We start from the raw sequence: 72,089 nt of genomic DNA on the forward strand, positions 1-72,089 counted from the left end.
TACTTTAATATTCAGCATATGGTCTAGCAACACCACTTCTGGAAATCCACAAGGTTTTAAAAGTAGAAGCTTATAAACATAGGTTTATGTCAGTGTTCTCAGACATATTATATGTATTTGATGAACAGATGGCCTAGCTGCAGTTTATGCACATTTGGAATGAAATATTATTTAGTCTTTTTTTTTTTTTTTAACTTTTTGCCATGCACTCCGGTCGAGTCAGCTTGACAGGCCTGAAGCCTTAAAGCCACTCACAAGGCAGAGAGTTTCATGGAAACTCACCTCCTGGAGTTTTGGCGTTCTCATTAACCCATATATTCATACCCTATTCCCACGTTAGTCTGGTCTATAGATCCACGTGCTCTCTTTTAGTATTATCTTATTATAAGTGCCTTTTAAGATTGAATTCTGACATAGCTAAGCCTTCTCCAGTGTTCTAATGTCCTAGAAAGTCCTTGAGCTGACCATGGGCTTGGAATTCAGTAAGAATGGTGCCTATTTAGTGACATTCAGTATTGCCTCTGGTATTACACTATCACTTTGAATAAAAGCTAAGTCACTGCCCTACACAGAAATTTACCATCTTCTAGGAAGAAGGAAGTTTGAGACCAAAGGAGGAACCAGAGTAGATACTTAGAACTATAGATAGCTGAGTTACACTCATAGACATATATTTACAATGGCCTAGGGGAAAGGTGGATTATACAATAGACTAAAATAGGAAATATGGCAAGGGCAGAAGCCCTTGACCCTGGCTTCTAAGATTAAGTGGACCTTAGGTGGAGCTCTTTTTGATCCCAGTTGTTAACAATGAATTCTATCCCAGGTGGTTCCTGTCAGACCTTCTGTGTTTGTATTCCTCTGTTTTGTGTAAGAATCCAGTAACCTCTTTGTACCTTGCTGGTGTGTCACCCAACTTCCCTATTTTCTTCTGTATAAAAAGTGTGATGCTAGATTTGACAAATTACATTCAGATTCTATACAACATCTCCTGTGTGCATCTGTCTGTCATTTCATCCAATGCATTGCCCACCTGCGACTAGAGACCTGTTCCATGCAGACATAGGGACCCAAGAGGGACTGCAGCAACTTTTTCCAATTTTTTATTAGGTATTTTCTTCATTTATATTTCAAATGCTATCCCAAAAGTCCCCTATACCCTCCCCCGACCCTGCTCCCATTCCTACCGACTCCCACTTCTTATCCCTGGTATTCTCCTGTGCTGGGGCATATAATGTTTGCAAGACCAAGGGTCCTCTCTTCCCAATGATGGCCGACTAGGCCATCTTCTGCTAAATATGCAACTAGAGACACGAGCTCTGGGGGTAACTGGTTAGTTCATATTTTAGTTCCACCTATTGGGTTGCAGACCCCTTCAGCTCCTTGGGTACTTTCTTTAGCTCCTCCATTGGGGGCCCTGTGTTCCATCCAATAGCTTACTGTGAGCATCCACTTCTGTGTTTGCCAGACACTGGCATAGCCTCACGAGAGACAGCTATATCAGGGTCCATTCAGCAAAATCTTGCTGGCATATGCACTAGAGTCGCCGTTTGGTGGCTAATTATGGGATGGACCCCCGGTGGGGCAGTCTCTGGATGGTCCATCCTTTTGTTTCAGCTCCAAACTTTGTCTCTGTATCTCCCTCCATGGGTATTTTGTTCCCAAATCCATCAATGTAATCCACTATATAAACAAACTCAAAGACAAAAACCACATGATCATCTTGTTTGATGCAGAAAAAGCATTTGACAAAATCCAACACCCATTCAAGATAAAAGTCTTGAAAAGATCAGGAATTCAAGGCCCATATCGAAACATAACAAAAGTAACCTACAGTAAACCAGTAGCCAACATCAAACTAAATGGAGAGAAGCTAGAAGCAATCTCACTAAAATTAGGGACTAGACAAGGCTGCCCACTTTCTCCCTACCTATTCAATATAGTACTGGAAGTCCTAGCCAGAGCAATTAGACAACAAAAGGATATCAAGGGGATACAAATTGAAAAGGAAGAAGTCAGAATATTACTATTTGCAGATGATATGATAGTATATATAAGTGACCCTAAAATTTCCACCAGAGAACTCCTAAACCTGATAAACAGCTTCAGTGCAGTAGCTGGATATAAAGTTAACTCAAACAAATCAATGGTCTTTCTCTACACAAAGGATAAACAGGCTGAGAAAGAAATTAGGGAAACAACACCCTTGATGTGACCTTGGTGTGACTAATTAATGAAGTGAAAGATCTGTATTATTTAGTCTTAAAAAGGGATGGGATATCTGATATAAGATACAACAGTCATGAACCCTGAAAACATTTTGTTAAGTAAAGAAACCAAAGGACAAGTTTGTATGAGGATACATATATAGGAATCCTGAGTAAGTGGGTTGGTAGAGATGGACAGCAGAGAAATGATTGAGGCCAAGGAAGGAGAATGTTGCAATGGTGTGTTATAGTTTCAGTTTGAATCTGAGGCTGGGTCCCACAGAAAGCAAGGCTCCCACAGTGAGCCCATATAGTCATCTGCCCTTCCCATATCGCCTTGAACCAGCCTCTGACTTTCTGGAAATGGACCCACCTCTCCACAGGCCCACTAGGGACAGCTTCCCTCACAGTTGTCACACTACAGTTGCCCCACACCATATATTCTGAAATTACTCTTTATTGTTTTGGACTCCCTGAGACCAACAGTGTCTTCTCTAAAGGGTAGTAGCAGAGGATTAACATTAATTTCCATACCTTACATTAAACAATTCTTTAATTGTGAAAACTAATGCATTAAATGACATTGGTCGCTATTATTAATTGCTAATGGCCCACAGTATTTTTCAGATACACCTAGCAAGCTTTCCTTAAAAGTACATTTTTTAAAATAATTATTTATTTTATGTATATACACACACAGAATTGGATCCTATAACAGATGGTTGTGAGCCACCATGTGGTTGCTGGGAATTGAACTCAGGACCTCTGGAAGAGCAGTCAGTGCACTCTTAACCGCTGAGCCATCATAACATTTTGTAATGCCCTCTGCTATTCTTGGAATTCTAAAAAAAGAAAAAAGAAAGAAAGAAAGAAAGAAAGAAAGAAAGAAAGAAAGAAAGAAAGAAAGAAAGAAAGAAAGAAAGAAAAAAGAAAAAATAGGGGAAAACAAGTAATACTCATCAGGCATTTTACTTAGAGTTTCTATTTCTATGATAAAATGGCATGACCATAAGCATCTCTGTATGTCTCACTCAGCCTGCTTTTTTATGGCATTCAGAACCACCATCTCAGGGATGGAATTATCACTGTGACCTGGCCCCTTCCCCATCAATCATCAATCAAGAGCTACATATACAAATACCTCCAGGAGTGAGCTGGTCTCCTAGGAGTGCATACACACCTGAGAGTACAGGTAAGACCACCACTTTTCTTCAAATTCCTGGTCTAAGAGGGAATCTTACAGAGCCATCAAGACACAGGATCCAAGAATCAGCTGGGTACAGGATCCTCCTGATCTCTGTCTGCATCCCAGAGCTGTCCAGCTATCTATGCCCAAATTCCTCCCTGAGAGAACTGGTCTCCCAGGAGTACTGGCACACAGGCTTGCAGGAGGGACAAGCAAGACCAGCTAACAAACACCAGAGATAACAAAATGGTGAAAGGTAAGCATAAGAACATAAGCAACAGAAACCAAGACTACTTGGCATCATTAGAACCCAGTTCTCCTACCATAGTGAACCCTGGTTACCCCAACACACCAAAAAAGCAAGACTCTGTTTTAAAATCACATCTCATGTTGATAATAGAGGAATTTAAGAAGGAAAAAACTAGCTCCCTTAAATAAATATGAGAGAACACAGGTAAACAGTTTGAAGAACTTAAAGAGGAAACACAAAAATCCCTTAAATAAGTATAGGAAAATACAACCAAATAGGTGAAGAAACTGAACAAAACCATACAGGATCTAAAAATGGAGATAAAAACAATAAAGAAATCACAAAAGGAGACAACTCTGGAGATATAAAATCTAAGAAAGAGACAAGGTGTCATAGATGTAAGCATCACCAACAGAATACAAAAGATAGAAGAGAGAATCTCAGGGGCACAGATAGCAAAGAAAACATTGACACAACAGTCAAAGAAAATGCAAAATGCAAAAAGCTCCTAACGCAAAACATCCAGGAAATCCGGGACACAATGAGAAGACCAAACCAAGGATAATAGGTATAGAAAAGAATAGGTATTCTCAACTTAAAGGGCCAGTAAAATCTTCAACAAAACTATAGGTGAAAATTTATCTAACCTAAAGAAAGAGATACCCATGAACATAGAAGAAGCCTACGGAACTTCAAATAGATAGTACCAGAAAATAAATTCCTCTTCTCACATAATAATCAGAAGACCAAATGTACTAAACAAAAAAAGAGTATTAAAAGCAGTAAGGGAAAAAGGTCAAGTAAGATATAAAGGCAGACCTATCAGAATTACACCAGACTTCTCAACAGAGACTATGAAAGTCATACAGACCCTAAGAGGACACAAATGCCAACCTAGACTACTATACCCAGAAAATCTCCCATCATTACCATAGATGGAGAAACCAAGATATTCCATGGGAAAAAAAAAACAAATTTACACAGTATCTTTCCACAAATCCAGTTTTACAAAGGATAATAGATGAAGAACACCAACACAAGGAGGCAAACTACACCCTAGAAAAAGCAAGTAAGTAATCTTCTTTCAACAAAGCCAATAGATGCAAATCAAAACAACCCTGAGATTCCACCTTACATCAGTCAGACAAGATAAGATAAAAAAAAAAAAAAAAAAAAAACCCAGGTGACAGCAGATGCTGGTGAGGATGTGCAGAATGAGGAACACTCCTCAGAAAATTGGACATAGTACTACCTTAGGTCCCAGCAATACCACTCCTGGGAGTATACTCAGAAGATGCTACAACATGCAATAAGGGCACATTCTCCACTGTGTTCATAGCAACCTTATTTATAATAGCCAGAAGCTGCAAAGAACTGTTGTCCTTCAACAGAGGAATGGATACAGAAAATGTGGTACATTTACTCAGCTCTCAAAAATAATGAATTCATGAAATTTTTACACAAATGGATGGAACTAGAAAATATCATTACCTGAGTGAGGTAAGCCAATCACAAAAGAGCACATATGGTATGCCCTCATTGATAATTGGAAATTAGCCCAGAAGCTCACCACAGACCAAATGAAGCTCAAGAAGAAGGAAGACCAAAGTATGGATACTTCAGTTTTTCTTAGAAGGAGGAACAAAATACCCATGGGAGGAGATAACAGAGACAAGTGTGGAGCAGAAACTGAAGGAGAGGCCATCCAGAGACTGCCCCACCTGGGGATCCATTTCATATACAGTCACCAAACCCAGACACTATTGTGGATGCCAACAAATGCTTGCTGAGAGGATCCTGATATAGTTGTCTCCTGAGGGGCTCTACCAGTGCCTGACAATAGAGTTGGATGCTCTCAGCCAACCATTGGATGAAGCACAGGGTCCCCAATGGAGGAACTAAAGAAAGGACCCAAGGAGTTGAAGGGCTTTGCACTCCCATAGGAAGAACAACAATATGAACTAACCAGTAGCCCCAGGGCTCCCTGGAACCAAACCACTAACCAAGGAGTACACATGGAGGGACCCATAGCTTCAGATGCATATGTAGCAGAGGATGGCCTTATTGGTCATCAATGGGAGGAGAGGCCCTTGGTTCTGTGAAGGTTCGATGCCCCTGTGTGGGGGGAATGCTAGGGCCAGGAAGCAGGAGTTGGTGGATTTGTGAGCAGGGGGAGGGTGCGGGGGTATAGGGGGTTTTCAGAGGGGCAACCAGGAAAGGGGATAACATTTGAAATGTAATTAAAGAAATTATCTAATAAAAAAAGAAAATATTAAAATCATGTTCTACAAACAAAGTTGCAATACGAAAGCCACAAGTCACATATAAAGGAAAAGCCATCAGATTAGATTTTTGAGTGGAAATTGAAAATCAGAAGAACCTGGTGCAATATACCCCAAGTTCTAAGAGATGATTACTGCAACCTAAACTACTGGTCCAAGAAAAAGTATATGCTATAGTAGAAGGAGAAAATTTACCATCACCATCACCACCTCCCGTAACCACCATAACCACCCACATCACCATCAGCACTACCACCACAACCATCACCCCTACAATCACATGACCCCTATAACCACCATCACTCCCACCACCACCATGACCTCCATCTCCACTATTACCACACTACCACCACAACCATCACCACTACCATTATCACAACTACCACAATAACTATCATCATTGCTACTACCATCACCACCATCATCACCATCACATACTTAATCAACACCATCACCAACATTATCACAACCCCCATGGCCACTATCATCACTGCCACCATCACCACAACAAAATGCTGAACAGAATACTGAAAGCCACAGTCTGAACTGAAGAGAGGATCAAGCACAAATAAGAGACTCCAGAGAGAGAGAAAAAATTGAAGTTAAATTTAATGAAAAAATAAACCACAATTAAGAACAAAAACTTGAGCCGGGCGTGGTGGTGCATGCCTTTAATCCCAGAACTCAGGAGGCAGAGGCAGGCAGATTTCTGAGTTCAAGGCCAGCCTGGTCTACAAAGTGAGTTTCAGGACAGCCATAGATATACAGAGAAACCCTGTCTCAAAAAACAAAAACAAAAACAAAACAAAAACAAAAAGAACAAAAACTATCATAAACTTATGTATGACTGCAATCATCTACACATACCATCTAATAATTACCCTATATCAATGGCATCAACTTTCCAATTAAAAGACATAAATTAGCTGAGAGAATTAATACACAAAATGCATCTACTTCATGTCTACCAGAAACATAGTTTAAAAGATAGTATTCTAAGAAAATGGAATCAGGAAACAAGTAGGGTTGTCTATTAACATCTGACAGACCACATGGTGAGATATAAAGAAAACCTTAACAGATAGAGAAAATTGAAATAATCCCATGTATCCAGTCTGATACTGTTCAATAAACCTTAGAATAAAAAACAAACAAACAAACAAAAATCCAAAAACTCTAGAGGGTGTACTAAAGCAAAGAAATTAAACAACTCATTGCCAAATGATGAAAGGGTCAAAGGACAAATCAAGAAAGCAATCAAAATGTTCCTGAGACAAGCAGAATATGGAAAGATATCTACAACCAAACCTCTGGGGCACATCCAAAATAGTTCTAAGATGGAAGTTTATAACCCTACATGTCTACATTAAAGTATCAGAAAGAGCACAAATACATATTGCAACTCAAGAATTTGGAAAATCAGGAACAAACTAAATAGAAATCCAGTCGATGATCAGAAATAATAAAAATTAGAGCAGGACTAGCAAAGAATCAATGGTCCTAAAAGCTGGTTCTTTGAGAAGAGAAACAACACGGACAGATCCTTAGCCAACTAACCAAAAGAAAGAGGGCTCCCAAATCAACAGAATCAGAAACAAGCAGGCAATCATCACATCTGACACCAAAGAAATTCAGAATGTTATAAGGAAATATTTTAAAATGTATACTCTATAAAATTGGAAAATATAAAGAAAATGGATAAATTTCTTGATTCATTCAAACTATCAGACTTAAACTTAGTTCAGCAAAGAAGAGACCAAAATAACATAAACAGACACAAACATAAAGGAAAAAGGAAATTGAACTGTTAATAAAAACCTTCCTACCTAAAAATCTCCAGGCTGAGTTAGTCACAGCAGAAGTCTACCAGAAACTCAGAGAACCATAAGCACAATAGTAGAAATAATAGCTAGATCAATAAGTCAAGAGAAAGAAATTAATGGGAAAGATAGAAGAAAAGAAATCAAATTATTCCTACATGCAGATGACATAGTATTATACAAAAGAAATCTAAATTTCATTATAAACTCTAAGCAACAATAACTTCAGTAAAATGACAATGTACAAAATCAACTTATAAAAATCAGTGCAATTTCTAAATACCACCAACAAACACACCAAGTAAGAGATTAAGGAATATGCTCATTGTAAAGAGCATGTATTAAAAGATAATAAATTATGTTGCAATGAAACTAACAAAGGAAGTGAAAGATCTCCACAATGAGAGCTTCAAGTCTCTGAGGAGATTGAGAAAGATACTAAAAAAATGCAAAGACATTCCATGTTCATGGACTGGTAGAATTGGTGTTGTAAAAATGACCACCCTACCAAAAGCAGTTTACAGACTTGAAAAGCACTCTGACAACAATGAGAGTAGAAGAAAGGAAGTATATTTACTGGTGACCATAAGCCAGGATCACTCCTGAAAGTCCTCTGTCTTCATTTCAGTTGGCATTCCCATTTCACATTCTAAAGTTACAAGGTGGGGTAAACAGGCAAGGGAAATTTCACAGAAGTGTATGTTGCAATCAGCAGGTTGTTTTAAAGGCATATATTATAGTTGACAAGCATGAGCTTTTGTGGTCAGTTTGTTAAGGGCAACACCCAATTGTAGTAGCTATTTTTCTATTCATTCTATTTCAAGTGGCAAGTGAAGTCATGCTTAGAAATGGGCAGTGTGCAAGCCACTGAATAAATCAATTAATCAGTATTTAATAATTGGGCTTTAAAAAATCTTATTCTACTTCATAGTCAATGAAATCCCAATAATAATACCCACAAATTCTTCAGAAAAATGGAGAAAAAACCCTAATTTGTATGTGTGGTGGTTTAAATATGCTTGGCTCAAGGAGTGGCACTATTAGGAGGCATGGCTTTTTTGGAGTAGGTGTGGCCTTGTTGGAGGAAATGTGTTGCTGTGAGTATGGGTAGTGAGACCCTCATCCTAACCATGTGTGATCCAGTCTTCTCCTAGCAGCCTTCAGATGAAGATATAGAACTCTCAGCTTCTATCGGAATATATCTTCCTGGATGGTACTATGATCCTGCCTTCATGATAATGGATCTCTGAAACTATAAGCAGCCCCAATTAAATGTTATCATTATAAGAGTTGCCTTGGTTACAGTGTCTGTTCACAGCAGTAAAACCCTAACTAGGACAGCATGGAATCCAAAAGACCACAGGTAGCTGAAGTAACCCTGAGCAAGATGAAGAACACTAGAGGGATTTCTATTTTCAACTTTGAGGTAAGTTAGAGCTACAGAAAAAAAAAATGGTACTGGTAGAAAGCAGGAATGTAGACCAATGGAATAAAATAGAAGACAAAAACATTAGCATTTGTAATTATAGTAATTTGAGAGTTTATAAAAAGGCAAAAACATACACTGAAATAAATGACAACGCCTTGGGCAAACAGTGCTTGGGAGAATGGATATCCACATACACACAAATGAGTTTAGACTCACTTGTATCACCTTACACAAACATCAGATCTAAGTATGACAAAGGCCTCAATTTGAAACCTGAAAAAGCAAAATGACTAGAAGAAAACATCCCTACAAGAGACAGGATAGGAAAGATCTTTCTGAACAGGAATAATGAGGATCAGCTTCAAGTGTGGAGGAGGGAGGGAGGTCAGCATAGAAGGACAAACAAGGGGCAAATACCAAAGTTGTTTGATGAGGCCTCATGGAATCATATTATTCTATATTTATACAGTGATATATATATATATATATGTATATATATATATACATATATATATGTATATATATATATATGTATGTATACACACACCTTAAAACAAGGTATTTGACCTGACAAAGCTCCCACACAAGAAACAGAGAGCAACAAAATTCCCAGAAATGAGCATAAAAACGCTCTTTGAATAGTTGATCAGGGTAGTTCAAATGACTCCCAAAACAATATAGATTTTTGATGTATCACATGCTTGTCTCCAAGGTGTTGAGGGAGGGCCCATATTCCTGAAGACATGGCCCATTTAGAAACAGGACTTAGTATCTTTAAGCTGAAACTGCCTCTTTCCAAACCTATACTGGAAACCACCTGGATTCTTATGAATGGGAGGATTCTGAGAGAGAGGCTGACATGGCCAATTGGCAGAACTGGGATGGATGCAATCTCATCTGACTGTGCAATAGATTTGGCCCTCACTTAGAAGTACTGAAGATCAACATTCAGGTGGTCTCCTAAAATTGTTTCCAAATATTTTCTTGCCTTGGCCTAACTCCCTCTTGATTTCCCGGATTTCAGCACCAATATGTCCTGCGCTTTTGTTTCTCGCCTGTGAAAAACATGCACAGAACACAAGACCTTTCCGTGGTTACACTTTATTCATAATCGCGAGGTAGAACAAAGAAGGCTCAGAAACGTGTGAGGCTTAAATACCCTTTGAAGTGACGTGTCTAAACTACGGCTGATAGCATCACCCACGGTCTCATACACCCCAGGGATTGGTTAATGCCCCAGGGGATGGACTTGTGTCTTGGGAAGTGGACTGGTGACCTTGGCGGGCTTTTGCTCCTGCACATGCGCACAATGGAGCTTTAGCGACATCTAGTGACGGCAAATGTTATCACGGCTTCCCACATTTCAAAGTTCTATATTCTTTCTTCTTCTCAAATAACCTTTGTATCTAATATCTTTCTCACCTAAATTTGACATCCTTGCTACCTATATATTACAAAAAACAAAGGAGTATTTGTTTGCATTCCTTTGAATCCTTGCTATCATCTAACACACAGTCTCAATGTTTTGTTTTCTCTGGTTTTTTGTTTCTTTTTCCTAGATTTTCAGGAACCATGTCTTATTGAGTATAAACCCTTTTAAAGTAATATTTTCATCTTTAGTATGCATCAAAGAATTCACAAATCTTCCAAACAACCAGCCTACCAAACAACCAATGACCATTTCTTATACCCACTACTCACCCCTTACCATTCAATTCACAATGTTTCTGTGTCATCCAACTTCTGAGAGTCTAGACTAAGCAACTCTTCTCAGTACTCTTTATACTTGACTTCTTGCTCAAGCATTTAATGGGATTTTTTCCTCCACAGTTCACCATAGAATTTTTGAAACTATGAGGTCACAGTCATTTTATAATGGTAGGAAGACATTTGTCTTCTAACATGCTATGATTTGTCCTGATGGTGCTGAGTTGGTGGGAAGAGCTATTAGCAATATAGTATGAAACAGAGATTTGGTTCCAAACGGGACCAATGGTCATGTATTTATCATGGCCACACATATAGTACATGAAGTGTCATTTTCCATTTGGCTTATAGCAGAGTATAAAAAATGTGAGCTATATTAATATTCAACTTAAATTTTTCATTTTTAATATTGGTTAGTTTCATGTCAAATTGATAGAGTCATTTGGAAGAGGAATTCACAAAAGTGGAAATGCTTCCATAGGATTGGCCTCTATGCAAATCTGTCAGGCATTTTCTAAACTCATGATTAATGTGAGAGGACCTAGCTCATTGTGGGTGGTATCACCCCTGGGCAGGTGGTTTTGGGATGGATTAGAAAATAGGCTGAGTAAGCCATGGGGAGAAGGCCAGGATGCATCACTTCTTCTTGGTTTCTGCTTCAGTTCCTACCTCCAGGATCCTGTCTTGAGTTCCTAACATAACTTGCTTCCACAATAGACTGAGATGTTAAGGGAAATAAACTCTTTCTCTCTGATTTATTTTTGGTGATGGGGTTTTATCACAGCAATAGAAACCCAGCTAAGACAGCACATATATGGCAGCAAGAGTATGACTTGCAGTTGTTGGTTCTTTCCTTCCATTGTGTGGTTCCCAGGATTGCAAGCAAATCAGAACTGGCTATAACTGACTCAATACTCTAAGCTGGGTACTCACTGGCTTCTGTTCATATTATGAGAATGCAGACAGCTATATGTCCACAAGAAAATGCCCAAAGTTGTGCAAGGAAGTCATAAGTGCTCTTCTATCCAACTTCCCTCATAGCAAAACACAAATAAGAAAAAACAAGTAACTAATCATTTGAGCTATCCAAAAAAATTCTTCACAGGAAAAATCTAGGAAACCTGGAGTTTAACTCCAGGTTCATCAGTGGATAAATGATATATATTTTGCAAAGGGAAGAAGTGATAATGATTCATTTAGCTTAAAATGCAGGAATGGATACTCAGACTAGAGATGAGGCTGTGAAGAGATTGTCCCATGACAAATATTTCCTGTGCCATGGTGGGGGCTGGGTTATCTTCTGGAACCTCAGGGGTCTCTTGAAGGATTTTCAAGCACCTGGGGAACATGAATGGATCTGCATTTTGAAGTGATAACCATAAATTGATCTTGAGTAAGTAAGTACAAGTAACAGCAAGCCCATTGGGATTGTTTGCAATGATTTAGACTAAGAGATTCTGAATTAATGAGGCAGATAGAAGGATGGATAAGAAGAGAATTTCCAGGAGCAGATAAAAAACATGCATTCCCAGGGTAGGTTATTGAAAAGGTAGGAGGAATTCAAAGGATTCAACCATTTCTGACTCAGGTGACAGGATTTAGTGTGAATATGATTCACACATTTGTTTATGAAATATTTGAGTCTTAATTCTTCAAGATGCACAAAAAATCTTAAATAGCTGGCATTACGAGAATAGAAAGTAGAGAGACAATTGTGTTAAGATACAAATTTGAGTATAATTCAGCTGAAAAAGATGTTGATATAAATGTTGAGGAAAAACTTACAGCAATTCTAAATCAAAGCCTATAGAGGGAAATAGATAGATAGATCTATAGATAGATGTAAAACAGGTGGTAGAAAGGGAAGAAGTAAGAGATCAACACAGTGGACCACAAGAGAAGAGTGCAATGAACAGCATACCATCACATCTTCATAGTTAAGGATCTTGAACTTATTCTGCATAATTCTCTTTTTCTAAGAATATAAATTGTAGTGGGAATTTAAGCAGAAAGGCTTACTATAAGTATATTTAAGATATAAAATATGTCATACTAATTTTAAGAAAGGGTATCATGCAGCCCAGAGCAGAATGAAATTTGCTGTACAGCCTAGCCTAACCTCAACCTCATAATCCTTCCTAGCCTCCTGAGTGTTGAGATTACATTTTGTGACACCATTCTAGATTAAAATAGTATAATAGTATTAGAATATCACAAACATCTTGTGCATGTATAAATTATATATTTTTATTACAAGGACTCATTTCTCCAAACCAAAGAAGTAGTGGTAAAGGAGGTGTTGACTTTGAATTTTGGACATCTTTTTTTATATTTTACTTAGTACAATGTCTGGCTAGATTAACATATTTTTGTGTGCATTCTGTATGCTATAGTATATTTCTTGACTGAAATACATGAAAAATTGCAGGGTTTACACTATCATATAGTGAGAAAATATAAGAACATATTCATAACCTTTTTAAGTACCTTTCATAGTTCATATTTTCTAGATCCAAAATATTTTTATGAGTAAATTTTCATCTCTTGTACATGTATGCTATATATTTGGTCCTTTTATACCCCTGTCTCATTCTCCCATTTCTTACTTCCCTCTCCTCCCCACTTTAATTTCTGTCCCCTACCCTCTCTCACTTCCCTTCCCTCACCCTCTCTCATTTACTTCCCCCACCCTCTCTCATTTTCCTCCCCTACCCTCTCTCATTTCCCTTCTCCCAGCCTTCCTCATTTCCCTCCACCACCCTCTCTCATTTTCCTCCCTGTACTGGCTGGTTTTGTGTCAACTTGACACCGGCTGGAGTTATCACAGAGAAAAGGGCTTAAGTTGGCGAAATACCTCCATGAGATCCAGTTGTAAGGCCTAATCTCAATTAGTGATCAAGGGGGGAGGTCTCCTTGTGGATGGTGCCATCTCTGGGCTGATAGTCTTGGTTCTATAAGAGTTGTTAACAAGCTGAGCAAGCCAGGGGAAACAAGCCAGTAAAGAACATCCACCCATGGCCTCTGTATCAGCTCCTACTTCCTGACCTGCTTGAATTCCAGTACTGACTTCCTTGGTGATGAACTGCAATGTGGAAGTATAAGCTGACTAAACCCTTTCCTCCTCAACTTGCTTCTTGGTCATGATGTTTTGTCCATAAATAGAAACCCTGACTAAGACACTCTGCCACCCTTTTTCATTTCCCCATCTTTTCTCATTTTCCTCCTTCCATTCTAATTTCCCTCCTTCACCCTCTCATTTCCTTCCCCCCACCTTCCCTCATTTCCCTTCCTCCATCCTCTTTCATTTCTCTCCTTTACCCTCTTTCATTTCCCCTTTCCCCACCCTCTCATTTCCTTCACCCACTTGTTAGCATTTCTTCTAGGCTCTGACCCACAGTTACCTGGCAAGAGCCAGATGTAGCTGACTCAGTATAAAAGGGGATGTTGTCACTTCCCCTCTCTCTTCCTCTCTTCCCTCTATGTTCCTTCTCTCCCTATTCCTCCCCCCTTCTCTGCACATGTTCATGGCTGGCCTCTACTCTTCTCCCTCCCCTGCCCTCCCTCTCTTTGCCTTTCTCTGGCTCTACCACCCTCAACTCCCCTACCAATGCTCTAAATAATATCTATTCTATACTCTATCTGTCATAATGCTAGTACCTCAGGGGGAAGGGATGCCTCAGCATGGACCTGAAGAGGCATTCCCTTTTTTCTTACTATACTGTGTCTCTAAAAACATATCCTGGTTCTTTCTGTCTTATAAAACACAACATTGGTGCTGAGACTCTCAGATTTAGAAACTCACAGGTTCCCATATCCCTCTGCCATATGGAATTACAGCCATCAGATCACAGATTGGTAAGTTTCTTGTTCCACTAGGTTGCAGGGCCCCTTCTCCCAAAAAGTTTTGGCCACTTCTTATGGGCTTAAGGGATGGACTTTTCCCTATGACTGTCTCTCCAGCTGATGCCCCAGTTTAGGACTTTCACCCAAGGTTGACTCCCTCCTTCTCCGAAGTAATTTTCTCTCACTGCTGAAGAAAAATCCCAAGCTTAGGTAAATCATTCTCCTGTGGGCCTAGAGCCCACTCAGCCACTAGGTTCCATGTGATGATCCAGTAAGTCTAGACCTAGCTGGATTTGTGGTTATTAATTTATTCTCAGTATGCTGGTTTGAATATTTTAATAATGCCCCGCCCCCAAAGGGAAGGTCTTTGCCACCGTGTCTCTACTGGTACACTTCTTGGTCTAATTCACGTGTTAAATTTGGCCCCTATACCCACCAAGCAATATCTCTACATGGCCACTTTATTGAGAGTTTAAAAATCAAACTTTTACAACTTTCTCACTAGTGATGTGGAGGCCATTCCCCTCTCCCCCCATTCCCTCACCCCTAGCTTTCCACTCCCAGTTCCCCACCCCTTGATTCTGCTGCCACTGTTGGCCATCTGTCCCTTCCTCTTTTGCTCTGGGTGGCTGCTGCCTGATTATCCTCACCTTTCTACATTCTCTCTTGCTCCCTGCCTGCCTGCACTTTTGGTGCTGCTACTACCCCTGCTGGCTCAACTCTGCCATTCAGCATTTTGTGGCATGAGCCAGCTCTCTTGCACCATCTTGAGAGCACTTGCTCTTCTGCCTGAGTAGTTGCTTGGAGACAGAGAACATTGATTCAGGTGCTGCTCTCTGTCCTGCCTCCCTTACCATTACTCTGCTCTGTGAATCCACTGGCATGCTTACTGCCACTGCCCACAGCCAAGACACACTTTGTAACCTTCACCCTGCACAGCTTACATTTGTCTGAATGTTTGTTTCTTCTATTGTTGTTACACGACTTCCCTCCAGGCAGAGCTGTAGCTTCAGTGCCAAGTAAAAAGTTAAAGATCATTGCCTTAAATCTACATTTAGCCTTGCTTATGCTACTGCTGTTAAGTTACAATGTACTCTCTTTGTTTGCTAGATAGTCTTGAACAAGTAATTAAACAAACTCAGGTTGTCTAATGCAGATATGCTTCATAGACACTGCTCTCAATCTTGTAAGAAATCTGCTAAATGTAATGTTAAATGTTTAAACTTATGACAGAAAGAGAACCCCAAATCCTGAGAGTTTATTCCCTAAGGTATCAGAGATATGGGCCTAGAGAAAAGATTCTACCTGCATTGTGGAATGATAACCACTGCTTTATTGCCTTGCCCATTGCTGGGGCTCAGCCTATACTGTGAACAAAAGATACCCAGGGAGTCAAATGTCTCATATTGCCTAAGTCAAGGTGGGTCATTTCTCAATTCTCACATGCACCTACTACACAGGAAAAAGCTTTTCATCTTCTGGGCCTGATGGCCAGACTCACTCTGCCCAAGTTACCATGGAGACCACGGGAACATGAAAACTGTTTAGGTAGTGGACTATAGAGCAACTTCTCTCATTTTAATTAATACATGACTCCTACATTATAATTTATTTTTCTCAGATTTCTGACTATATTGACTGCTATGCTTGGCAGCCAGAAAACAGACTCTCCTTACCTCAAGGTAATCTAGGACTATATTAGCTCATTAGTCATTTTGTTAACTACCGAAGGCTACCAGGTTTCTTATCACAGATAGGCAGGTTTGCCCTGCTCACATACTTCATGATAAAGAATACATAAGTTCATATATATGCTTTCACAGATATAACCTCCTGTTACATCTAAACTCAGTTTGCAGTGATTAAATGCTTCATATTTCTTCTTCTTGCTATGCCACTGTCCTAACATTAATCAGTATAGTTCTTATAATTTAGTCTAACTCTAATAAAACATTCCACTATAAAATCCAACTGTATAATCATAAGTTGAAATTTTAAGTTTCCTTTGGTTGCCTCTCAACTATAGACATAAGGTATTTCTCATGTTAAACTACCATATTCACAAGGTCAATATTTTGAATTTCCTTTGTCTTTTAAATGTAATATATTCAGTCTCCTAGACAGAAGGAAAAAGCCCCTCTTGGTCCTTCTGCTTCACCAAAAGGTTTTTGTCTTCCCTAAGCTCATCTGACTTTTCAAGTTGTTAACAAATTTATCTGTTTTTGTAAACATATAAGCTCCAGGAAACCCACTCAGATCTGCCTCTCATGGACCAAAGAGAACCCATCTGGTTAGGTACACCTGCCAATAAATAAAGTTACCGCTTGCTACCTATTCCAGAGGGTGGTATTCCTTTCTTGTGCCCTGGGATTAGGACTCTCCTTACTCCCCTACCACCAAGACCTAAGGGTTTCAAATGAACTTTCAAATATATAACTAAGAAAAAATTTTCTCCCAAATATACTTAACTTTATTCTCTATCCCTAATTGTGTGTGCATGTGTGTGTGTGTGTGTGTGTGTGTGTGTGTGTGTGTGTGTGTATATATATATATTTCAGTATCTTGTCAAGTCCAGGTGTTTGCTCAAATCTACATCCAGGACAACTCCAGAGAAGCAATCCACAGATGCTCTAATCTTCTCTAACAGACACAGACTCTTCAACTGGATCTGCTCCTTCCTTCTATCAACAGATGGTTCCACAGACCCTGGACTGCAAGGAAACAGCCAACTCTCCTAAGACTGGACTAATATCCCCATACCACATTTTCTTAGGTTTCCCAGAGACATGTCTCCCTAAAGTCAGCAGGAGGTAGCAAATGATCACTATGACCCTACTCTTGCTTCACCATCACCTCTTTCTAGTTTTTCCTTTTTAAAATTAAACCAAAATGGAGGAATGTTAGCATTTCTTCTAGGCTGTGCCCCACATTTATCTGGCAACAGTCAGGTATGGCTGACACAGTATAAAGGGGGCTGTTTACCCACTCATCTCTGTTCCTCTCTTCCTCTCTGCCTTCTCTGGCCTTCTCTCCCAATTGCCCTTTCAACTTTCCTGGCTGGCCTCTACTCTTCTCCCTCCTCTTGCCCCTCTGTGTGTGTGCATGTGTGTGTGTGTGTTTCTCTGTCTCTACTCCCTCAACCCCCCTTTCCATGACCTAAATAAACTCTATTCTATACTGTATCTGTCATATGGCTGGTACCTCATGGGGAAGGGATGCCTCAGCATGGGCTCTGCAAAGCATCCCTTCTCCTTCATCATACTGCACCTCTACCAAATATGTCCTTGGTTCTTTCTTTCTTTTTTAATAAAACACCACGTTCTTTCAGTTCCCTTCCCCATCCTCTCCATTTCCCTTCCCCCACTTTCTATTTCCCTCCCTCACCCTTTCTCAATTCCCTTCACCCTCTTTTATTCCCCCTCATTTCCCTCCCTCCTCTGTCAGTCACAAATATTCCCTCTATTTATTCATTTTGTTTTTACTTAGCATTCCAGAGCTTTTAATCAAATTCATGTGTGTGATCCTGAGTTTGTTGGAACTGAGTATATTAGCTGCCAGAGTATCAGGAGTATGTGACCGACTCCAGTAGTGCCTTAACCCTTCATAACTAACTCTTACTGCTTCATTAAAACTCAAATTTATGTAACCAAGTAACTGCATAAAACTCCAGTTCCTACTGGGACAACATGCTCAGAATGTTTGATTAGGAAAATAACTTAGTTATACTGAAGAGAAGCTTTAAAAAGCAAAATGATTTCAGAATAGCTTCTAAATAATAATGATTAATAAGGATGATTCTTATAACACAGCAATATACAATCAATAATCGTTTATAAACATGGGTCTGCAGTCCCTCCTTCAATTTCACTATCCAATACACAACCTCACAGAATATCTTCCTTCTTTTTAACACTGTAAATATTTTAAACGAAAAGACCATAATTCAAAATTGTCTGCAGAAGGTTTTTGGTTGGACACAGGCATTGCTGAAAATAAAGAGCATCCTTTCCAGAAAGGAAATGGAGAGGAAGTGGATCTGGGGAAGAGGGAAGGGGGGAGCTAGTATGAGTGGAGAAAGGGGAAACTGTGTTTGGGTTTTATTGTATAAGAGAATAATCGAGAGAGAGAGAGAGGGAGGGAGGGAGGGAGGGAAGGAGAGAGAGAGAGAATGAATTATCTATTTTTCAATAAGAAAGAAAAGAAAATACAGGTACCTGTACCAAGGCAGAGCAATCCTGTGGACATAGTGTGATGGAGCCCTGGATTCTGCCCTTTAACCAACATTTGATCTAGCCCCCAGTAAGCTTCTTTCCTCCTTTCTGTGAGGAAGTGAGTAGTCGAGTCTCTGTGAAAACTGGATCTTTTCAAACTCCCACATCTATGAGCTGAAACCCTTCCTTTTCTATAAAGTAAGTGAAGAGAATGTGCTAAGACTCCTCCAGAAACTTCTGGCAATTGAGGCAATCTAGTCTGGGAACCATGCAGCCAGCCCCGGTGGCTCTGATTCACGATGATCTCCATCTCTTTCAGGTAATTACTGTTAATTAACTGTTTTGGACACTTACATTGTGTTGTGTTGGTTTGCTTTTGTAAACTTAACATAACCTGGAGTCGTCTGGGAAACAGGAACTTCAATTGATGAATTTTTATGTAAGGTTGATGAATTTTTATGTAGGCGACTCTGCAGGGGGCATTTTCTTAATTAATTTTTGATGTTGGAGGGCCCAGCATATGGTGGTACTACCTTTGAACAGATGGTCCTGGGCTTAGCAAGTATTAGGGAGCAAGCCAGTAAACAGAATTCCTCCATGGCGTTTGCTTCAGTTCCTGCCTCCTGGAACTGCCTTGGGCTCTTTTCCTGACTTCATGACTAAATGTAAGTGAAAATGTAAGCCATTTCATACTCAAATGGTTTTTGCTCATAGTACTTATCACAGAAACAGAAAGGCTATAACACAGTGCCAATGATTGTGTTCTGTGAAGAGGATGAGTAAAACAAGACTGATTCTACGTCTGTGTGGTTCAACCTTCCCTTTGGCAATATCTATGCAGGAAATAGCCATGAAATAAAGGGGAACTAAGGAACTTGAGAGACAAAGACATCAGATGTGCTTAGATTTACCAGAAGTGTCAGTGTTCTTCTGTGAAGCTGTTTGGGAGCCTGGAACTTTTGAAATATAATCCCAGCACATTAGTGCCCTGTGCTGTTTATTCTCCAAGAGCAAGCTCTAATTATTTTGAGACTCTTTGTTCTCTAATACACTGAGTAAACAGGATCTTCAAGGGCTGTCATGTCAGCTCTATTTACTATGCTATGTAAACAGAAGAAGTAATTCTAGTTTGTTCCTTTACTATGTAATGATCAACCTGGAAACAGAGCAGTTTTCTGATATTGCACACATGAGAGAATTATGGTTTGTAAACTCTTGCTTGACTGCTCAGCATTTCATGTCCTACAGAGTCCAACTGATTCTGTAAAGGGTGGGAACCAGTGCCTTCACTCTTCCAGTGCATGGTCTCTGTTCTTTGGACCTCAGATATGAAATGAGCAGCAAGCAGAAATGTGATTACAGAATAGCTTTGAAGGGAGAACAAAAAATACAGATGAGTGAAACCTGTGTGTAACTGCTCTCTGATGAGTTTCCTGAACTTCAGCCCAGGCATGCAGACAGCTTCAGGCCTCAGTGAAGGGTTACAATGATCCAGAAAACTGTGTGATCCACTTGCTTTCATTCACCCCTGAAAAAAAACTGAGGCCAGTGGCATTTTCCCAAGTGAGCTCAGGAAATAAGCCTAGTAGTCTTCTCTGCCATAGCTCACTGAGTGACACATTTGCACTCTCCAGAACCCACAGGGGCCTAATGTCTGAAGGGTCTTCTTCTCTTTCCTTTTTGTCTTGAGGGTTCTCTTAGTTTGTGCTTGTCCCCGTCTTCTCCACATGCCATTCATCCTTTAACCTTTAACCCCCAATACAGATTCTATGGTTTTATATTTATATTATTTCTTTGGGGGTTGTTTAGAGATGTTTTGCTTCCTCACAATTTTGACCTCAAGTACCCTGTTCTGTAACTTTTTATTTTTAAGTGGACATGTTAAAGGCTTTATATTTATCTTTCTAAATAACAGCATACACTACTCTCTCTCTCTCTCACATATGTGTGCGTGTGTGTGATTTATTATGACACTGACAAGGATATCATATTCTATCTGACCCAAACATTCCCAACATCCCTACATCAAGACTTTGTGTATATCAACCTCAAATAATAGAAACACACAAACACTCACCATTTACTCTGATGACTATCCCTTTGTACACAGATTAAGCTTTTCTTTGAAATGCTCAGCTCTGTTTCTCTATCCCACTAACATAAATGTTATGGACACAACTATTAAGGAGCCTGGGAAAGATCATGGCACTGGGATAGCATGGGGAGGTGATGGTTCTCAAGATAAATTTCTCAAATTGACAAATATAGAAAGGAACTCACCCCTAGTAAGTAACTAGAACTTTCTAAAACTGAGGGTTTTGTCTGTCAGAAGAGGGGTGTAGTGGAGCTCCAGAGGAAGGACAAAGATGCCACATTTGGGCAGCCTGTATGCTCCCTTTGAATATAGATCCAGCATCATGTGGCTGTGGCCAAGATATTGGCAACTAGGCAGCTGAACAAGAAATGACATTTCCTAAGATGGATACTCCAGGGTCTCTAGGTGACAAGTGCTTGTTAGCACAAGGTGCTTTCCTTGAGCAGCAGCCATTGGACTCCTGTGTGAGAAAGTATGTAGCTGTCAGTATAATTAGTGCAGGCACTGTAACAGAAACCTGAATTACAGTTTGATATTCAAAATGCTCTCTGATTCTTAAGTAATAAGAGTTTCTTTACTACTATCTTTGTTTATTTTTTTAATGCCAGCATCAAGAGCCATCTAGAACTTTCCCAAGCGAGGATCTGGAGAACCTGCATGGAGGAAGGTCAAGGTAGCCTAGTTGAGTTCAGCTCAGCAGCACCTACATGGTCACTAAGGAGCTCCCTGGTCCTCTTTTCCATCTTTCTCTTGCTGTCCCTCCTCCCCTCCCTTGTTTCTTGATTCTATGCCTGCCATGGGGTGTTTTCCTAGGGTGTGATAGAGATAAGAAAGTTGACTAACACATGCTGTTTAGTAAGCAATTCTCAAACTGAATGGCCTAACAGTAGTGGCCATTTTGTTTGCCTTGGAGTGGGAATTTGAACATGGCACAGTGGGGCTGCCTTGTTCTGCTTTTAGTGGTTGCTGCTGCTGTCAGACACTCCAGTGATACCCTCTCACTTATGTTCCTGATACCTACTATCCTCTAAGCAACCTGGGATGGTCTTGGGTTTTTAAAAGTGGTCACAGAAGAAAGTGTCTGGTCTGTGGTTCTCATAGTTTGCTGATTCCTTGGCTCTTGTTGCTACAGGGCATTCTCACTGACCCTTCCATGTGATTTCTCCATAAAGGTACTGGGGGACCTTTACATGGTGTCTACAGACCATTTAGAACATAAGACATATATTCTGGTTTTCTTAAACCTTAGCCTTAAAACAAGTCAAGTATTATTTTTCAATCAATAGATCTTTTGTAGTTGTTTTAGATTTACAGAAAAATGAGCCAACAGCACACTGAGTAACCATGCACACTTTCTCTCTCACACCAGCACAGCTCCCTCTAGTGTTAACACCTTGTTAGTGTGCTACAACTGCTAAATATAAGTCAATGCAGAAGTATCATTAATTAAAGGCCACATTTTTCATTAAGGATCACTCTGTATTACAAAGTTTTATGTTCTTTAGTAACTGCACGTGCCCTCTGTCACAGTGGCTTGTAGAAAGCTCTCATTGCTCTACCAGTACCCTGAGCTCCACCTATTTATTTCTGCCCAATCTGCTCTCACTCCCAGGGCCCCTAGTAACTATCTGTCTTTCAACAGTCTCTGTAGGTTTGGTAAGTATATAGTCTTCTCAGGTTGACTTCTATGTATCCATGTGCATTTAAGCTTCTTTGACCTCTTTTCATAGCTTGACAGATATTGTTTTAGTGATGAATATTCTATTGTGTGGAATGACTGTTTAACTACTCTATCGTGCATTTTATCACTTTTAATTTGTGGCAACTGTAAAAAGATTTCTAAAAACTTTGTGAACAGGCATTTGTTGACAAAATAGTCAACTTGACCTGAAACCTGAGCATATGTTTCCTTGACTTCATGGCAACACTATAGTAAGTTTTGCTCCCACATGGCAAAATCTGTTTTTCTAGGACAGGATGCCAGTGTGCACTCCTTTCACCATGGAGTGGGTGGCTCCATACCCTCAGCATCAGTGGGCAATGTCCATGCTTTGGATTTGATTCACTGCAGGGCAAGATACTCTCTTGCTACCTTCATCTGTAGTTCCTTCGGGGTGCATAGTGTTAACACCTTTTCCTGTGCTTACTCAGTAGTGTGTGCTTCACTTTTCTGCTGCTCTGCTCAAAAATCAAGCACTCTATTGAGTAAAATAGAGAGAAGATATACCCTTCTTGTTCCTCAGTCTAGTGAAATATTCAGTTTCCTCCATTTAGTATAAAGTTAACTACCTGTTTGACATGCATAGCTTGTATTCTGCTGATATGTTCTTTTTATTTCTAGTTTACAGGTGGCTTCTGGAAAAGATGAAAATGATTTATGTATCTATTTTTAAAGGTATTTTAAAAATAGTACACATGATTATGCCCTACATGGAAGCAAACTAGGAAATCATGTGAACTACCAATGAAGGATGAGCTGCAGATCCATGTGAGCCAAGGCAGTAACCAGTTCATCAAATGATTCCATCACAGCTTTGTGAGCAATGTGTGCCTTTTTAATCAATAAGAGGTGCATCTGTAATTGGATAGCTAAGACAATGCATATCTGAATGGTATTTGCTGATTCTCATGTGTTTATTGGTTGGTTCTAAGGCTGTTCTTTTCTTTTTCTCTCATCCATCACAGGACGTTGCTGTTTTATTGAGAGAGGATGTACTTGAGTCTTTTCTATTCGCCATTGGCTCATCTGCTCTTCCCATGAAAGTTGCTTTCTTTCCTGATGCTCCTATGTGTGACTATTTTCATCTTTTTCATGTAGAGTTTCTAGAAATGACTTCGCTGTTAGTGACTTAGACTTCACAAATAGTGTTGTTTAGACCTGCTTTGGAGTCATTGATTATTTTCTAAAATTAGACTTTTGAACTTGTTGACATTTCAACCATTTCAGAATCTTTGGATTTAGGAGTTCATCTGTAGGAGAGGAGACTTTTGGAGTCAAATTTATATTTTATTCATAGTTTTCATGTTTATAAGCAAAAAATTAATGAATGCATCTGTTGAGATGAGGACCTCATTTTAAACCTATATGGAAAGTCACTGCCTCTTGAGGGCTTAATCCCCAGATCTACTAAGGAAGGAGAGAGTAAGCTTCAGGAACAACGGTACCCAACAAAACACTCCTACTGGTGCTGCATGGACTGACAACTGAGTCAGTCAAGGCCATTGGTTTCTGGTCTGCCTTATACATCAGAGGCATTCAGGTTTTGCTTAAAGCATTCTTCATTTGGGTCTTGACAGTTATTTGTGCTCTCCAAAGGTGCTCTGTGTCTGTCCTTCACTGTGATGCTGTGGTACACCATCCCTATGGTCTTTATCCACTGCACAGGTGCCCTGTGTCTGTCCTCCATTGTGATGTTGTTATATACCATCCCTGTGATCTTTGTCCTCTCCATAGGTGCTCTATGTCTCTCCTCCATTGTGAGACAGCTGTCAGGTGAGGAACTGTGTGTCCGTCCTCCATTATGATGCTGTGGTAGACCATCCATGAGATCCTTTTCGCCTTCACAGGTGCTCTCTGTCTGTCCTAGACTGTGATGTTGTTGTGCACCATCCTCTCGGGCTCTGATAGTTGCAACTGCTCCCTCCTTTCAGGGTCCAAAGTAACTCAGTCAAGAGAAATATGATCCCCTCAAGATGGGAACAGAATGGCTTCCCTTCTCAGTATTGTCTTGTCACATACCTCCTGACACACCAATTCTGCCAGGTGCCCAGTGGATTTAAGGTTTGGGAATAACAGTGAGTTTATTCATTGTGAAGGTTGTCTGTGTTACCTTTCTGTAGTGGCACTGGCTTCTCTTACCCTCCAGGGATTTAGGGTAAGATCTGTGTTCTGTTTCCTGTTTTTCTCTGTGTAACTTTTCTGTCCTGTCCTTATTCCCAGCTACCCTTCACCCATTTTTGGCTTCCCAGGCCTCTTTCTCTCTTTGGAATACATGTTTTTGTTACCCTGATTCACTACATCTATAGAGCCACACAGAGGAAGCTTTATAGCAGCTGTTTCACCCTGGGCTGAGCTAGAACTTGATTTTGTTTATAGGGCAGTGTCATTTATTCATAACTTATCTTATTGACTCATATGCCCTGACTAGCACTTAGATAAACTGTTGTCAAGGTCAGATTGTAGTGATGGTATATACCCCAAATTCCAGCATTTGAGACACATAAGGAGTTTTGAGGCTATTGTGGGATACATTCAGAGTGAGATTCTGTCTCAAAAAACAAAGAAATCATTGTTCTTAGAATATCAATTTTACTATACTCACAATTGACATGATTTAGCAAATATACTAGAGGACATGCTGTGTCTCAGAGTAAATTTATTTACTTTGAAGGAATCTAGCAGCTTTTCAAATAACAGCACAGTAGGAGGATACTGCTTATGATCCTTGTCACTCTGGTATAGTCAATCTTATTGCTTTTCCCATAGCTTTCCTTCTTTCCTTCTCTTCCTTTTCCTCTTATTTTGAGAGAGAGTGTCATCAAGCACGCTGGCCTTGTTTACTTGTACACTCACTATATAGTTGAGGATGATCTTAGACTCTTAGCCTCCTCTGTGTATTTCCTGAATGACAAGATTGTGGACATGTGCCATCATGCCCTGCTTTATGCAGTGTAGGAGACTGAATCCTGTCTTGTGTATGCTGGACAAGCACTCTACCAACTGAGTCACATCATCAGCTAAAAGTCAGGTATACTTATATTTGCATTTAAATGGTTGCAATGTATATCTTTGTGTCTTTAATTCATACAGGCTAATGGTGTTGAACACTTTGTTGGGTGCTTGATAGACATTCATATATATTCTTCAATACTGGTGCAAACATTCATTTATTTTTTTAAAATTAAAAACTGTTTATCTATATTTTATGTGTATAAATGTTTTCCTGCATGCATGCATGTGTGTGGACCTCATCAATACCTAGAGTTTAGAACTGGCCTCAATTTCCTAGGAACTACAATTAAGGATGATGGGGAAAAAAATAGATTCTCAGGGAAATCAGCCAGTGTTAGTAACCAGTAAGTCATCTTTCCAGCTACTCATTTACTTATCTTTAACTTTTTAAAGTTTTTTTTTTATATTTCTCACATAATGCTTTTCTAAATATGTATTGTAAATATTGTCTCAGACTGGAGATCATTTAGTTTCTTAATAATGTATGTAGATGTGACTTATAGGATACTTTTACAAGGCATGTTCTGTCTTAGTTTATGTTTTGGTTTCTCTTGATTTTCCTGGAAAAACTTTTTCAAGTTCATAGCTAAAAGTAACAAGGTTTGTGCATGAAGCACACACCCTTGTACACTCAAGTACTCACTGCAGTTTAAAGGTTGTCTTTACTGCCTGGAAATACAACATTGACATTGTTGGTTATTTCTCCTGAGTATGCCCTAGCACACTGTTTTCTGTTTTCTTATATGCAAGTCTTTGTTGAGGGCTCATCTGACTAAATGGAAAGAACTTTGGGTAATTAAAAATATCCATGGTTGGTTTTTATATAACACAGCTTCTTCAGAAAAGAATTGTTTTATACATGGGGAAGTAAGAGTAGCATATTATGGAAAAGTACCCCCTTTAAATGATTCATAATAAAATGATGAAAAAATTGTAGTTGGGTTTGGACATCATATTCTAAGTACCTAGGAAGTCAGAAAGATGAGAATTTTGCAAGTCTATGCAAATATATTTTTAGCATCCCACTCTAGGTTCTCTTCACAGTGGGATATGTCCCAGACTCTAGATGGAGAGGAAGCCATATATAGGCTGTTTTGTCAAAGCTTCAAGTTATTGTTCCCTTTTGACCCTTTTTCTTATCTTGACCTTGAATACACCTTAACCCCAAATACAGAAGTGAGCAGCTTTCTCTAACAAATGGTTATTGAATGTTTTCTAAGTGTCAGCTATGGTCAAAAACATAGTCCATGATCATGAGGAAATATTTTAGCTTTTATATTCACCTTTGATATATATCTACTGTTCTCTATCCTTGAGTCTAGGAAAGTCTGTGTCTCATTTGGTGTCAAGTTAATTTCTCATCTGCCTTGTGACACTTTTCCTCATCAGTTTTTTCCTCTTTCTACATTTTCCAAATTTTGGCAAAATTTCTAAATTTTTACACCATTTCTTTTAAAATTGATACCTATGGCTCTTTCTTAATTCCATGTGTTAGTTCATGAAATGTCATTAACTGTAACTATTTGCTATAATATATTTGCCTAAGTAGATGCCAAAGAAATCAAGCTCCAGAAAAAGTATATTATACCAAGGCAGATTAGAATTGAAGATAAATAGTATCTTTTGAAAATGCTGTGTGTAATAGTGAAGATATACTTATATACTTAAAGACATTCTATCAAACCTTCTCAACCCATGGTAAATGCTTTTCCTTCTCTTCTTCACATCAATATGTCCTCTTTACCCTATAGTCAATGCTGTCAAAACTGGAGATGATATGGGGCAGCAGCTCATTACTTTGGAAATTTTCGGGAAGGAATAAAGTTGAGATGCACTCTATAGTTTTCTTCTATGAGCATATGTTAATACTCATTTAACAACAATCTTCAATTTTGCGTTTTCTAGCACCATTTACACCACAACATAACTTGGTTTACAAGCTTTAAAACGGTGTGCATCCAGCCTAGGCTCCTTTCATACAACACCCCAATGACTTTTGTGAAGATCTATTGTCCCGGCAGTTTACCTGGAAGTTCTTTCTGGAAAAAAAAATCTATAACAATCTGACAAGGACTGTTAGTTACAATTAGCACAAGTACTATCTGACCCAAAACAAAGGTTGTCCTGAAAAAAATTTGAGAAAAAGACTAAGAATTCAAACACAAAGATAGCAAAACTAACACCACAACATTATAGTATGTAATATGTGGTTCCACGTTCAGTCTTGCTGCTAGGGTGTGTGAATTCAGCTCAGGCAGATTAAATAGGAGAGTGCTAGTCTAAAATCCAGTCTCTTCCCCACTGGGGCTTGAGGGAGGGTCGGGGGTGGTAGAACATAGCCTAAGATGGGAAACCCAGCCCAAGTGAGAAACAGTGCAGGCTGAGGCCAAGGAGGCAAGGGTTCCCAAACTACCAGATGTCTAGTTGCCACTGGGATACAAGTGGAGCCAGGACCAAGGGGGTTATACATGCTAGTGAAGAGCCTAGAGCTATTAAAAACAACAATCATGAAATTCTTAGGCAAATGGATGGATCTGGAGGATATCATCCTGAGTGAGGTAACCCAATCATAAAAGAACACATATGATATGTACTCACTGATAAGCAGATATTAGCCCAGAAATTTAGAATATCCAAGATACAATTTGCAAAACATGTGAAACTCAATAAGAAGGAAGACCAAAGTGTAGATACTTCACTCCTTAGAATGGGGAACAAAATACCAATGGAAGAATTTACAGAGACAATGTTTGGAGCTGTGACAGAAGGAAAGACCATCCAGAGACTGCCCCACCTGTGGATCCATCCCATATACAGCCACCAAATCCAGACACTATTGCATATGCCAGAAATATTTTGCTGAAAGGAGCCTGACATAGCTCTCTCTTGTGAGGCTATGCCAATGCCTGGAAAATACAGAAATGGATGCTCACAGTCATCTATTGGATGGAACACAGGGCCCCTAATGAAGGACCTAGAGAAAGTACCCAAGGAGATAAAGGGGTCTGTAACCCTATAAAAGGATCAACAATATGAACTAACCAGTAACCACCACCCCCCAGAGCTGTGTCTCTAGCTGCATATGTAGCAGAGGATGGCCTAGTCGGCCATCAGTGGGAGGAGAGGCCCTTGGTCTTGGGAAGATCATATGCCCCAGTACAGGGTAATGCCAGGGTCAGGAAGTAGGAGTGGGTGGATTGGGGAGCAGGGCAGGTGGAGGGTTCAGAGGGCTTTGGGGATAGCATTTGAAATGTAAATGAAGTAATATCTAATAAAAATGGCTTAATAAAAAAAATGAAGCTGCACTTCCCGTGATACATAACTCTTTGTGAAAGGAGGACCACTTCTTTCTAAAACCCTTAAAGAGACTGTGTTGGACACTCAGGGTTTGTCATCCTATGCATTAATGCAGCTGTGGCAGAGGCTACTAGTCATTTAATGCCCTAAATATCTCTTCTCATCACATGTTGAAAACATCTCTCCTCATGCCTCGCTTTGAACTCCAGAGACGTTCTGATGTAGTGGAGCAATGTGACAACACCCATCCTGCACACATTGCAATGCCCTGTAACATTTTGGATCTCTCCTTGTGGCATAGAATTTGAGTCAATAGATGAATGCTTATTTTATTTTCTTATCTCTTTAGAGATAGCTTAGGGCTTTTTTGGGGGTAAGGTTTCCCTGAAGTTTGGAAGTGTTGAAACCCATTGTCAATTCAATGGCCATCAATGCAGGCGCTTTGCTTCTTTTCATGCTCATTAAAATCACTTCACAAAGAAAACACATGCCAGTGTTTTGTCTTTGGCTCTACTTTCAAGGAATACAGATTAAGATCTTAGGACAGAAGAAGCAAATGACTTGTTAAGGGGGAGGAGGGTATTGGGCTAATGGAAATCCTTCCACCCACAAGGAACAATCTGAAACAATCACTTCCTTTCTAACGGGGAAAATAATAGAGCTGTACTCAGTATGAGTAACAGAGAGACTGTTCCTTGATGAACCTAATTCTTAGACACCAAGAAATGTAAAAAAAAAAAAAAAAAAAAAAAAACAAAAACAAAAAAACAAACAAACAAACAAAAAACCTTCAATATTTTTTTATGGATCTTAAGAGAGATGGAGAGAAGGAGGTAGAGGATCAGTCAACAGGATAAGAGCCTTCCAAACCATCAAAGACTCCAGCTGGTATTGGATCCCATGAGGAGAAAGTACTATCACAGCAGAGACATTGGAGGGTAGGGAAACCTGTTTTACTTCCATATTGTTGACTGTATAAAACTATTTTTATGAGAATATTGAAGACTAGGTGGGGGTTGGGAACATACTTTTTACACTCAAGTTTTCATGGTTTTGTATCTTATATAATTACTTAATTGCAACTAAGAAAAGGCATATTGCATGATGAGAATAGGGAGAAAACTGTGGTCATAAACTATTTTTTTCTACCATAAAGACACATGAATCTGTCTTTATCGCTTCAGACAGGTACTGGTACCATCCTGGGGAAGCTGGGCTGTGAATTTCATGCATAAGCCTGGCCTTTGGGTTTCTCTTGTTGATAATTCTAGCTACTGCTCCTTCTAAATACCTATCAGCAGCTTTCACCCAATCTTAGGTCTGTAGTTTTTTTCCTGTTCTGAATGGTTTTAGCCGTGCACCTGATCACCACTGGTGGCTTTTGTACCTTTTGGTTGCAGTCATTTCTATAAAAACCACAGGATAGTTCTGGGTTGAGCACAGTGTGGTGGTCTTTTTATGAGAGAGGGATTATCTGCTACTAGAGTGCTGAAGCTATCTATGAGGCCCAAGCTCCCTGAGGAAAAGCTCAGAAGATTTTGAAATAAATGTACCTCCAGCCATGGAGCATCTATCACCACCAGAATCTTTCTAACTGCATGACTTTGTGTTGTTTATAATGACTCTGAAAACCCCTGGAAAGTTGACATGGGCTCTATCAATGGGATGTGTTCACGCTATCTCTTCAGATAGCTAGACTTCCTTGGGTGGAAGTTAGGTTTGTTGATGATTCTTTGTTCATAAAGCAGGATGAGAATAATAAGTATAGTGTGATTCAGAAAGCACAGTTCATTGGTAATTCTGCCAAAGCCACTATATGGCCTTCAGAAAGACTTCCTTCTTGGAGCCGTACTTCCTGCCCAGCAGGTGAAGAGCTGAATCATAACAACACAGTGGAAAGGGAGGAGCAAAAAGTGAAGGCTTATATTTCCTTTGGAGGGACACGGCTCCAGTCTAACCTGCTAAACTCTTCCCATCACCATCAGAAAGCAACAAAGGTAAAGAGAAATCTTTCTGTACTTTATGAGTAGAATGTTGTCACAGGGAGATAAATAAGAGCAAAAGATGACACTTAACAAGTTTGTAATGAGTTAGATGAGGGGGTAGCTTATTGTTTAATTGAATGTGGTCCTTTGCTGACCTTTTGATAAGGGTATGAGCACATTTGAATATCATTGAAAATGTGCTTCATAAAAAAATAAATTCAGCTAAATATATCTCATAAATCTGATTGTTTTAGTGAAGAAATTATGATTATATTTTCTATTTAGTATTAACTCTAATTCTTTAGATAAGTATTATCCCTTTGTCAGTGTGGTATTTCTCTGTGTGTGCATATGGAAATGTGTGTGTGTGTGCCTGTGTGTGGGTGTTTGTGTGCATGTGTGTGTATGTATAAATTTCTCTCTGAGTGTGTATGTCTGTGTGTGTGTTTGTGTCTATCTGTAAATTCCTCTCTCTCTGTGTCTTTCTCTGCATATCTGTCTGTAAGTATCTCTCTCGGTTTCTCTCCCTCTCTCTCCCTCTCTCTGACCCTCTTCCTCTAGGTAGGGGGTCTGAGTCTGTGGGCTTTTCTGTGTGTGTGTGTGTGTGTGTGTGTTTCTTTGTGCCTGTGTCTGTGTCTGTGTCTGTGTCTGTGTCTGTGTCTGTGTCTGTGTCTGTGTCTGTGTCTGTGTCTGTGTCTGTGTCTGTGTCTGTGTCTGTGTCTGTGTCTCTGTCTGTGTCTGTGTCTGTGTCTCTGTCTGTGAGTTTCTCCATGTGTACTTTAACCAGGCAGTGCTCACGTTTTAAGAAGTTGAGGTCTTTGTTATATATGTGCTCTGAAAGAGCTGACCAAGACTTTGTGTCTCTGTACAGACCTATTTCTGATACATGTTCTCCTTCTGACATTTCCCGAATAGAATCATCTCTTCTTGAATACATTTTTTTAAACCTTGAAAGGACAAGAGACTCAGGAATTTTCCTTTGCTTCCTTTTCTTCCACAGCTACCTTTAGATTACACATTCAACTTTCCTGGAAGATGTTTCTTGCCCTAAAATATAGGTAGAAACGTAAAGAGATGTTCAAGGAAGCTTTCTAAAATTCTCTCTTTCTTTTCAAATTCCAATGCACCATCTTCCATGAAGCTCCCGACTTTCCCTCTACAGATCAGTTTGGCCACGATGGGGTTCTACACGTGTTTTTCAGGATTCATATGCTTTTAGACTTTTACCCAGTGCATTCTTCTTCGTGTAAAATTGACTGGTCAGTCTTTATTTGTCTAGATGTGAATAAATATTCAGTGTTATTTTCTCTAGTATATATTTGTTCTGGGGAAAGATGAAGACATTGATAAGTTCAAAAATTTATTTTCCTTCCCCCAAGGAATGATAATTCTAGTGACAAAACCCAATATATTCACAGGACCAAAACCTGTAATTCATCTAGATATTATTCTCTTTATGCAAAGACAATCACCCAAATGTAGAAAAATTGTCAATAAAGACTAGAGCATAAAATTAATTGAATACAATTTTGAAACTAGAACTGTTGCAAAAGATTTGTGCTTATAGTTATAAAGGTAGTGTTCTAGCTGGTAGGTGGTGGTGCATGTCTTTATTCCCAGCACTTGGGAGGCAGAGGCAGGTGGATTTCTGAGTTTGAGGCCAGCCTGGTATACAACGAGAATTCCAGGACAGCCAGTGCTATACAGAGAAACCCTGTTTAGATAAACAAAAACAACAAACAAACAAACAAACAAAAACCAAAAAAAAAATTAGTGTTCTAGAGAATGACTGAGATTATAGATGTCTTGAATGCTGCATTATAAGCCTGTGGACACAAAGCTCATGACATTACTATAATTATACATTTCTAACACCTTTATAAATATGAACTCAGCATTTTTGCCCCTTGTATGATGCGCTGCCAGGTTCAGTGGTGAGGTCACACAAGCTCTACTGTTTATTTACTCTTATCTGTTGAAGTTAGCTGCCAATGCTGTTGCATTACTTAATAGCATGTGGCAGCGATTGGGAAAAGTAGGAGGCTCAGGAGAGATGGACCACAGCTCCATTCCCAACAGTGTGCAATCTCTCAAGCTCCCAATGCATCCTCTGCAGAACTGCAGAGGCATAGCTCATCTTTCAAGATTAAAGACTCTGAATCCTGCACATACAGTACTTGGTGTGTATGTGGACCCTGTGACCAATCGCTTATTTCTCAAAGGTATTTTAGTGTAGGCGTGTAAACAGAGACTATGGAGATGTTCTTCACAGCACTTCCTATGATGCTGTGATGCAGAGTGCCATTAAAGCATCAGTCCCTGGGGAGTAAATAGGGTAACATATGACAAAAATACAAGAATTCACTGGCAGAAGTGAATCCATCTGAAGCAACGTAATATTTAGTACTAAATGAAGAATAAACCACTTAACAGAAGATTGCTTATGAAAACCAAAAAGTGTATGACCCAATAAAATAGATATTTTACAAGAACACCTACAAAAATGAGTATTGTCTAAAGAAATTAAAAGTATGATCTGAGACTCGGGTGAAAAAGAGTGAATTAGCTTAACATGCTGAGTAAAGAGGAGAGGGACCTGTGTAGTCACAGGATGCTGGCTCCCAAGGGCAGGGGCTGATGCTTTGAGCTTTTCTACTCAGTATTATAAAGAAAGACAGTCAGAGTTTTAGAAAGTACAGAATGCAGTAAGTGACCCTACTGTGTTCTAAAAGAAGCCTCAGTAATTGCAGGGTTCCTTGACTGCTTTATAATCAAAATGGCACAAATTGAAAATAAACTACATGTACTTGAAGTTACATCCTAGAATGTGATTTCATCCAGTAACTCCACCCAGTACAGAGTTGATAGAGTATGGAGAGCAGCCAGCTTGGATGTACCTCAGTACTGGGTGGACTTTTATTATTAAGATTACCAAATAAGTGTTTTCCAAGGACACTAATTATTATTATAGGTATGATGAAGAGCTGTATTAAGATGAAGCTGAACGGCAGCATCTTGCTATGAAGACTCAGGCTGTACAGGGACACGAGATCAGCAAATCCCCCACCCCCAATAATTTTGTTTTCAAAAAAAAAAAAAAAATCAAAAGGAAATGGTGGACTAGCTCAGGCTTGGCTCTAGTGCACCATGCTGGGTGGTGTCAGAGCTACTAAACAGCACCCAGTGCATGGGAATGGGTTTAGTGACCATTGTTAATTGCAGAATGGGGTGATGATCATCACTGGCACCGTGTAAATGCCATGGTTCATTGTTTTGAAAGTCCACAGATGACACATTTCCTTTTGCTTCTCAGTTGCCTGACAGCATGTGGTTGAGCCACAGGCTCCCCTCCCTCTCTCAGACCTGAGGACCATGTGCCCTTGGCTCTTTAGGACAGTGAGAACACAGAGCACGGAGCATGACACACATTCCTAAATCAGTGACACACACGGTCACACCCCAGAGAGAACACCTCCAGTGAGCTCAGGTCAAATGGGCATGGCTGAAAACACACATTAGTGACTACAGTCAATGGACAGAAGCAGGGAGGGGTAAATGGTTTGCTATCCTGTCCTTGGGAACATGTGCTTAGTCTAGAGTTCTAAAAACACGTGGAACTATATGTAAGAGAGAAGAGGTAAAAGAATGAAGTGTTTTCAGATCTGTGAGGGTCTAACTAAAATGCATAGATGCATTAGAAAACTATGAACTTTCTTAAGTGGGCCTGCTGGTCTTAGAGGACAAGGAGGCATAAACAGATTTTCTGAAGTAAGCAGTGATGCTTCTAGCTGCAAGTAGCAACAGAAGACTAAACTAAAATGTTTCATTTACAAAGCAAGAAAAGCTGTCAGAAGACATGACAAGAAATGCCAAAGTAGGGTAGATCCAAGCCAGTTAATCCACCCACACAGCTGTGAGTCATTAAGGACTCCAATTCCCTGAGTCTTTCTCCACTGGCATGCTGGGCCCTCTCTTTGACCTCATGGTCATGCAAAGCTACTCGAATGGTACCCACATGTAAACAGCACAGCTCTGAAAAAGGAGACTCTCCGATGGGCTTATTGACCTTTTCCAGGGAAAAGATTTCTTTAGCAAGGATTCCAGAAGTTCCTAAGTCCTAAGCCACTCACTGACAAGGACAGCTGAATTGTTTTAATTAGTTTAGGCAATTAAGACTTGGGATCAGGAAGCTTAAGTTCTTCTCCTAAGCATACATTTAATCTGTATCACAGCTAGTCTTCTTGCTGACTGCTGGGTAATTAACATTTAAAATGTGCTGTCCAGAAAGCAGGGGAGAGGAGGCTGAACAGTAAGCAGAGAATCCAGGAAAAAATCAGAAAGGAGGGCAGGTGGGAAGAAGGTCACAGAGATGGTGTATGCTAACTAGATTACCTGGTAGCTCAGCTTCATAAGAGCTTTCTGGGTATTCTGACTTCTCAGTGGGGCATGTTCTCTTCTAAAGGCACATCTTACTTTTCTCTATCCTCACTTTTCATGGCATTTGGCTTCCCACTTCATTTTCTGGATCTGTATGTTTCTTTTTCTGCATGTTGGTCTCTTTTCAACCCACTGTTTTTCTCATGGATGTTCTGATTTCTTGCACATTCCTGGAAAACTCTCCTACTTTTCAATAGAAGGAGGCTGTGCCTCCCAGGGTAGATCTGCTTCTTTCTTCTGTACTTCACTGAAGTCTATGCATACCTGCTTAGTGTGGTACTTACTGGATTAAAATCCCCTCTCTTCACATACTTTTATGAGGGGCATCTACATGTCCACCAAGGAGAACAAAAAGGAATCCATGATCTGATGGAGACAGGAATCTAGGGAGTAGATCAGATAAAAAAATGGCACGTGTAGTGAGTCAGGTGGAGTGTTCTAGGAAGAAAAAGAACCTGAAGAGTTATGATGTAGGGATGTGGCTGAGTTTTCAATGGGAATGACCAGGGAAAGGGTTACTGATGCAGTGTATTTCTGAAAGGAAAGAGGACTTCCAGAGTGAGCCTTTTGACAACTGGGGGCAAGAACAGCTCAGAGGAGGGATAAACAATGTAGAAGACCTGATATGGACATGATTGGATGAAAGCGAAAGCTATGGTATCAAGAGTCAGTGAAGTAAGACAGAGATGAGTCTTGAGAAGGCCAGGGTCAGGTCAGGGAAGTGCCATGCTGGGTATGGTAAGGCTTTGACTTCTCTGAGAATGGCATGGTACTGAAGATGCTGAGTACAGAGGAACATGGCATCTGTCCTTTAAGTAACACCACTCTTGCCTCTCAAGAAAATACAAATAGGGAACATAAAAATGAAGGAGGTAATCAGGTATGCAAAGTGTTGCAATATTGTTGGGATGGAAGGGGAAAGCTTTGTCTAAAGTGGCAAAATCAGAAAGAGTGACAGGATTTTTAAAAGTAGAGGACATAAGGTATTTTTATAGACTGAAGGTGAATAAGAATGAGAAAGTATTAAAGGATAATATCCAGGTTATTAGTCTGAAAATTGGAAAAGTGGAACTATGAGTTCTGCAAATGAGGGAAGATGTGATGGAACAGGCAAGGTGGAAGGCTGGGGAGCCAAGGGTTTGCTCTCCCTCACGTCAAATCTGAAGGAACCCTCAGGCATGTAAGTGAAGAGTCAAGTGTGAAGTTGGATATATGGGTCTAGAATTGAGGAGCAGCATACATTCAAAACAAAGTCAGCATCGTTCTTGCTGGAACCAAACATCTGGGGAAATAAAAAAGTAAGAAGAGGTTCCACTTAGCTTGTAGTTTCAGAAAGCTCAGTCTAACATAGTGAAGGAATTGTGGAATAGAACAAATTATAGAGGGAACAAAGATGAGTAAGAAAGGGAGATAGCAAGGAAGAGGGAGAGGGACAGGGAGAGGGACAGGGACAGGGAGAGGGAAAGTAAAAAGGACAGGGACAAGGACAGCGAGAGGGACAGCAACAAGGAGAGGGAAAGCAAGAGGGACAGGGACAGGAATAGGGATAGGGAAAGGGAGACCAGATAGACAGGGATAGGGACAGGGGTAGGGAGAGAAAATGAATAGCTCCAAGTGTGTAAACCTAGTGAGGTCATTCCTTCAGACAGGTTCTACCTAACATTCCCAGAACTTCTCAAAAATAGTTTCACCAGCTTGAGGCCAGTTATTCAGCTCATGAGCCTATGGGGCACATTTTATACTCGATTTCTAGCAAGGACTTATCAGAGTTTTGGTGATAAGTGACCCTGAGTTGGGATGAGGTCACCTGAGGTGTGGGTATACAAGCAGATAACACTCAGGTCTGAAGCTTGATGAGTTATGATGAGCAGTTGCCAGCAATGAAGACTCTGAATGTGAGACTAGGGTTACTCAGGAGGCAGGCAGTGGAATAAGAGACTGACTACCAGGAAGACAAAGCAAAGAAGTGTTTGCTGGCAATGGACCCTATGAAGAATGAAGTCTCCTTGTTGCCAGTAACTACTTTTGTAAATTTTATTTTATGTTTTTATTTTTTATTGGATATTTTATGAATTTACATTTCAAATGTTATCCCCTTTCCTGGTTTCCCCTCCAGGACCCCCCTCTTCCTCCCCCCCCCCCTGCTTCTAAAAGGATTCTCCTCCTCACACCCATCCACTCCCATGTCACTGCCCTGATATTCCCCTACACTGGGGAATCGAGCCTTCATAGAACCAAGGACTTCTCCTCCTATGGATGCCAGTCAGGAACTTCTCTTGATGTTTGCTGTTTCTATGGCTAGCTCTCCACTCTCTCTGGTGCTCCATCAGTGTCTGTAGGACTAGACTTTCTTTCCCAATATGCTGTTTCCCTAACATACCGCACACTGCAGCATCAACCTTCTTTTTCTCAGGTTTTCCCTTTTCTGTTCCTCCCCTGATATGGCTCTGACTGGGTCACCTTCTGGCTTTACTTCACAGTCTTGGAAGAGTGCCAAGATGGGGATAAAACTGTGTCAGGTGTCAGGTTGTTTGTGGGAAACTGCCTAGAGAGCTGCTACCCTCCTCCTGTGAGGTTCTAAACAGGAGCAGTCTGGTGGGAAAACAACAGTTTGTCTGAGTCTGTGAAGCATAAGCATTTTGGCACACACATCCCAGGGCAAGGGGTATTGTACAGCCTAGAAAGTACGCACACAAGGACTGAAATATATTTGCTCTACTTGTAGGCATTGTTTGCATAAGAATGGATCCCATCACCACAGCGAGTACTGAATTTTGCCTTGATGTGTTCAAAGAGCTGAGCAGTAGCAACATGGGAGAAAACATCTTCTTTTCTCCACTGACTACATTTTACGCTCTAAGCATGCTTCTCCTGGGTGCCAGGGGAAAGAGTGCTGAGCAAATGGAAAAGGTAATGTGAAGCAGAACACCCCCAGGAACCAGGCATCTCTCATGTGCTCCTCCTTCTTGTCTGACACACTTCAGCCATTTTCATCTAAAAAGATATTGTGTCATGAAAAGGCATATTTAGGCAAGTCATATTTATTAGAAAGGTAAAAGCTCTAAATAAAAGAATTTAATATAAGTCAGTACAGTACAGAAACTTTTTTCAATTTTTCAATAACTTATTTGTTTATTCATATTGCACCCCAATAGCAGTCCCTTCACTCCTGTCCTCCCAGTGCTGCCCTTGAAAATCCCTCCTCCATTCTCCCTCCCTTTCTACTCAGAAAAGGGGATGCTCCCTTGTGTACCACCTCACCCTGGGACATCTAGTTTCAGCAGAACTCCGAACCTCCTCTCCCACTGAGGCCCAACCAGGCAGTCCAAGTAGGGGAAGGTGATCCAATGGTAGGCAACAGAGTCAGAGACTGCCCCCACTCCCATTGTTAGGAAACTCCTATGAAGACCAAGCTGGACATCTGCTACAAGCATGTAGGGGACCTTGGTCTAGCCCCTCCATGATCACTTCTAACATTACTATTTTGGCTATTTGAACATAATAGAGAACATATGTTTCATACTATTCTTTTGATCTAAAATTTTGAACTGAAAACCCTTATAAGACTTTAAATACATTTAAAAAGGAAGGTATTACTAAATTTATTCATGGCAACCCTGTTAGCAAGCAGGGATTGTTATTCCCATTTTACTTCTAGAGAAATGGTGACATGTCATATGACCCTGGCTGCAAGATCTTTCCACTCCATGGATTTCTATTATTCTGAATGTCTAGAAAGTATCTCTTGATAGCTCTTAGTATAGCTGCTGCCTTGCTGTTACTTTACTGAGAAACTGCCATGTTTTCTGGGCTCCCTTTGAGCCATGCTCTAGTTAAAAGACTGAAGAGTAGGAAGAAGGCAGAGTGGCCTCCCATAATAGAGTTCTGCTCCTAGAACCTGGCAAATTATGTGCTGGGGTAAGGGTGCTTGTCATGTCTGGTCTCAGTTTTTCTAACATCAAATGAAGGTGATAGAGTTTACCTGTGCTGTTGTCGGTAGGGTTAAATAAGACACCTAGGGACTTAACTTAGGACCTGAAACATACTATTCGGTGTTATCTATTGATATTGGTCTTGATCTAAAATAGAAGCATGAACATAGCTCTCAGATTTAGTCGATCATACATTACTTTTGTGGCCAGTTGATCTCTTTTTCTTTTCCCAGGTGCTCCACTATGACTGCTTTTCAGGAGTCTTAAAAGCAAAGACGAAAAATTCTTCTGAGGTATGCTGCTCTCAGTGCTTCTATTCATATCCAGTACTCTCAGCTTTATATACCAAGAAGTCATCCACCAGTCTGGATGAGTAGAGACCTCTCATGGTGCCAGAAGGAAGCCAGCCCTGTCCCAGAGTTCTCTATTAATGCTCCCAATAATCACAGCAGAGTGTTGAATCTAGCCCATGGTAGTAATGATAGCAACAAGGATAAAGTCTCTCTATTCACTCTTTCAATCCAATCATTGTCATTCAGACTTTTTTGTTCTGTGCCCTTGTCTGTTGTTATCTCATTCTACTGAGAGTCACTGAGAAATTACTGGCTTTTAATTACATACTGTCCCTGATGCAGCCCCATCCATAGGCTGTGAGACAATGGTACCTAGTTATTCCCCAAGGAGTGTTCACTTATTTACAAGGAATTCTCTCAAGATAGTAGTTTTAGTAGGTATATGAATAAATGTATATACACATGAATACAGACAGAAACACAGGTATATGCACAAACACAGACACATAAACAGACATAACTGAAACTTTTGCAGAAACCCTACTTATTAGAAACCATTATTCAGGAAATATATTCATTGTTGTTTTTGGCATCTATGAATTCTTAATCATCATTCAGATGTATTACAGTTGCAAATTTAGCAGAGCTGCTACTGCACAAGTAAGTGAATGTATTAAGTCTTGTTAGTGAAGGTTAAAGTATTGGTTTAAGTAGTCATTCACAATGCACTGAGACATTGCTTGGGCATGTTGATTCATGCCTGCAATCTCAGCACTTAGCAGAAGAGGCACAAAGACTGTAGTAGAGTTCAATGCAGGACTGGTATACATAAAGAATTTGTTTGAGCCAGGCCTATCTAGCAACACCATTCCCTAATTGAGAAGACAGGATAAACAAGAATCTAAGAAGGACAAGATGGTAATATGGAAGAAAATATGACCACACTTCATATAACACAAAAATACAATAACAAACTGTCAAAAATATAAAAGAAAAGACCTGGCATTGAAAATATAAATATAAATACACAGAGAGCCGCAGAAGTTGCATTAGAATCTCTTTGTTCATGAAAACTTAATCTTTTGGATTAAAGTATTAGGATCATCAAGTAAGTACACAAGAACCTGCATGGTTGGCTGAGATCATTTTGCTAAGGAAATTCAAGTTCATCTCATCTTGTTCACTGCTGTCTATTAGAAGGCAAACATCTTGCTGTACAGATATTATACTTTTTATTATTTCTAAATTTTCAATGGCTTGAAAGCAATCACATGTCTTCTCTGTTCAACACTCCCAGTGCAGCCAAGTTGGAATGTTGCATCCTGATTTCAGAGCCCTGATTTCCCACATTAACCAACAGAACTCCCTCAGCATTGCTAACAGAATCTACGGGACGAGGTCAATAGCATTCCACAAGGTGAGCAAACATGGCACCCTTTTAATTTCATATAGAAGATCAAGGGAGAGTGAACAGAACTCATGGTATTCTTATAATGTTGAATTTTAGCTTAGAGACACGACTTTATTAAAATTCTCACTTAGAGTCCTGCAGTATCATGTGAAACTTCCTTTCTCTGCCAAATCCCTAAAGCCATGCAATAACTAAGGTCAGAAGTAAAGCACAAAATGAAGGCATTTGTCAGAGTTGCCCTGTGAGGATGAGAAGAAAGGTGAAATACATTTCTAATCTTTAGCAATGACCCTTGATGGTTGACTATCAAGAGGTAGTTGAAAGCACATTCAATATGAACCAAGAAATGAGAGGTTTTCTTCCACTTAATATATGACTTTGGGTAAGTAACTTCTCTCTTTAAAAAAAAGAGGAATTTTTCTAACTCCAAAACTAGAGATGGGTTTTGGATCTTATCCACCAACACTGAAGTGTGTAGTTTCATTGAATGTTTATTTTATCTCCAGAGCCAGGAACTTCTAAGCTAATCACAGGCATTTACATCATACAATGGTTTCATTGTGCTATTCCACAGACACAAAATTTCCATGAACTCTAACGTGTATAAAACAGTTTCTGAAAATCCCAATTGACAAAGGTCACACCAGTGATTACCAAGATCGAGATGTGATTCTTATCTAGACTCAAGCTTCCTTCCTATAATGACTGACATGAAATACTGTTGTACTTGGTCCCTTTTTCTTTGACCAAGATCACTGAAGTGTTGAGAAGAAGCCTCAAATTTCTGTTTTCTTCCCCACTCTGGTCGCTTACGCTGTCTTGGTCATCACATATCTCTGATAGAATTTTTGCATCTGAGGTGGATAGGCCACCTTGGCACTGCAGACATTCTAAGAATCTTCCTTCTACTCTGACAGAAGCTCAGAAAAATGTGTTCTGTTGAGTGTCTGTGGTGATGGAAGTCATGGACTGTTTCCTTTGAGCTGCTATACTTTCTTTTGTCTTTACCTCGCCCAAGCAGTGACCTAGACACAGGGTAAATAAATGTTGATTTGAAGTGGTGGTTTTGAATTTGTTCCTGAGGAAAGAAGGAAGCCATTTAGCTGCTATACTTAAGTTTTCTTGTAAGACTCTTGCTCTTTACTTTGAAGAGGAAAACATAGAGACAGGCAAAAAGGTGTCCATTGCCCATGTATGAAATCCATCATTTTGACTTGAATGCACTGCTGTAAGAAAACCTGTGATATAGTGGGAAAACAGCCAAATGTTTCTGGACTTTTTTTTTCTTTTATTCTTTTTCTTTTTTTTTGGAAATCCTTGGATTTAAAGACAAGTACTCACAGATTTTGTTCCGTTTTAACTTCTGACAGCAACAGATTTTTCTCTCTGTGTTAGGACTTTAGAACATTCTAAACTGCAAGGACTGTGTGTGTCTGTGTGTGTGTGTGTGTGTGTGTGTGTGTGTGTGTGTGTGTTGCTGCAGGAGTGAGTACCTGAAGCACATGTGTATATGGAAGTCAGAGGCAGCTTTGTGTGTAAGTTTTTTCTTTCTGTCTTTTCTAAAACAAGGTCTTTCCCTTATTGCTTACCACTTCTTACAGCAAGTTATCCTGCTTCCGGAATTCACCTGTCTCTGCTTTCCATCTCTTGTAGGAGAACTGAGGTTACAAGTGCACGCTGACACACCTGACTTTTGCATGGTTCTGGCTGTGCGAACTCAGCTCCTCACACTTGCATAGGAAGTAATTTACTCACTGGGCCGTATTCCCAGACCCTTCCTTGCACTATTTTTCTGCTGCCTCTCAATTGTCCCTTCTTTTACAGCAATATGTAAGATGTTGTGAGAAACTATACCAAGCCAAGCTTCAAACTGTTGATTTTGAACTATCTGCAGAAGAGACAAGGAAAAGTATTAACGCTTGGGTTAAAAATAAAACTAATGGTAAGGATAATTGTGTGTGTCTCTATGTGTGTGTGTGTGTACAGAAACTTTATGCTCCATTGGGGAAAGTCTTGCCTTGCTATGATTACAAGGGAGCTGAAGTCAACAAGTATAACATCTAAAAGTTGAAGACTTGTTGTCTTGGTTACAGTTTTACTGCTGTGAACAGACACCATGACCAAGGTAATTCTTAGAAGGAAAACACTTACTTTGGGTTGGTTTATAGGTTCAGAGGTTCAGACCTTCATCATCAAGGCAGAAACATGACAGCACATAGGCAGACATGGTACAGGAAGAGGTGATAATTCTTTATCTTCCTCTGAAGGCTGCTAGCAGAATACTTGCTTCCAGACAGCTAGGGTGAGGGTATTAAAATTCCTGCCCACAGTCACACACCTACTCCAAAATCCCCTAACAGTGGCACTACCTGGGCTGATCATAAACAAATCATTGCACTAATATAAAGTGAATGCAATGAATGATTTGGAACATACTTAAGAATATATCTTACAATCATTTGTCCTATGCCAAGAGACCTGGGAAAGAAATAAACACCCTTTCTACTTTAAAGAAATGTCATAAAGTTATCAATTTTTATTAAAATTAATCTCTCATTCATTCAGAAACATTTTAAGCATCATTGTTTATCTATTGCTTTAATATGATAGTTACAGTGTAGCCTCAAGAGTATAATGAAAATGGAACTCTTCTTTATGACTAGAGTTGGATGCTTGAGCCTTCTTGTGCTTCATGCAGTGACAGGTTACAGTCCAAATTTCTAGGTTGCAATGCTCTGAAAGGCACTGGGGCAGCTGGATGTTTAACTTTGTTCAGAATATTTACAAAGCAGACAACTTCTAGTATCTTCCAAACATGTTTCTGATTTCAAATATCCATTTACTTTAAATGATATCTGTATTTGTAATACACCAGTTTTCAACTTCAAGAGTAAGTGACCCAGAATGGGGTGCATGCCTGAACCCCTGCATCTGGACAAAGAGTCAGGTTTACTTACAACCAGTGCAATTCTAAATAGCCTTCTTTGTAAAAGCAAATCTCAGGACACCCTCTTCTACACAACAACCTCTAGGTCAGCCTGGCCTACACAGTACAGCCTGTTTATACACAGATTTCCAGGACAGTATGATCTAAAGAGTGAGTTCCAAGGACAACTTGGTCTAAACAGTGAGTCCCAGGACAGCCTAGTCTAGATAGTGAGTTCCAGCACAACCCAATGTAAACACTGAACTTCAGAATAGCCTGCTCTACACAGTGAGCTCTAGGACAGCCTGGGCTACAATGACTATTACACAGACAACCCTTTTTAAATTCAGTGGGTCACATACGCAAAGCAAAAACTAGGCAGGGGACTTATTGAGTCTAAAAGCCATTTCTGTGGGAATGGGAGTCAGCTTGAAGATTTGTAGGGTGAGAAAGACAAAAATTTTTTTCATATATGTATGAAGCTGTTAAATAATCAAATATTGAAAACCACTACTATAAACACAACAAGACAAGCAAACAATAAAAACAATTAAATAGGCAGAGCTGGGAGATAACCTGTCAATACTACGCTTGCTGCTTGAGCATGAGGACTTGAGACTGATGCCCAGGAACATGTGTAGAAAAAGCTATGTGTGGCGATATATGCCTGCAAACTTCCTGCTGGAAAGTTTGAGACAGGAAAAGTTCTGGGGCAGGCTGGTTATTCATCTAGAGTTACAGGGAGCACCAGGTCAGTAAGAGACCTTGTCTCAAAGAAGGCAGAAAGCAACTGAGGAGTGACGTTCATTTTATCTATGACTTCTACAAGTATACTCACACGTACATACACACACACACACGCACACACACACACACACTATTACTTTAATTAAAATGTCCTTTCATGTGTGTGTGTGTATGTGTGTGTGTGTGTGTGTGTATACATGTGCCACAGTGCTCTTGTAGAGATCAGAGAACAGTTGGGACTTTTCCATTTCTACGTCAGGTTGTCTTGATAGAACAGAAAGCTTGTGTAGTAAGTGCTTTTACCTGCTACACCAGTGGTTCTCAGCCTTCCTAAAGCTGTTCTTCCTAATACAGTTAGTCAGGTTGTGGACTGTACTATTTTGAGGACCATAAAATTATATTTTGTTGCTACTTCATAACTGTTACTTTGCTATGCTATATATTATAATGTAACTATCTAATATGCAGGTTATCTGATATGTGACCTCCAAATGGGCCGTGACCCCCTGCTTGAGAACTGTACAAAGCTATCTTGTTCACCAGGGGGAGGGGGGATCTTTGAAAGGTAAGTATGGAAGTTAATAATGGACAATAATGTGTTAGATAGGAATAGGAATAGGATAAACTGAGCCATCCCTAAGGCATTACTTTCTAGATCAGAAGTTCCTGTGACAGGGAAGGATGTATAGTGACAGGAATGGGAGTTCTTCTGGTATCTCAAATTTAAATTAGTGAAAAAAGTATGCAAATATCTCTTATCAACAAGTTAATCCAAATAAAAAATATCTGTTCTTTTATCTGTTTTACTCCAAGGAAAAATCACAAACTTATTTGCAAAGGGTACAATTGACCCATCCTCGGTCATGGTCCTAGTGAGTGCCATATATTTCAAGGGACAATGGCAAAATAAATTCCAGAAAAGAGAGACAGTGAAAGCCCCCTTTCACATGGGTGTGGTAAGTATTTCACTTTCTGGACTTTTGACAAGGTTTTATAAAATGCAATATTAATTTAAGGAAAATTCAGAAAGTTTTCATGAAAGCATTGCTGTAGGTTGCTGATGGCTTTTGTTTTTCAAAGTGACTGTAACTTTCTCACTGGACATGAGAGTGGACAGAGACTCCCTGAAGGAGTGGAAACTTCTTGTGTTCAGTTCCTGAAGTCTTGATGTTTGCACTGTGGTTACTTCCTGTGTCAACTCATAAAGCAACGCTTTTGTTCTCGAGAGGATACACATGGCTTAAGAGAGATAATGGGCGAGCCTGTCATTTGACTTCCCACATAAATTTTTTAGCTAGAGACTAGTGTTATAACTCACTTAAATCATCTCTCTACTATTCTTCTACAACAGGCTCTAACTTTGACTTATTTTAGGATTACAGAACTGTTAACCTGGGCAAAAGAAAGTAATAAAAAGTATAGCTAATATTTTGTTATTAACATTATATTTTACAGTGATAACACAGATAATCATGTTAGAAAAATAAAATACACCTTCATACCTACTCACATGTTACTGTATAATTTATTTATAATCTTTTTTAAAAATAGGGTAAAAGTGCAGTTGTGGATATGATGTATCAGACTGGAAAATTTAAGCTGGCTATCATAAAGGAGCCAGAGATGCAAGTCCTTGAGCTTCCCTATGCCAACAACAAACTAAAAATGATTATCCTGCTTCCTGTAGGCACAGCCAGCGTGAGCCAGGTAAAAGGCGGACAATGTTAGTTTGTAGCTAATATGCGAGCATGGTGTGTGCATGTGTGCATAATGTGTGTATGCATAAGTATGAGTGTGTGTGTGTTTTCACTCTTTGTGGCCTTTGTTGTCTTAGCTGACTGGTGACTAATCTTAGTGGTCTTTCCCCAGGAGCTGAACACTAAGTATTGATCCCTGCCCTTTAGTACTCAGGCAAGCCAAGCGCTTCATTCATTGAAAAAGTCATGTAGGTTCACCATGTTATACAATATAAATGCACACACATATTGCTCATGAGACACTTAGAGGATATCATTCTGTAGTAATGAAATGTACTTGTGATCAGATTATTGGGCCCTAGAGATCTAATGAAGCCTTGTTACTCTAAAGGACAGTTTTCTGCTCTAACCAGAGGATATACTTACAGACTAACCATTTTTAACATCCCAAATTTGTAAGAAAATAGAACCACAACCAGGAAGCAAAGGGACCAGGAACTAGTCATGAATCAGTGGTGGCAGGAATTTGGGTTCAGTCTCTTCTTCCTTGTTATAGCTGAAGGTTCTTAGCATCGAAAGACCTCGAAGGAGAGGTAGGCAGCATCTAAGCCCAAGCTAGCCACCACCTAGTCAGCACCTCAAGACATTCCACAGGGTGAAGTTTCTTAGGTGAACAGCTGTGCCTCTGGGAACCTGAAGAGAGAGGCTGGTTCACACAATAGGATGGCCACACTCAGGGTCAGCCAATGGCACTGGTGTCCAGGGAGAGGAGAGATGGGTGAAAGAGCTGGGCTGGGTTGTATACATTTGGATTAGGGAGTGAGGAGGATACCAGTTCAGAGGGAGCTGTAGGAAGAGAAGCTTATCTGTCACTGTGGGGATGGTATGCTTACAGTGTGGCAAATGCAGAGGAGATTAAGGCCTTTGGGGTTTGTGGTCAGCTGGGGTAGAAGATGTTAAAGTCACTTAGCAATTTGGAAGCAGTTTAATCTTCACATAAAATCATGTGCAAAATAAAATAAAGGTATAAATTAGAATGTGGAGGCTAGGGTGTTGTTCCCAGAGAATTATCTCCATGTGAGGTTTACCCAGTAAATAGAAGAGAAACAGGTAAAATGAGGAGACACTCCAGATCTAGGGAGAACACAGAGCACATATAAGGAAACTTGGACTAGAACTAGTGAAAGATGATAAAAAGGACTTGATGACAGAAAACCTACCCTTATCTTAACATTTTGTTTTATGAGAGTGGAAGAGTAATGACATGTTTTGGACTTTGGGACAGGATGACAATGAAAGGGACACAGTATGTAGTTTGGTGCTATAGAGGGTTGGCTACAGAGTACCAGACACTCAAGGGTAGTATTTAAACAACAGATGAAAATGTTGAAGCTTGACTTTATGACGAGAAGTCAGTTCCTGGGACCATTTGAGAAACCTAAGTACATATGTGGGAGTTGGAATGCCAGTCAGAAACACTGCAGTAGGCAATCACACTATGTTCAGCTTCAGAGATAACATAACTGAGAGTAAAGGACATCAAGGAGATTGAAGTCATCAGGAGTGGGACAAAGAGACATGGCATCTTAGAAGCCAAATGAGAACCAAGTTCATAAAGATGTGCCTCACAGTTTCAAATGGTTGGACTGATCCAGGAAGCAGGTTTAAAATAATTCCAGGCGCAATAGCAGAAAAGATTAGGAAAAAGCTAAATGGTAAGGGAATTCCAGACTATCCACTGAGAAAGTCAATGAGGGAATATAGAGAAGTGGGCAACAGATAAAGACCAGATGGTTAGATACAAATGACAATGGTTGAAAAGTCAGCAATGAAGCTGAGCCACTCACACTGGGAATTACAGAAACATCTGTTCTATAGAGAGATGATATGTTTAGCTCACATGTGCTCATCTGTGTTTTGACTCTTAGATAGAAAAACACCTGAATGTGAAGATGCTTCGAGAGTGGACTAACCCTTCTAACATGGTGGAAAGAGAAGTGGATGTTCACATCCCTAAGTTCAGTCTTTCAGTAAAATATGACCTAAACACCCTATTGAAATCCCTAGGCATGAGGGACATCTTCAACGTAGCCAATGCTGATCTCTCTGGAATGTCACCGGACAAGGGCCTATATTTATCCAAGGTTGTTCACAAGTCATATGTGGATGTCAATGAAGAAGGCACAGAGGCAGCTGCAGCCACTGGGGAGAGTATTTCTGTGAAGCGACTCCCTGTCACAGTTCAGTTCACAGCCAATTGTCCTTTCCTGTTCTTTATCTGGGATGAGTCTGGCAATATTTTATTTGCTGGCAAGTTTGCTTCTCCATAGACAGAGGGCATCGTGGAGGCCTCAGAGATAGCTAAGAAGTACAGGGGCGAAGGGGCTGAACCTTTGCATCTCAGCTTTTGTTCATCTGCAAAGCAGGTCTACTATTACCTCAGACTTATCCTGTGAGTTAGTGAGCCCAAGACTCTAGCAGCCATGTTAGAAGATCCATTTATACCAGTGCTCTTCTGGATTTCATATAATTGAGACCGCATCTGAGTACAGAGTGGCATAATTGAGTTAACAGAGAAGTTTATACAAGGCTTGATATGTTTGGTTTTTCTATGAGTGACATTGTGAATGAGTGATCTAGAATTTCTACTTTGGCTCGATTTCTAAATATAAATTTCTTGCATGCCAATGGATTTCAGCTCAAACTTCTACATGGATCATAATAAATAGACACAATGCTTTTAACTCTTTGAAGATAAGAATAAACTATATCAGTTAATTAATTGAGCTTTCTTATGCGAGGTGCGAGGAATATTCCCTTCCCCCTTTTCTTTCTTTTTCTAAAAACTTCTATGACAATTTACATGTTCATAATGGATTTTGGTCTTTTTTTCATCCCTCTTTACTACTCTGTCTCATTCTGCTCCCTCTTCAATGGAAACCCCTCTGCTTCCCCATAATTCCTCGTCCTACACTGATTCTAGTTTGTGACCTACCAAGTTTAAATGAGGGTTGCTGGCATTAGTAAGTATGGGTGAGAGGTTGTTTGCTGAAGCATGGGTAACTTATTAGAGACCACACTACTGAAGAAAACAGCACCCATTCTCCTGGCCATTAATTATCAATAAGTTCCTCAGGAAAGGTATCTTCTGAGCCCCTTCTCCATTTGCTATGAAACATTGATGGGCCAAACATTGTGCTTATCTTGGGCAAGTAAGCACAGCTCCAGGGACCTTCTGAGGGCAATGAGCATGCCATGTCCAGGAGACACACTTCATTGTGTCCCTCTTTGTCCCTCTTACCCTCTTTCTTCCCTGTCTTCTGCAGTGCTTCCTGATCCTTGGAAGGGTTTGATACAGATGTCCTGTTTGGGGCTGAGCCTTAATAGCCTCATTGTCTTACTACTACAGTTTTCCAGCCAAATCATTTATTGGTCAAAATATATAATACATTCCTTCCTCCTTTAAAAATCAGCAATTCAGTGAATATAATTATTAGGGAAACAAGAGATAGATATCAATTGGATGTTTCTACTTAGAGAGCACTTCCATAATTTTCACTAAAGATAACACAGAACAATAAGCAGATGGCAGATGTCACTGTGCAATGGTTCCAGCATGTACAAAATGTGGAATGTAATGAGGGGTATATGTTTTGTGTCTTTTTTCTGAGGAGACTGGAACAAACATCTATTCACTCCAGATCAGACAAGGAAGGCAGAGCAAGGGAACAATTCTATCAATGTCTAGCTTAGCTAACCAGTAGGTTTATTAGGGTTACTTAAAGAAATATGAGTGGAAGGTTACCTTTATGTCATGAGTTACTTAAATGCAGATGTATCAATGAAAAGCCCATGCCAGGGTGAACACTATATCCCTGGATCTCCCTGCATGAGACTGAGGCAGGTTGGCTGGTCATTAATATATGATATATCATGAATATGGATAATATATTGAGCAAGAACAAGAGGAAGTGACTCATGCTATTTTTTAGCTTTAGAATGAGGAGAGCATTTCCTCTGTTAGGGGATCTCAGCTATTTTCCCTTATGGCCTTCAACTGATTACATGATTTCTACCCATTTGGTGAAGATAATCAGCTTTACTCGACGTGTGCTGTTTCAAATGCTAATCTTTTGTTAAAAATACCTTCACAGCGGCAGCAGCAGCCAGGCTAATGTCTGTCCAAATCACTGGGTCCTGGGGCCCTGGCAAGTCGACTCACAAAATGTAAAAAATTGTTGGGATTCTAGAGATGGCTCAGCAGTTAAGATCACTTGCAGTTCTTTCAGAAGTTATGACTTCAATTCCCAGCATCCAAGCTGTGTAGCTGACAGGTAGGGGAGAATCTTTGCCAGCTACACGTACGATAGAGGATTAATATCAAGATTGTATAAAGAATAAAAACCCAAAGAGTTAAGAGACCAAAAGACCCAATTAAAACTGAGCTGTGTATCTGAAAAGAGAATTCCAAGTAGAAGAACTAAAAAGGCTAAGAAATTTCTCAAAAGTGTTCATCCTCCTCATCAACTACAAAGCTGCTGCAAGTTAAGAAAACTGAGTTGTCACCTCATCCCGGTCAAAATGGCTAAGATCAACACAATAAGTGCCAAAAATCCTGGGGAGAGTGTGAGGGGAACCCTCATTTTTGTTGAGACTGCCAACTGGGCCAGATACTTAGTAAATTAGTGTGGGACATTCCCAAAAACCTAAATATGAGTTTATCCTATGACGAAGAACTTGATGTCCTGCTCCCCAGATACTTGCTTAGCTATCGTCATAGCCAATCTATTCACAATAGCTAGGGAATAGAAACACCCTAAATTTCCTTTATCTAGCAAATGGGCAATGAAAATATGGCTCATAGACATAGTGAAATTCTATTGAGCTGCAAAGAAAAAGGAAATGTGCGAATTTGCCAGTTGGTGGATAGAACTAGAAAATTTGTAGAATGGGGTAACATGTTAGATAGATAACTGCCATATCTCTCTCATCTTTGGTTTTTAGCTACAGATATTTGGATGTTGGTATCTACTCTGGAGTAACTGCAGAAATCAGGCAAGTAACAGAGACTGCGGGGTAGAGGAGAAGTGTTAGAGAAGAGAACAGCAGGACTCTGGTGATAGGAGAAAGAGAATGTTAACTCATGGGGGGAGAGGGACATCAACACAGAATCGGAGGGAGGGAAGGGGATACATAACACTAAAGATGTTTGAAGAATCTATATGGAATCACAGTATTTTATATTTAGCTAAAGTTATATATAATACACACAAGTGTATGTGTATACATATGTATATACTTTAAATGAAGTTATGCCACTTGGGATGATAGAGCCAACAGCCTAGATTATCTAAGAAATCCCCCAGTACTAGGCATGAGAGATCTCCTTTCAGATTGTTGGCCAGTGGAGTCTAAGAGACTCCCCAAACAGTACAAGCTATTGAGGTTACCTCCCAGAACATGAAGATAAGTCTCTATTGCTGAAGACACCATGTACTTCAGACACAGGACTTGGAGGAACCTAGTTGAATTTGACTCAAAAGCCTAGCTTGAGATGAACTTTCATATTACCAGAAGGTGCTGCCATGCAGAAAGAAAGCATTTAATAGTCCTACCCAGCTATCAAGCCATCAGCCTGGCAAGATATACCTAAAGGTTTCAGAGTGGCATTCATATCTTAGTGGTAACTAACAGCTGTCTAATTAGACCTAAGGTCTGCTTCCCAGAGGGGAAATCTTGGTTGGCAGTGTAATCCTAACGAATCATCTATGCTAGTAAGGTCATCGAACTCAAGGGAGAACTTGATAATGTAAATTTCCTACCAGTAGAAGTGCTAATTGCTAAACACTTATCCTTATACCTATAGATAAGTGTAACGTGTTACTCTCATCTCTCATTGAAGGTATTTCTTCTTTTTTTTTGGACTGGATATGACTCATCTTATTATTCACTATATTCTAGAACTGTTTCCATACCAGTATATGAAAATTGTTTTACAGCTGTTACCTGAATATGATTTGTCTAAGGGCTTTTGGTTTTTTTTCTTTTCATTTTTTTATAATATTTTTATTTGATATTTTCTTTATATACATTTCAAATGCTATCCTGAAAGTTCCCTATATCCTCCACCTGCCCTGCTCCCCTACCCACCCACTCCCACTTCTTGGCCCTGGCATCCCCCTGTACTGGGGAATATAATGTTTACAATACCAAGGGGCCTCTCTTCCCAGTGATGGCCAACTAGGCCATCTTCTGCTACATATGCAGCTAGAGACCCGAGCTCTGGGAGTACAGGTTAGTTCATATTGTTGTTCCATCTATAGGGTTGCAGACCCCTTCAGCTCCTTGGGTGCTTTCTCTAGCTTCTCCATTGGGTGCCCTGTGTTCCAGAATCTGATAGAAACATACAACTGGTCATAATGCCATGAATGGCTGACTGAGATGTCCTGCCCAAGTTGATACATTTACAGTACAAGTATTACAACCAGGGCTGATGGAAGAAGGGGTAGAAAGATCATAAAATCTAGGTAAGCAAGAAGTCTGTTACAAAGACAGTGTTTTCTAGATACAATAGAAAAGCTGCAATCATGAATTCCCAACAATAAGGCTGCTAAAACAAAACAAACCTTATCAACGATATCACCAGCTCCTGAACAATAACAGCTGCCGACAAGCCAACATTGATGGAGGAAATTGGGCCCCATTCCTAAATGCAGAGTTACAGACTATTAAAGTCTAATAAGAAGGGGAGAATTAGAGCCCCCTAAAACTCCAAGTTGTCGGTCCTAAAAAATATAAAAAACAAGCAAAGCTAAGAGGACTCAGAATATATATAAAGACTAAGAGGGCACTAATTTGAAAGGGATTAGGGTTGAGAGGTATAAAGAACACATGGCCTCAGAAGGCATTTTTCCAGATGCTATAAAGCTGCTCGCCTCTTCAGCCCTGAGCCCGCTGAGGCTGCACTTGCCATGCACCCCCAAGTCCCAGATAGCCATGGAAACCAAGCCATGGAGAGTAGGTGTGAGTGATAAGGACAACTCATATCTGCCGCCCAAGACTGCTGTGGGTAATACTACAGAGCGAGCCCGCGGCCCCAGATATCTATGAAAACCAAGCTATCGTCTGTATGTGTGTGTGTGTGCGTGTGTGTGTGTGTGTGTGTGTGTGTACACGCATATGTGGGTGATAAAGAAAGTCCATGAAGTGTGGAACGCCTTAGTTCTAATTGGCTGAATTTAGTTTAAAAACTGGCATGGCAAATCGCTCAGATTTGGGGCCCAATGGAGAAACATCATGCCCAGAGACAATCTGTGTACTCCACACTGAAGTCACGCAGAAACTCTTGGCTCAGATGACAAGCCTGCACTGCAGTGATCTACCTCCAGGGGATCTGAAAAGCAGGGAAGGAGTCAGGACCACATGAGAGCCGACCTGAGCCAAGCCATGCCAGCCAGCCTGAAAGATTAGTGAGGAGTGTGTGTGTGTGAATGAGTGCGGGCCCATTTCACCATTTATTCGCTTATTGCTGTTTATGAAGAAATAAAAAAGTGTTAGAATCTTTCCACAGAATTCGAGGATTTGTTTTCCGTCCCGATTCATGACGATTCTCAACAACAGGTTACATGGAAAGGGCTAGAAGGAGGAGACGGAAGGATGAATGATGTAATTATATATTGACTGAATTAAAAACACTTTAAAATTTAGCCTAAATATAGCTGGATTCTTATATAGTGTATGGAATTTTAACTAGTAATTTTAACTAGTAATATTAAATGTGAGTAATTATATTTTCTCTTTCTAAGAGATGACATAAATTGTACCTTTGGCAGTATTAAGCTATATAATAAATTATATGGATCATGGATTTAACCACAAAAGCACCCTTATTTTTATCTCCTACTATACCTATAAAACTTTTCAGTGGGCAGTCCTTCCCCAAGGTTAGCATGGAATGGCTGGTGGCTCTCAGGACTTCCTGGTGACCCTTGAATTGTAAGCAAATCTGTGATTTTTTCAAGTTTTAGTCTGTTCAGGATTTAGGTATATTTTTAGACAGATATTAATTGAAAATGATATTTCCAAAAGTAGAGTAGATCCAACACTTTCAATTTTTAATTTTGATTGGAAGCTTATTAGAAACACAATAACTTAGACCTTAGAGCACTCAGTCCTAGATGGGATGTCCCCATCAAATTTCTTCCCTTAGAGCTCAGGGAACCCCAGGGAAAAGGATAAGCAGAGACCGTAGGGACAGATGAGATGGTGAACACCAAGAAAATCAACCTGAGCAGAGGTCATATGAAATCACAGAGACTTAAGCAACATGTACAGGGTCTGCAGAGAGCTGCACCACATACTCTGCATACGCATTATGGCTTCCAGTTTAGCGTCCTTATGGGACTCCTCAGTCTTGCCCAACTTCAATGTGATGATTTCTTTTGTTTTTTTCTTACTATATTTTATTATTTTCTCTTAGAAGACTTTTTTTTCTAATGAGCGACAGAAAAGGAGTGGATCTGGAGGGGAGGAAAGAAGGGGGGGGACTGGAGGGGGTAGAGGGAGAGGACTCCATAATCCAAATACATTGTGTAAAAACAGGATCTCTTTTCAATAAAAGATAAAAGAAATGCAATTGATCCTCCATAGACCCTGAGCTTAACAAGACTCTTGCATGAATAGTGACTGCCCTAGAGCTTGAGAAACTCTAAACCATACAAGAAGCCTGATTACAGAATATCCCTCCTCTCCTCCCAGCAGGAGATGATTCCAAATAGCCACAGTTTGGAAAAACAAATCTGAGGACTAACTCATTTCAGGTTTTAGTATAAAGCTGTAACAAGCAGCATAGTGTGCCACAGTCAAACTGCTGGACAGCTGGATCAGCAGTCTGGAGACATCAAAAACAGAATCACAGATAAAGCCAGCTCTCTGAAAAGGGGAGCAGGGACACTCTCCTAGAACTCTGCTGTTTGCTTACTTTCTCCTGCAGGCCTAAAACTGCACCAGAATAAAGACAAATAAAATAAAGAGCTGAGGAGATGGGTGTTTTGATCTGGATTTCAAACAGATCTATGCTTTCTCTTTTAGCTGTTCTTGAATGTTATTTGACTCTATTGCTTGTATTCCTTTTGGAACTTGAAAGTATTGAATGTGTCAATGTCCTTCCCCTCCTCTTTGCATAAATACTGGTTTATTAGTTTTTTTACTAGGTTTATACTAGTCTGTTTGGTAACTCTAATGTCATAGTGACTCGGAAAGATTTCTATTTTCCTAAAGCATTCACACCCACACCTTTATTAGCCAGGAGAGCATTTCCCCATGGGACAGAAATAGGATCAACCCATATTGTGAGTAATGGTGAATTGTTGAGGTATAGACAAGATCATAGTGCCTTTAAGGGCCACTCCTGTAGGGTGTCTGGGGTCAAGAGCCTCCCTCAGGAAAACTTGCTGTAAACTTAAAGGGAGAAAATTCCAAGCCATCATTTGCACAGTAGTTCAGTAAAAAGATTTTTTTTATACACACTTGCTGAGGACTCGAGGCTCTCCCCTATAGCTTCTAAATCTGTCACATTTTTTTCTTAAACATTTTGAGAAGCAGGAAGGAACAGAAGAAGGGAAGAACTTCAGCATTTGAGGCTCCTCTTTGGGACACCCTGCCTCAAAACTCCAATATTTGAGGGATCTAGTTATTTCCCCCGTGGTTTCCCTTGAACTGTTTGGGCCAATAGTGACACTATTAGGTCATAAATGACTCCTGCTGTCATGATTTCATGATTGATGGCATCCTGTTTCACTCTAAAGATCGTTCTGATTTTGGCAATAGTTATACAATTACTTTGATGCTGCTGTGTGATGTGTCTTGCTCTAGGGTCATCTTATCTACTAACCATTAAGGGCTGAAGGGAGCAGCCTAAGTACAATCTTATACAAACTCTACTTTTCCTGACTTCAGCAACTTGAGTCCCAGGTCTCATGTTCCCATGATCCCCTGTTCCTCTTTGGCTATTACTAAGAGCACAGCCTTAACTTCTTACCTTGGGACTGTGCTATCCCACACTTTCTGTAGATGACTTGTTTCTTGTTCTGGCTAGAGAAAGCAGAGATCAGTGGGACATGCAGCCCAGTCTCATCAAAACTCAAAGGGCCCAGAAACATCTGAGGGTGGGCCCACAGGCCCATAATGAATGACTCTAGAAGGTTCTTGCAATTTGTATCATTCATTTACACCCTCGTTTATTTCTTCAACAAACATTTCCTGAACATTTTGCCTTGTTGAATTGTGAAAACAAGAGTTAAAAACCACAAAGCTGCCCTTCCGGTCCACTCGAGTATCGGGGTGCCTTGCCAGAGGAGTCTCTGGACACCCGCAAGGACCCGCACAGGATTCCCCACGGGACCCTAAGACCTCTGGTGAGTGGAACACAGCATCTGCTCCAATCCAATCCTGCGGAACCTGAGACTGCATTAACTAGGGAAGCAGGCAACCCAGCCTCTGCTGGGGCACAAATCCCTTCCGGTCCACTCGAGCACCAGGGTGCCTTGCCAGTGGAGTCTCCGGATACCCTCAAGGACCCACACAGGATTCCCCACGGGATCCTAAGACTTCTGGTGATTGGAACACAACTTCTGCCAGGAGGCAGGTTTGAACACCAGATATCTGGGCACCTTCCCTGCAAGAATAGAGCTTGCCTGCAGAGAATACTCTGACCACTGAAACTAAGGAGAGAGTCAGCCTCCCAGGTCTGCTGATAGAGGCTAACAGAGTCTCCTGAGGAACAAGCTATAATCAGAGACAACTATAACAGCTAGCTTCAGAGATTACCAGATGGCAAAAGGCAAACGTAAGAATCCTACTAACAGAAATCAAGACCACTCACCATCATCAGAACGCAGCACTCCCACCCCACCTAGTCCTGGGCACCCCAAAACAGCCAAAAATCTAGACCCAGATTTAAAAGCATATCTCATGATGATGGTAGAGGACATCAAGAAGAACTTTCATAACTCACTTAAAGAAATACAGGAGAGCATTGCTAAAGAGTTACAGGTCCTTAAAGAAAAACAGGAAAACACAACCAAACTGGTAGAAGTCCTTAAAGAAAAACAGGAAAACACAACCAAACTGGTAGAAGTCCTTAAAGAAAAACAGGAAAACACATCCAAACAGGTGATGGAAATGAAAAAAACTATACTTGACCTAAAAAGGGAAGTAGACACAATAAAGAAAACCCAAAGTGAGGCAACTCTGGAGATAGAAACCCTAGGAAAGAAATCTGGAACCATAGATGTGAGCATCAGCAACAAAATACAAGAGATGGAAGAGAGAATCTCAGGTGCAGAAGATTCCATAGAGAACATGGGCACAACAATCAAAGAAAATACAAAATGCAAAAGGATCCTAACTCAAAACATCCAGGAAATACAGGACACAATGAGAAGACCAAACCTACGGATAATAGGAGTTGATGAGAATTAAGATTTTCAACTTAAAGGGCCAGCAAATATCTTCAACAAAATAATAGAAGAAAACTTCCCAATCCTAAAGAAAGAGATGCCCATGATCATACAAGAAGCCTACAGAACTCCAAATAGACTGGACCAGAAAAGAAATTCCTCCCGACACATAATAACCAGAACAACAAATGCACTAAATAAAGATAGAATATTAAAAGCAGTAAGGGAGAAAGTTCAAGTAACATATAAAGGCAGGCATATCAGAATTACACCAGACTTTTCACCAGAGACTATGAAAGCCAGAAGAGCCTGGACAGATGTTATACAGACACTAAGAGAACACAAATGCCAGCCCAGGTTACTATAGCCGGCCAAACTCTTAATTACCATAGATGGAGAAACCAAAGTATTCCATGACAAAACCAAATTCACACATTATCTTTCCACGAATCCAGCCCTTCAACGGATGATAACAGGAAAAAAAAAAAATACAAGGACGGAAATCACGCCCTAGAAAAAGCAAGAAAGTAATCCCTCAATGAACTTAAAAGAAGACTGCCACAAGAACAGAATGCCAACTCTAACAACAAAAATAAAAGGAAGCAACAATTACTTTTCCTTAATATCTCTTAATATCAATGGACTCAATTCCCCAATAAAAAGATATAGACTAACAGACTGGCTACACAAACAGGACCCAACATTCTGCTGCTTACAGGAAACCCTTCTCAGGGAAAAAGACAGACACTACCTCAGAGTGAAAGGCTGGAAAACAATTTTCCAAGCAAATGGTCTGAAGAAACAAGCTGGAGTAGCCATTCTGATATCGAATAAAATCGACTTCCAAACCAAAGTTATCAAAAAAGACAAGGAGGGACACTTCATACTCATCAAAGGTAAAATCCTCCAAGAGGAACTCTCAATTCTGAATATCTATGCCCCAAATGCAAGGGCAGCCACATTCATTAAAGACACGTTAGTAAAGCTCAAAGCACACATTGCACCTCACACAATAATAGTGGGAGACTTCAACACACCACTTTCATCAATGGACAGATCATGGAAACAGAAACTAAACAGGGACACAGTGAAACTAACAGAAGTTATGAAACAAATGGACTTAACAGATATCTACAGAACATTTTATCCTAAAACAAAAGGATATACCTTCTTCTCAGCACCTCACGGGACCTTCTCCAAATTGACCATATAATTGGTCACAAAACAGGCCTCAACAGATACAAAAATATTGAAATTGTCCCATGCATCCTATCAGACCACCATGGACTAAGGCTGATCTTAAATAACAACATAAATAATAGAAAGCCAACATTCACGTGGAAACTGAATAACACTCTTCTCAATGATACCTTGGTCAAGGATGGAATAAAGAAAGAAATTAAAGACTTTTTACAGTTTAATGAAAATGAAACCACAACTTACCCAAACCTATGGAACACAATGAAAGCATTTCTAAGAGGGAAACTCATAGCTCTGAGTGCCTCCAAAAAGAAACTAGAGAGAGCACAAACTAGCAGCTTGACAACACATCTAAAAGCTCTAGAAAAAAAGGAAGAAAATTCACCCAAGAGGAGTAGACGGCAGGAAATAATCAAACTCATGGGTGAAATCAACCAAGTGGAAACCAGAACTATTCAAAGAATTAACCAAATGAGGAGTTGGTTCTTTGAGAAAATCAACACGGTAGATAAACCCTTAGCTAGACTCACTAGAGGGCACAGGGACAACATCCTAATTAACAAAATCAGAAATGAAGAGGGAGACATAACAACAGATCCTGAAGAAATCCAAAACACCATCAGATCCTTCTACAAAAGGCTATACTCAACAAAACTTGAAAACCTGGATGAAATGGACAAATTTCTGGACAGATACCAGGTACCAAAATTAAATCAGGATCAAGTTAAGGAGATAAACAGTCCCATATCCCCTAAAGAAAAGAAGCAGTCATTAATAGTCTCCCAGCCATAAGAAGCCCAGGACCAGATGGGTTTAGTGCAGAGTTCTACCAGACCCTCAAAGAAGATCTAATGCCAGTTCTGCACAAACTATTCCACAAAATAGAAGTAGAAGGAACTCTACCTAACTCATTCTATGAAGCCACAATTACTCTGATACCTAAACCACAGAAAGATCCAACAAAGATAGAGAACTTCAGACCAATTTCCCTTATGAATATTGATGTAAAAATACTCAATAAAATTCTCGCTAACCGAATCCAAGAACACATTAAAGCAATCATCCATCCTGACCAAGTAGGTTTTATTCCAGGGATGCAGGGATTGTTTAATATACGGAAATCCATCAACGTAATCCATTATTTAAACAAACTCAGAGACAAAAACCACATGATCATCTCCTTAGATGCAAAAAAAAGCATTCGACAAGATCCAACACCCATTCATGATAAAAGACTTGGAAAGGTCAGGAATTCAAGGCCCATACCTAAACATGATAAAAGCAATCTACAGCAAACCAGTAGCCAACATCAAAATAAATGGTGAGAAGCTTGAAGCAATCCCACTAAAATCAGGGACTAGACAAGGCTGTCCACTCTCCCCATACCTTTTCAACATTGTACTTGAAGTCCTAGCCAGAGAAATTCGACAACAAAAGGAGATCAAGAGGATACAAATTGGAAAAGATGAAGTCAAAATATCACTTTTTGCAGATGATATGATAGTATATATAAGTGACCCTAAAAATTCCACCAGAGAACTCCTAAACCTGATAAACAGCTTCGGTGAAGTAGCTGGATATAAAATTAACTCAAACAAGTCAATGGCCTTTCTCTACACAAAGAATAAACAGGCTGAGAAAGAAATTAGGGAAACAACACCCTTCTCAATAGTCACAAATAATATAAAATATCTTGGCGTGACTCTAACTAAGGAAGTGAAAGATCTCTATGATAAGAACTTCAAGTTTCTGAAGAAAGAAATTAAAGAAGATCTCAGAAGATGGAAAGATCTCCCATGCTCATGGATTGGCAGGATCAACATTGTAAAAATGGCTATCTTGCCAAAAGCAATCTACAGATTCAATGCAATCCCCATCAAAATTCCAACTCAATTCTTCAACGAATTAGAAAGAGCAATCTGCAACTTCATCTGGAATAACAAAAAACCTAGGATAGCAAAAACTCTTCTCAAGGATAAAAGAACCCCTGGTGGAATCACCATGCTGGACCTAAAGCTTTAGTACAGAGCAATTGTGATAAAAACTGCATGGTACTGGAATAGTGACAGACAAGTAGACCAATGGAATAGAATTGAAGACCCAGAAATGAAGACATACACCTATGGTCACTTGATCTTCGACAAGGGAGCTAAAACCATCCAGTGGAAGAAAGACAGCATTTTCAACAAATGGTGCTGGCACAACTGGTTGTTATCATGTAGAAGAATGCGAATTGATCCATTCCTATCTCCTTGTACTAAAGTCAAACCTAAGTGGATCACATAAAACCAGAGATACTGAAACTTATAGAGGAGAAAGTGGGGAAAAGCCTTGAAGATATGGGCACAGGGAAAAGATTCCTGAATAGAACAGCAATGGCTTGTGCTGTAAGATTGAGAATTGACAAATGGGACCTCATGAAATTGCAAAGCTTCTGCAAGGCAAAAGACACTGTCAATAAGACAAAAAGACCACCAACAGATTGGGAAAGGATCTTTACCTATCGTAAATCAGATAGGGGACTAATATCCAATATATATAAAGAACTCAAGAAGGTTTACTCCAGAATATCAAATGACCCCCTTAAAAAAATGGGGCTCAGAACTGAACAAAGAATTCTCACCTGAGGAATACCGAATGGCAGAGAAGCACCTGAAAAAATGTTCAACATCCTTAATCATCAGGGAAATGCAAATCTAAACAACCCTGAGATTCCACCTCACACCAGTCAGAATGGCTAAGATCAAAAATTCAGATGAGAGCAGATGCTGGCAAGGATGTGGAGTAAGAGGAACACTCCTACATTGTTGGTGGCTTTGCAAGCTTGTACACCACTCTGGAAATCAGTCTGGTGGTTCCTTAGAAAATTGGACATAGTACTACCGGAGGATCCAGGAATACCTCTCCTGGGCATATATCCAGAAGATGTCCCAACCGGTAAGAAGGACACATGCTTCACTATGTTCATAGCAGCCGTATTCATAATAGCCAGAAGCTAGAAAGAACCCAGATGCCCCTCAACAGAGGAATGGATACAGAAAATGTGGTACCTTTACACAATGAAGTACTACTCAGCTATTCAAAAGAATGAATTTATGAAATTCTTGGGCAAATTGATGGACCTGGAGGGCATCATCCTGAGTGAGGTAACACAATCACAAAGGAACTCACACAATATGTACTCACTGATAAGTGGATATTAGCCCAAAACTTAGGATACCCAAGATATAAGATACAGTTTTCTAAACACATGAAACTCAAGAAGAATGAAGACTGAAATGTGGACACTATGCCCCTCCTTAGAATTGGGAACAGAACACCATGGAAGGAGTTACAGAGACAAAGTTTGGAGCTGTAACGATAGGATGGACCATCTAGAGACTGCCATATCCAGAGATCCATCCCATGATCAGCATCCAAATGCTGACACCATTGCATTCACTAGCAAGGTTTTGCTGAAAGGACCCAGATATAGCTGTCTCTTGTGAGACTATGTTGGGGCCTGGCAAACACAGAAGTGGATGCTCACAGTCAGCTAATGAATGGATCACAGGGCCCCCAATAGAGGAGCTGGAGAAAGTACTGAAGGAGCTGAAGGAATCTGCAACCCTATGGGTGGAACAACATTATGAACTAACCAGTACCCCAGAGCTCTTGACTCTAGCTGCATATGTATCAAAAGATGGCCTAGTCGGCCATCACTGGAAAGAGAGGCCCATTGGACATGGAAACTTTATATGCCCCAGTACAGGGGAACTCCATTGCCAAAAAAATGGGAATGGGTGGGTTGGGAAGTAGGGGGGAGGGTATGGGGGACTTTTGGGATAACATTGGAAATGTAATTGAGAAAAGATGTAATAAAAAAATAATTAATAAAAAAAAGAGGAGTAAAAATTTTTTGAAAAAGAAATAAAATTTCAAATAAAAAAAACCCCACAAAGCTGCAGTCCTTTTCCTTGTAAGATTCTATGTTAACAGAGAATGTAGTCATATTTTAGAGCACACCGACAGGATAGATGCTGAGTGAATATGGTGCAGGAGGGGGTCTTATTGATGGAGAGCTCTTATTAGTTAGCTCTGGAAGCAAGGGCTGCCCTTGACAATCAATAATTTACAAGCAGGGATAATGTCTTTTGTGATTCATTTTGTTTATCCATAGGTGATATGTCAAGAAATTTGGTTGTCATAATGACATATGGCATTTAGAGCTTAGTTTAATGGTAGACTTGACTCGCAATGTCATAAATCAGTCACCCTCAACATCTATGACTGACCACATAGAGAATCTCTCATTCTATTCCTCAAGTATCTTTGACCATAAGTGTTTAAGCATAGGTTTGTTAGGGAGTAGTAAGTATGCTGAGGTAACATTTATTAAAACAGGATTTGACAAGAATTCTAGGTTCCAGATCCAAACCATGGATAAATCTGTATATACTATTTTGATAGGATCTTCTTGTGACTATCTATGACATATGTTTTCTAGGCCACACAAAACTAATAGTTTGTTTCTAGACAGAATCTCACAGATACTTGGTGATCCTTCTGAAGTCCACTACTGCCTCTGCCTCCTCCTCTCACACTTTCAAACTCTCTGGGATTTACTTTTCTCTTTCATATGCTGGCCATGATAGCTGTAGGTAGCATCAAGTTTATCATTTCAACTAATACTGTTTTGCTCACCAAAAAAATGGTACAAAGGATTATGAAATTTCCTGACTTTTTAATCTTACTAAGACTTAGACATCCAAGCAAGCACCCAGTTGCCAGGAAGGTACTCGTTTAGTTTCTGCTAGTGGTAAACCCTGAAGTTTCTCTCTCTGAATCCTATGGCATCTGTTGAATCTAGCCCTTACCCAGTGAATGAGAGAGTGGTCAGACTGGGGTTAGATATGAGGTAACCAAGCACATGCAGATATTCCCATTTTCCAACTTCCATAGCAAAATCTTCAGCTCCCTCTTCAGATCCTTAGACATGGGTGTTGAGTTCAGGTTCACCAGGCAGGGTGTCAGCTTATCCTGAGTGAATGCCCAAATTGTCTTCTTTATAGCATATACTCACGGTAGATACTGTTAATATCTGTACTGGGTCCTTAGGCAAGCTCTGAGATGTAAGAAACATCATTAAACATCGTTGTATATGTATCTTACTATGAAATGAAATAGAGGTGGGAGTGGATCTAGTAGGGCTTGGTCTGAAATCAGAGCAGGATACAGAAAGCATAAATGGTTTCTGAGAAGGTCTGTTATTCACAACAAAAGTCATTGAGCAATCTCAAGCCAGGTGGGAGATGTTGACCATCTTTATCTTCTCACCATGTGGACAGTTTGAGGTATGCAGGACTGGCAACATCATGGATGAAGCCCAAGAGAACAACAGTTTTTCTGTTAGCTCCAGGGCTAGCAGTCCTCAAACAATGACAACTGGCCTGGTCTTGCATATGGGTACCTGCAGAGACAGGAGCCCAAGCAACATGGCAAAAAGATAAGTGAGAAAATTATACCAATAGGTCTCCATAGGAAGTGGTTTACAATTGTTGATTAAGCTCTTTATTAATCCAGATACTAAAAGAAGCAAGAAAGGCATGATTACTTAAATATAAATAAACAACAAATAACACATTAAAATACCCTGAGGGCTATACTCTGTTACATAATAATTAACAACATTTATTGAGGTCTTACTCTCTGTATCTGGTACTTAATAGTACTTAACAGTATTCTCTTCTCAAGGCAACCCAAGGAAATAGATGATATGAACAAACACAATCTCAAGTTTAAAAAACGGAAACTCAGAAAGATTAAGCAATTTCCCCCAGGCCACATAAGAGGAAGGTATAATCTTAGCTCTCAGTTCTGGTCTCAGTTATTATGGCTTCATGTCACAGTGTCCTCTAATTCAGCAGCCTAATGTCATGCCTTTAGAGCTTTGAATGCTTTGTTTGTGAAGAGCTTAGGTGGGTGGTTCTGGTTTGGGGCACTAACAGGCAAGTGCAGCCAGACAGTACTAGAGAGTGAAGATGAAGGAGTCAGGCTGTTCTGTGCACGCAGACTTGGGCCTTCTCTATCTGGGATCCCCTCATTTGCTCCTTTGGAATTCCTCATACCATGTTAGTCAGTCCCTGGGACTTTACCTAGAAACACAGCCTCACCTGACCGAAAAAAAATGCTTTTAGTGGTCTTCACTTAGAAGTCATGTAACACTGAGGCCAGACAAGGTATCCCAGTTAGGGGAACAGAATCCAGAGTCAGGCAACAAAGTCAGGGTAAGACCTCCTTCCAGTTGTTGGGTCCCTCAATCCTTCTCCTGTGTTTGGCTGTGGGTCTCTATATCTATTTCCATTGTCGGCTGTGTGGAGCCTTTCAGAGGATAATTATGTATATTACTGTCTGTGAATCGAGGCTGACAAGATAGAAGAAGGAGGAAGGCAGGTTTACAATGTGTCTCTATTGATACAATGAAACAACAAACTTGATAACTGTATAATCAATGGCCATTGATTCTCAGCACTTAGGAAATTTTTGTAATATTCACAAGTCAAGAAAACTTCTTTTAAAATTTATATTTTTGGGGGCTGGTGCAGCGGCTCAGTGGTTGAGCAACCATATGGTGACTTATTACCACCTACAAAAGGGATCTGTTGCCCTCTTCTGGCATGCATGTGTACATGAAGACAGAGCACTCATACATAAAATAATGACTGAATCAATCAATAAATCAATAAATAAGTTTTCTATTATTGGGTTCAGATCGAAGGGTGGTATAAGAACTCAAGGCTATAAGTAGCTTGAGGAAGGCAAAATTCATTAGGTTGTCATTAAGACAAGAGAAGACAGTGATGGAAATACTGGACGGGGAAGGAGGATAGAGGCATACGTTAATTATACATCATCTTACATAGTTACGGTCTTTCAGATCACTAGGTTTAAATGCCCCATCTTTAAGTAAGTCAGAATAACTGCCCAAGGTCACAAGAGAAGTCAACTGACATTTCCATGTTATTTCCTTGCACTTGGTAGTCAGAGGCCATATTGTGTGTTGGAGTATTTTATTTAGAAATTACAATGTTATTTGAAAGAAGTAGAGAACATCTGACAAGACAAAAAGCATTAGAAACACACATGTACATATATATGCAAACACATATGCATAGATATGTAACAACAATGAATTAAAAATGTTGTCATGACTTTAATAGAGAGCAAGGAGTAGTATACAAGAGTGTTTTAAGAGGAACAAAAGGGGGAAAGGATGAAATTGTTAAAAGATTGTGTTAAAGAGGTGACCATATGTTGAATGATGTCAGCTTAAAGTCTCTGGGGAAGTTTTGCACAGATCCCATTGAGCAATGGGTAGAAGCTCTCAGTCAAATCAGTAGATGGCAGCTGCAGTCTCAGGAAGGAGAAGAGGGTGTGGTTGATGTACAATATTTGTTAATCTCTTCTTGAACCTTTATGATAAAATAGTTTATGTGCAGTTTCAACTCAAAAAGTATAGATTTCCATTAGAATAAAACGTTCTTTGGATACTAATTAAATAGCTTCATTTTTTTTCTTTTGATTGTTTTCATTGTTCCCAAAATTTGTTAAAAGATTCTTCGCTAGCTGGTAGGGATGTTGGCTGCCTCACTTAGGTCTCCTTCTACATCAGTATCTTGAGTATAGAAGGACTCCACTTTTAAAACAAGGTTTCATTTTGAGGAATTTGAATCTTATATAAGCCTTTTGAAAGTTGCAGCTATTTATGGAGTACAATGTGTTGGTGTGTGTAAACCTTGTGTAATGATCAAAGAAAACAGTTCCATGTGTGCATCTTTAAATACTTATCATTTCTCTGAGGTGGGAGCATTCAAAATCTTCTAGTTTTGAAGTATATGATCCTTTGTAATTAGGTGTAACCAGAGACTGTGTAGTCTACTGTGCCCAGAATAATGGGACCCAATCTTCTTTTCTAACTGAAACTTACTGGATTTGTATAATATGTTCAAAACAATAGAGATACTTAAGTAGTATAAGATGGAAGTGCTTTAGGATGATAACATAAAATTATGTGTAATAAGTTGGAAAACTGAGTAAGTTACATGATTAAAACATATTATAGAGATAAAGAAATTGGGGGCTGAAGAGATGGCCCAGCATTTAGTAGCATTTGCTGCTCATGCAGACAACCTGAATTAGCTTCCTATGGTCACTCACACAAACAAGTATCTACAGACAAACTACACACACACACACACACACACACACACACACACACACACTCCAAAACAAACTCAAATGTTTTAACAAATAAATAAATCAGTATGTTTTTATAATAATACAGAATATAATGGAAGTTATAAGACTCAAGGTAGCCACAGAGTCGTATTTTATATATAAAGGCATGTTATAGGTGGAACCTATACATATTGTGGAATTTCCAAGGCTGTTTCAAACCTATTATTACACTAGTAGCTACATTCATTAAGAGCTTAGTCTACATGAATTACTTTACATATTAATTATAATCACCTCAGCCATAAAGTTACTGAAATTCTCCACATTTTTCAAACAAGCAAAGCAAGATGTAAAACCATAAAATAATCTGTTCAAAGTCATATGGATTCAATTGAGGGACTTGAACTTGAACCAGATATGGCGCTAAAGTTTTGGCTCCAAACCATAGCTTATGTTCTGCAATCAAAAGCACTCTTCCCAGGAAATATGTACTGATATTTAGATAAGAATATATGGTCTCTGCTATGGGTGTGAAATATTGATGTTTCTTCTGAACTTCACATGCATTACTTATTAGTGGCAAAGGCCATCCAGATGGTGCAAGTTTATCCTGATATCTGGGACTTGAGCCACAAGTTTTTCGGAACACTATGAATTTGAGCCAATGAGATTAGAGATGAATAGAACCCAGGCATCTGGTCTTAGTCCTAGGTAGAAGACTAGCTAGTCTCAATTTATCTCCTGGATTCTTTTTCCTCTTGTCATTGCTGGTTTAATTTGTAGTCTTTCCTATGCCCAAGTACAAATGGCTTAGATGGGTGTGTGTAAGGACAGCCTTTAGAAACCTTTGCTTCTCTGGTTTGTTGAGTTTACTTTCCAAGATCAGTGGAAGAAGAAATTATGTGACATCATGGCCTGAAATAAACTTCCTGTGGGGCAGGACAGGGAAGCTCATATAGAGCCTGTCCGTAGTGCCCTGTCCATGAACATGATTATCCTCTTAGTGCAGCCTGGGAAGGAGGAGGGACTTCATTCATTTCTGTCACTGCTGCTAGGTTCTTGTAGCCAACCTCACCCTTGGGAACTGAGCCAATGGGAAGTCTGGAGAATCTTCCCAGTATTTTGGCAGAAGTGTGCAGGGAGGAGCAGAGAGTCTTAGGAGGAAGGAGACAGGAGGAACTGGAGCCCAGCAGCGAAGTCCCCAGAGCTGCACTGGGAGGAGGTGAGTGGCACTCTTATGCATGCTAGCTGATTCTGGGCTTCTAAGTATGAGTGGCTGGTACTGAAGAATCTGTACGTTATGAGAATTTGTCTACTGCCCAAGTGACAGCGCGAATGTTCACGACCTGGCACACCTCATTGCTTGATGGCAATTGTTCCCTTCACTCTTCAGAGGGTGTCTTGAGCTCCCCTATGCCAATTCTACAGAATTGTAGTAGAGGGACATTCAGATTAACAGTGACAGTGGATGGCAATATTTAACTACATTGATCAACACAGTCTATGTATAATAATCACTTTCATTCTTCACTTTTCAAGAAAAAGCCTGACACTACTGATGGCTCTTGAAGTTTATAAAAGATAACCTGCACAAGAAATGTCATGAATATCCAAATACCAATGTCTGGGCTTCATTTCTCTGAGAATTATGGCACTATTGAATAAGTAGCTGTAAACAAATGGTTGTTTATACGATACCCATTTATACCTCTTAAATCAATGGGTTAAAAATCCTACCTTACAAGTTACTTGCTAATCTCAGGACTAGAAACCCTAACACAATCACGATAACTACCTCTACAATCCCTCTGGAGTTAGACAGTTCCTACTGAATATATTTTTGCTCATCATAAATATTATGCAACTTTTGGTGGCATAGTTGGGGATATTTATTTAAAAACAACAAAATGCTTCTGAGTTCTTGATTTCTCCAACAGACCCAGAGCTGATACAGCCGAGCTTTGGAATATTTCTGAACTACAATTGTCTTCTACAAGGTTTAGCCTCAACACCCCTGATCTTGTTTTGCGCCACCCAAACAACTCCAAATGTGCTCTTCCTATGAAAAAAAGTGTATTTATAATGATTGAGACACTAATTACTGGAAATCTAATAATTATTCATTGTTATATCAGAAAGATTTTGATTCCATGTCTGTGACAGGGTTTTCACTGTTAATGCATGAATGAAGATGCTAATATTTAAGTCACATTAAATATTCTTCAGAGAGGGGTCTATCTAGTAGAACTATTCAATTAATCTGAAAAAACAAATGTAAATTACTCACTTTGTCTGCAGAGTGCTTTAGAGACAGGCAAATGACTGACACAGGAAAAAACAGTTCCCATATCAGGTTTATTATTATTCCTGCTTGGTGGGCAATGCTAGGTTTTGGCTGTGCTGCCCCTGGATATGCTAAGTGGAACATCAATCAGAAGAGCATTCATTCCTAAGTGTCACTTAGTAGGACATCAGACAGAAAAGCATTCATTCCTAAGTGACACTTAGTAGCTACAAGCCCTGGAGCTTCATCATTTTCCTTAGAGTGTGGATAAGAGGTGGTAACAGACAGCTCAGGAGTGATGCGAACACTGGGTGGGCAGTTCCCTCCATCCTTGCCATCATCTCTGCCTTCCCTTCTCTTTGCAGAATTTCTATTAAGAAGCCTTCTGCAACCTCCTCCCTTCTCCAAGCATTTTACAGAATCTCTGCCATTGTTCTTGCCTTGCTGTGTTCAGTTTCTAGATTGAATTACAGGTCTCACACTACTGGAATGGGAGAAGATATGCTGTTTTACTAGTTTCTTGATACTGACAGTGATTTAAGTTGAGGTATTAGAAGCTTTAAAAGCTCCAAATTTTTAGGCACATTTTATCTAGGTCATAGAAGCTTTCCCTTTATTTTTTTCCAGTTTCTTTTGAAATAGTACAACACTGCTGTTGGTTTCCTTCCTGTCTGCTCTGGTTTTTACCTCTACTTTCCACGCAAAAAGTTGAGAGAAACCTGGGGGCTGCAGAAGGCTTTAAAGAGACAAATTAAACTGATCCTGATTTCTTCACACTAATTAAGGAAACCTATTATATTAGAGGGCAATAGAGATCATGGATGAGCTGAACAAAACTCACTAGCAAAAGCACTGTATCAGATGAGTGAAGGCCAAACTGTGCCCAATAAGCAAGCTTGCAACTTGAAGACCATTTTAACATCTGTTGAATAGGTTTCAACAGTCATCTCTCTCTATGAATAAAAGTATAAGTTCTCCTCTTGATAAAGGCATCACATTACTGTCATGTCCCTATCTATCATGAAAGGTGAAAACAATCACAATAGTGTCCAAATACCACATTAGACAGCTGTATCTCCAGGTTCCTCTCAACCAACAGCAGATCCAAAATATTAACAGAGAGAAGACAATGCTGAATACAAACGTAACATTACTTTTCTTGTCATTGTTCCATAAAAAAGTAGAAAAGAACAATTATTCTTGCATTGTTTACATTGTAGTAGGTATTATAAGTAATCTAAAATGATTTATCTTCCAGAGATGGGTGAGGGTAGACTACACACATAAACTGCTTTATGGAGAGGAGTTTGAATAACTAAAGCTCCCCTAGAACACATATCCTGCGAATTTGGTAGGATATTTGTACATTTAAGGATTTTCACATGAATGAACTTTTGAAGTCTGAAAGTAGGATGCTTAAGCTCCCAGATGTTGTGTAACAAGAACATGCCTGAGGGGTGACAAAGTGAAACCAGGGCTGTGTTCTTCAGCTTTCTGCTTCCTGTTCCTATGAGAAGTCCTGACTTCTACTGTACAAGATCACATATGACCGTCACATTTCATGGTTGTGTGAAACATTTGAGAAGGGCTGGTTTGGAATGGTCTTTCCCATGCCATATGGTGACTTGTCACCAGAGGTAAGGAGGTAGTTTTGGGGCTCACATGCACGACTCAGCAGAGGATCTGTGAAGCACTTCTCTGCAATTGTGAGCCCAGCTCAGTTACCATTGAAATACCCTTTAAAGTCTTCTGACAACCATTTCCCAGTGACACAGGGGCCCATGCCTCCCCTTCTTTCTGATAAACAGTAGGGTGGAGATACAGGCCTCTTGTCTTCATGAATGCTGTGCTCTGAGGTCTTAGTGAAGAAGATAGATGCCTTGATAGTTGGGCTTTTAATTATCCAGGGAAGATGGGGTTGGCATGACGTTCTTTACAGAAATTGATCCTATATTTAGGTTTGACCAATGCACTTTAGGAGCCTTATCAGCTTCAAAAGAAAAAATATTTGATTTTATTATTTTTACAAAATAATATACCAGCTCTGTTCCACGTTTACCACACAAGGAGTTGTTTGGAATAGCTTCAATTTTTCAACTATGTGAGGACAAATGAGAAGCACAGGAGACCATGCTTCTGAGGATCAGGAGATACCTAAATTTATTAGATCAAAGCATGGAAGACTTTTAAGTTGTAAAGCTATGTACTAGTCCTACTGTCTATCAAAATTGATGGTGGGTCATTAAATATGTGAGACCTTATTTGACTTCAATGGAGTCATTTAAGGCTATATGGTAGATGTGGCAAACTCTGGCTCTTGTCCTAAGCCTCCCTTGACATCTTATTTTGTAAATACAGTTTTGATAGATTAGAGATATGCTTTATTTGCTTATTTTCTATGTTTGTTTTGATGTCACAACTCAAAAAACTTAGTGGCTACAG

The 72,089-nt window shown here is 39.8% G+C and overlaps 1 protein-coding gene across 1 annotated transcript; it reads left to right on the forward strand.

Annotated features, from left to right (window-relative positions):
- The first annotated feature begins 30,958 nt into the window (after positions 1–30,958).
- On the forward strand, positions 30,959–49,255 carry LOC110303310 (serpin B11). Its single transcript, XM_021174393.2, has 8 exons — positions 30,959–31,056; positions 38,207–38,391; positions 39,647–39,706; positions 41,004–41,123; positions 42,942–43,059; positions 45,604–45,746; positions 46,342–46,497; positions 48,416–49,255. Exons 2-8 carry the CDS (start codon positions 38,224–38,226, stop codon positions 48,815–48,817), a joined length of 1,167 nt encoding a protein of 388 aa, XP_021030052.1. The 5' UTR covers positions 30,959–31,056; positions 38,207–38,223; the 3' UTR covers positions 48,818–49,255.
- Positions 49,256–72,089: the final 22,834 nt, after the last annotated feature.

Source organism: Mus caroli, unplaced genomic scaffold (genome assembly GCF_978045245.1).
Source record: "Mus caroli unplaced genomic scaffold, Mus_caroli_1 scaffold_1, whole genome shotgun sequence".
Lineage (NCBI taxonomy): Eukaryota > Metazoa > Chordata > Mammalia > Rodentia > Muridae > Mus > Mus caroli.

Bases quoted from the DNA above. Each gene is read 5' to 3' on its own strand.
- LOC110303310 (XM_021174393.2), top strand. From the start codon at position 38,224: ATGGATCCCATCACCACAGCGAGTACTGAATTTTGCCTTGATGTGTTC. The intron at 38,392-39,646 runs GTAATGTGAAGC...TTCTTTTCCCAG, and splicing joins GTGCTGAGCAAATGGAAAAG to GTGCTCCACTATGACTGCTT. The intron at 46,498-48,415 runs GTAAAAGGCGGA...TTTGACTCTTAG, and splicing joins GCACAGCCAGCGTGAGCCAG to ATAGAAAAACACCTGAATGT.